General features: G+C 36.5%; 4 protein-coding genes and 1 non-coding gene across 6 annotated transcripts; 2 read left to right on the top strand and 3 right to left on the bottom strand.

Moving 5' to 3' along the window:
• Window positions 1-29,396: 29,396 nt before the first annotated feature.
• On the bottom strand, window positions 29,397-29,468 carry TRNAN-GUU (transfer RNA asparagine (anticodon GUU)). The gene has a single exon. It is a non-coding gene; the product is annotated as a tRNA-Asn (tRNA).
• A 1,599-nt stretch (window positions 29,469-31,067) lies between these two features.
• Window positions 31,068-36,906, top strand: LOC107779626 (non-structural maintenance of chromosomes element 4 homolog A-like). Its single transcript, XM_016600081.2, has 7 exons — window positions 31,068-31,305; window positions 31,398-31,478; window positions 34,870-35,110; window positions 35,209-35,296; window positions 35,861-36,071; window positions 36,187-36,278; window positions 36,442-36,906. Exons 1-7 carry the CDS (start codon window positions 31,158-31,160, stop codon window positions 36,688-36,690), a joined length of 1,110 nt encoding a protein of 369 aa, XP_016455567.1. The 5' UTR covers window positions 31,068-31,157; the 3' UTR covers window positions 36,691-36,906.
• Window positions 36,907-38,979: 2,073 nt separating this feature from the next.
• On the bottom strand, window positions 38,980-43,730 carry LOC107779625 (enoyl-[acyl-carrier-protein] reductase [NADH], chloroplastic). Its single transcript, XM_016600080.2, has 13 exons — window positions 43,600-43,730; window positions 41,619-41,897; window positions 41,296-41,405; window positions 41,146-41,201; window positions 40,976-41,060; window positions 40,842-40,889; window positions 40,453-40,527; window positions 40,268-40,379; window positions 40,091-40,142; window positions 39,933-39,984; window positions 39,766-39,823; window positions 39,470-39,568; window positions 38,980-39,364 (listed from the first exon to the last, which is right to left on the bottom strand). Exons 2-13 carry the CDS (start codon window positions 41,893-41,895, stop codon window positions 39,210-39,212), a joined length of 1,179 nt encoding a protein of 392 aa, XP_016455566.1. The 5' UTR covers window positions 41,896-41,897; window positions 43,600-43,730; the 3' UTR covers window positions 38,980-39,209.
• Window positions 43,731-47,748: 4,018 nt separating this feature from the next.
• On the bottom strand, window positions 47,749-54,179 carry LOC107779623 (protein NRT1/ PTR FAMILY 7.1-like). Of its 2 annotated transcripts, none has more exons than XM_016600078.2 (6): window positions 53,927-54,179; window positions 52,371-52,421; window positions 51,709-51,826; window positions 50,909-51,126; window positions 49,377-49,936; window positions 47,749-48,879 (listed from the first exon to the last, which is right to left on the bottom strand). In XM_016600078.2, the coding sequence occupies exons 2-6, from the start codon at window positions 52,407-52,409 to the stop codon at window positions 48,015-48,017; spliced, it is 1,800 nt and encodes a 599-aa protein (XP_016455564.1). In that variant the 5' UTR covers window positions 52,410-52,421; window positions 53,927-54,179; the 3' UTR covers window positions 47,749-48,014. The 2 variants fall into 2 exon arrangements, with proteins under 2 accessions (XP_016455564.1, XP_016455565.1); XM_016600079.2 differs by lacking the exon at window positions 53,927-54,179 and adding an exon at window positions 52,854-52,982.
• Window positions 54,180-62,685: 8,506 nt separating this feature from the next.
• LOC142172775 (uncharacterized) lies at window positions 62,686-63,471 on the top strand. Its single transcript, XM_075236457.1, has 2 exons — window positions 62,686-62,803; window positions 62,951-63,471. Exons 1-2 carry the CDS (start codon window positions 62,686-62,688, stop codon window positions 63,469-63,471), a joined length of 639 nt encoding a protein of 212 aa, XP_075092558.1.
• The last annotated feature ends 8,618 nt before the right edge of the window (window positions 63,472-72,089 follow it).

Genomic DNA, 72,089 nt, shown 5'->3' with positions numbered 1-72,089 from the left:
GCCTGACTTCTTTTAATTCTCATCCTCATTCTCCAGGTAGACGCCTGACTTCTTTAATTCTTTCATCCTCATTCTCCAGGTGGACGCCTGACTTCTTCAATTCTCATACTCATTCTCCAGGTGGACGCCTGACTTCTTCAATTCTTGTCCTCATTCTCCAGGTGGACGCCTGACTTCTTTTAATTCTCATCCTTATTCTCTAGGTGGACGCCTGACTTCTTCTTTTTCTCATCCTCATTCTCCAGGTGGACGCCTGACTTCTTCTTCTCTTTACTAGGTATTTCCTGACACAAATATTGTTTTTGCCCCTGTTTTAAATCAAAGAAAACTTCGTTAGTTTAAAGCAGGGTGGTTGGCTGTGGTATTCTTGCAGATGGTGATGTTTCTCTTCGTCTCTCTTTATTGCCTTGGAATGATTGAAAAGACTGTTTTGTCTTTGTAATTGAGCCTTGACTATAGGATTCCCCTCTGTGTGTTTTCCTTCAAAACCTTTCAACTGTAATCATGTGCCTCTTCTGACTTTGCTGATCCACTTTTGATTTCATCTTTCTTACACCCGTATTTTATCTCCCACCTTTCGTGGCTGTATTTTGTAACCTTGAATCTTGGTAGTATACCTTGACATTCCTTCTTATTTGTTTGGAATAAAACTTATCTCAAATCTTGGAGAAAGTAAGATTATTAGTAACGAAATACGCTGATTTCGACAATTATAGAATGAAAAGAAAAATCTAATTTTTTGGATGACTATTGGAAAAGGAATAAAGGACTTATCTGATTGGAATTACTGGCACCAATGATCAGGGTGTGCATTTCGGATTAATCAACCCAGTCTTTTAATCAATCTCCTCTCAATTGTCTCAAGGAGTTTTCACCGATAAATTTTCCTCGTTTTTTCACTTCTTCACTTCCTTTTCGCCTTATGGTGCCTGTGTGGGTTTTCACCTATAAGACTCTCTCATTTTACTTTTCTCTCAACTTCCGTCGCCTTATGGTGCCCGTGTGGGTTTTCACCTATAAGACTCTCTCATTTTACTTTTCTCTCAACTTCCGTCGCCTTATGGTGCCCGTGTGGGTTTTCACCTATAAGACTCTCTCATTTTACTTTCTTTCCTTGTTTGTACCAGAGTGTTATGAACCACTTCATTTGCTTGCCTCAGCATTTTTCTAAGATTGATCGAAAGGTCTTTTTGGTATTAAGGTTAGGAATGGAAAAGGTATTAAAAGCTAAATAGCTTTGGTATGGGTTTAAAATTACAACTCTTGGAATCTTTTCTTATTTCCAATACAATTCCTGCCCCAGTTTCTTGATTGGGGTCTCTTAATATTTCTTTTCCGTGCAGATTGTACATGTTGTGCACCCTATGACCGAGCCGTGAGGCGCCTACGTATCCTTCTTTGAGGAATCAGGTCAAACGTAGTTCACTACATAATAGTGAAGATTTTGATCTTTTTATTTTATTTTATTTTATTTACTCCAAGAGAGGGTAGGAAAGAAACAAGTATGGCACAAAGGGGAAGCAAATGGTATAGTGTTTGGATAGCAGAATAAATTGCCTTTGTCATTTCAATCTTCGAAATAGTGCTAAATACAAACATTCAAAAAGTTATGCATAATATCTCTTTACCGCGTCAGAATTGATCGCCATATCTATGCATTTGCCTTCAATATCTGTTAAACATAGTGCACCATTCGATAATACTCTGGTCACAATGAATGGTCCTTGCCAATTCGGAGCAAATTTGCCTCTTGCTTCAACCTGATGTGGAAGAATACGCTTCAGCACATGCTGACCTACTTCAAACTTCCGGGGACGCACCTTTTTGTTGTATGCTCTTTCTATTCTTCTTTGATATAATTGACCATGGCATACTGCGGTCAATCGTTTTTCGTCAATCAAGTTTAACTGTTCTAGACGGGTTTTGACCCATTCATCATCATCAATCTTTGCTTCGGCGATGATCCGAAGGGAAGGAATCTCAATTTCTGCAGGAATTACTGCTTCAGTGCCGTATACCAACAAATAAGGAGTTGCTCCTACTGAAGTGCGAACAGTAGTGCGGTATCCCAATAATGCAAATGGTAATTTTTCATGCCATTGTTTTGAACCTTCTACCATTTTCCGAAGTATCTTCTTTATGTTTTTGTTGGCTGCTTCTACTGCTCCATTCGCCTTGGGCCGATATGGGGTAGAGTTACGATGTGTAATCTTAAACTGTTGACATACTTCTTTCATTAAGTTGCTGTTGAGATTAGCACCGTTATCTGTGATGATCACCTTCGGGATTCCGAATCGACATATGATATTTGAGTGGACAAAATCGACCACAGCTTTCTTGGTTACTGATTTGAATGTCTTGGCCTCAACCCATTTGGTAAAATAATCAATAGCTACCAGAATGAATCTGTGTCCATTGGATGCTGCCGGCTCAATTGGGCCAATCACATCCATGCCCCAAGCAACGAAAGGCCATGGTGCCGACATTGTGTGCAACTCGGATGGTGGAGAATGAATCAAATCTCCGTGTATTTGGCATTGATGACACTTGCGTACAAAACTGATACAATCTCTCTCCATGGTAAGCCAATAGTAACCAGCTCGGAGGATTTTCTTTGCCAACACATATCCACTCATGTGGGGTCCGCAAACTCCTGAATGTACTTCAGACATGACAGCTGTAGCTTGTCTAGCATCTATGCATCTTAATAATCCAAGATCTGGTGTTCTTTTATACAAAACTCCTCCGCTCAAGAAGAATCCATTTGCTAATCGCCTAATGGTCCTCTTTTGATCTCCTGTGGCTTGTGCGGGATATATTCCCATTCTGATATACTCCTTGATGTCGTGGAACCATGGTTCACCATCAAATTCTTCTTCAACCATATTGCAATAAGCGTGTTGATCGTGGACTTGAATATGTATCGGATCTACATAAGCTTTGTCCGGATGGTGCAACATTGATGCCAGGGTAGCCAATGCATCGGCCACCTCATTATGGATTCTTGGAATATGTCGGAATTCCACTGATTGAAACCGCTGACAAAGATCATGTAGACATTGTCGGTATGGTATGAGCTTCAAGTCTCGGGTTTCCCATTCTCCTTGAATTTGATGTACCAAAAGATCTGAATCTCCCATGACTAAGATTTCTCGGATACCCATGTCTGCAGCTAGCCTTAACCCCAAAATGCAAGCTTCATATTCAGCCATATTATTGGTGCAATAAAATCGCAATTGAGCCGTAACAGGATAGTGATGCCCTGTTTCAGAAATGATTACAGCTCCTATTCCGACTCCTTTCATGTTGGCGGCTCCATCAAAGAAAAGTTTCCAGCCAGGTTTTTCAATTTGTTCCACCTCGTCGATATGCATTGTTTCTTCATCAGGAAAATAAGTCTTCAACGGCTCATATTCCTCATCGACCGGGTTTTCGGCTAAATGATCGGCCAGTGCTTGAGCCTTCATTGCAGTTCTAGTCACATAGATGATGTCGAATTCCGTGAGCAATATCTGCCACTTTGCAAGTCTTCCCGTTGGCATAGGCTTTTGAAAAATGTATTTCAAGGGATCCAAATGAGAAATGAGGTAAGTAGTGTAGGATGACAAATAGTGTTTCAATTTTTGAGCTACCCATGTTAGGGCGCAACATGTCTTTTCCAGATGAGTATACTTAACCTCATAAGCTGTGAACTTCTTGCTAAGGTAGTAGATGGCCTGTTCTTTTCTGCCAGTGAGGTCATGCTGCCCCAATACACAACCAAATGAATTTTCCAAAACTGTCAAGTAAAGAATCAAAGGTCTTCCTGGCTCTGGCGGGACCAACACAGGTGGGTTTGATAAGTACCCTTTTATTTTATTGAACGCTTCCTGACACTCATCGGTCCATTTGACTGCAGCATCCTTTTTTAACAATTTGAAAATTGGCTCACAGGTTGTTGTGAGCTGAGCAATAAACCTGCTGATATAATTTAACCTTCCCAACAAACTCATTACTTCAGTTTTGTTTCTTGGGGGTGGCAGTTCTTGGATGGCTTTGATCTTTGACGGATCTAGCTCAATGCCTCGTCGACTGACTATGAATCCCAGCAACTTTCCGGATGGAACTCCAAATACGCACTTGGCAGGGTTAAGCTTGAGGTTGTACCTGCGAAGTCTTAAGAAGAACTTCCTCAAATCCCCAACGTGGTCGGCCTGATGCTTTGATTTTATGATCACATCGTCCACGTATACCTCAATCTCCTTGTGTATCATATCATGAAACACTGTGGTCATTGCTCTCATATAGGTTGCTCCGGCGTTCTTTAAACCGAATGGCATTACCCGGTAGCAATAAGTTCCCAATGGTGTGATGAATGCCGTCTTTTCTGCATCTTCTTCATCCATTAGAATTTGATGATATCCGGCATAACAATCCACGAAGGACCCTATATCATGCTTGGCACAATTGTCGATCAAAATATGGATATTGGGTAATGGGAAATTATCCTTTGGACTTGCTTTGTTGAGATTGCGATAGTCGACGCATACTCTAATTTTGCCGTCTTTCTTTGGTACAGGAACGATATTAGCCAACCAAACAGGATATCGAGTGACTCGAATGACCTTTGCTTCCAATTGTTTGGTGATTTCTTCCTTAATTCTCATACTCATCTCAGGCTTGAATTTTCTCAGCCTCTGCTTGACAGGAGGCACCGTTGGATCGGTGGGTAATTTGTGGACCACTAAATCAGTGCTCAAGCCCGGCATGTCGTCATACGACCATGCAAAAACATCTTTGAATTCTATGAGTGCTTTAATTAAATCCTCTCGGATTTTTGGCTCGAGATGGACACTTATTTTAGTTTCCCGGACATTACTCGTGTCCCCTATATTGACGTCCTCGGTATCATTCAAGTTAGGTTTGATTTTTTCCTCAAAGTGAATTAACTCTTTACTAATCTCTTCAAAAACCTCATCTTCATCATATTCTGATTCATAATCACAATATATTTCTTGAATTATTACTTCGGAACCAAATTGATTTTTAAGACTGGGCTGAGGATTCCTCATGCATGCCATATCACTAGAGCCAGCGTAAAAGGAACTGTATAGAAAAAGAAAAGAAAACTATCAGGAATGATAATAAAAGGGGAACTGCTTTTTATTGGATGATGAAAGATAACAAGGTTTTGCACACTTCAAACCAACCGTAAGATAAACTTTGGGATTACAACCTTGAAATAACCCAAACAAACTGAAAGAAAAATCAAAATAAACTACCAAGACTCCTTTCGAATTGGGAGAGGAGTGGCTTTCCAATTTTTTAGCTTTGTTTCTGGTCCAACGAATTGAACTTCTGCGTTGCTACACCCTTCTCCGCCTTCCAGCATATTCACATCACTAAACAATTTCTCGAACCTTTCAATTAATTCCTCCTCAGGATTGACCTGGGATTTAGGAATTGTTGTTATCGGGCGATTTTTAGCACCGGTCTTGACAAAAGACTTCGACAGCTGTGGTACTGGTTTTGGAAGAACCCATGCTTGGTGTTTCAACTTCCTGGCCCTTATCACGTCATTGGCGGTAGGTGTGAACCCTAAACCGAATGTTCCCCAGTTCTCGGGGAGAGATACTGGTTGTACAATTCCTTGCAGATATAAGCCCAGACCTTTGCCGGGTATAAAGCCATTCTTCAGCATTTCATAAGCTATCATGACTGATGCAGAGGATATCTTTGGATTCGAAAGGTATTTTCCTTCTGGAATTTTCTCTACCGACACCGTGTCGGACACTTGGTATACCCATGGTCCTTGGTCAATTTCTGTTCCCTCGACCGGTACAATGGTGCTGTTGTGAGCATTCAAACTTTCTTCTCCATGCACGACTATTTCTTGGTGATCCCATTCAAACTTGACAGCCTGATGTAGTGTTGACGGGACTGCTTTAGCAGCATGGATCCATGGTCGACCCAATAATAAGTTGTAAGAAACAGAAATGTCCAACACTTGGAATTCCATTGTGAATTCAACTGGCCCTATAGCTAGTTCCAACACTATGTCGCCAAATGAATCTCTGCTTCCACCGTCAAATCCTCGTACGCAGATACTATTCTTCTGGATCCTCTCCTCTTTAATTTTTAATTTGTTTAAAGTGGAGAGAGGGCATATGTTTGCACTGGACCCATTGTCAACCAATACCCGGGTTACTACGGAGTTTTCACATTTCACGGTGAGGTAAAGAGCTCTGTTGTGCTTGGTACCTTCCACAGGTAATTCATCATCAGTAAACGTAATTCTGTTTGTCTCAAAGATTCTGTTGGCTATTTTGCCCAAATGATTTACAGAGATCTTTTCAGGAACATGAGCTTCATTCAGGATTTTCATCAACGCCAGACGGTGTTCCTCTGAATGGATCAGTAATGACAACAATGAAATTTGAGCGGGGGTCTTCTTTAATTGATCCACAACAGAGTAATCATGTAGTTTCATTTTTCTTAAAAACTCCTCTACCTCTTCTTCCGTCACGGCTCTCTTTGTTGGCATTGGATTGTTTTTAGTTTTTCTCAGCTCTTCGGGAGTAAAACATCTTCCCGAACGAGTCAAGCCTTGCACCTCGCACACTTCTTCCTTGATTTCTTTTCCCTTGTACATTACAGTCACTCGTTCGTAGTTCCATGGGATGGCTTTGTTGTTGATGACTGGCAGCTGGATTACAGGTGCAATAATAACCCGATCTGTACGTGCTCCTTCCACGAATACAATGGGTTTGTTAGCAACCCCTGGTACTATCACTTTCGGCCTTTCTTGTCTTGCGGCAACTTTGCTTGATGATACCTCATCGACTATCATAGATGGTTCGTCACCATTCTTGTTCTGCTTAGACACCGGCTTCTCCCCCATTAACTGCTTATCTGGCTTGGTTTCATGAGACTTGATCATCAGGACAGTTTGTGATGGCTTCTTTGTCTCTCCATCAGCTTGTATGATTTCTATCATGTTAGCCTCTTGATGGGCTGGCATTGGATTTCTATTGATATTTGGAGCTTCGGGGGTTTGAACCTCGATTTTATTAGTATCAATCAGCTCTTGTATTGCATTTTTCAAATGCCAACATTTCTCCGTATCATGGCCTGGTGTACCGGAGCAATATTCACAGCTAATGGTGTAATCCAGATTCTTTGGTGGAGGATTGGGTAGTTTGGATTGTATTGGTCTCAGCATGTCTAGCTGTCTCAACCTGTGGAACAGACTAGTGTAAGATTCTCCCAATGGAGTGTAAGTTTTCTTTTTCTGTTCCCTTTCTCCCCTGAATGCTGGCCTAGGCTTGAAACCTGGTCCGGGATAAGCTCGGGGGTAAGTATTTGGTGTGACAGGAGCACGCCAATTGGTGTGAACAGGTGGCTGATTGTATGCTTGAGCATGGTTAATGGCAAAATGAGGCTCTGAAGGGTGATAGTAGTGTTGGGATGAATCATGGTGGTAAGCTGATTGGCGAGGTCGTTGCTGATTATAGTAAAGCGGTGAACCCCTGGGTCCCGGCCAAATTCCTGAATCAACTACGGTTGCTTCCTCCCTCTTCTTTCTTCTGATTCCTCCTACCCCGCCTTGAATAGCTTGAGTAGTTGCCTTAATTGCTGAATAGCTCATGATTTTATTTGTCTTGAGGCCTTCTTCCACCATACCTCCCATCTTCACTACCTCGTTGAATGATTTTCCAACCGTTGAAACCAAGTGGGCATAGTAAGTTGGTTCCAAGGCTTGGAGGAAGTAGTCTACCATTTCGCTCTCCTTCATAGGAGGATCCACTCTTGCTGCCTGTTCTCTCCACCGAAAACCATACTCTCTGAAACTTTCATTGTGTTTCTTCTCAAATTTGGTCAAAGATAATCGATCTGGGATGATTTCCAGATTGTATTGGAAATGGTATGCGAATGCCTGTGCCAGGTCATCCCAGGTGTACCATCTTCCATGGTCCTGGCGTGTATACCACTCCAAAGCTGATCCGCTTAGACTTTGACTGAAGTAAGCCATCAATAATTCATCCTTTCCCCCAGCTCCTCGCATCTTGCTACAGAAACCCCTTAAGTGGGCTACTGGGTCGCCGTGCCCGCTGTATAGGTCAAATTTGGGCATCTTGAAGCCAACTGGCAATTGTACATTAGCGAATAAGCATAAATCTTTGTATGCTACACTGACTTGCCCACCTAATCCCCGCATGTCTCGGAACGATTGTTCTAGACTTTTGACCTTCCTGAACATCTCTTTTTGTTCAGCATTTTTGGCTGGCTTGTCAATTTCGGTTGGGAGATCAAACCGAGGAGCAGGTGAATTGATTTTGGAGGCTTTGAAGGTGGGCTCCGGGGGTAATATTGGTTGTCTTGGGCCTGAAATGTAGGCTCACTAGGAGATTTGTGAAATGTAGCAGGGGGAGGTGCTACGAAAACAGGAGTCATAGGTGGAGGAAGGTACGGAACTAGTTTTGGAGGTGGAGACTGTGGTGTCTGAGAGGTGGTGCCTCGGTAGTGCTGATAAATGGGGAAACTTGGGGATAATTCAGTGGTGATATTATCCTGAGTTTGGATCATTGATGGAGCAGGGTTATTTGGGTAAGATGGGGGTAACTGTCCTGTAGACCAAGCTTGGTACATTTCAGCCATTTGCTGCTTGAGCTTAAGCATCTCTTCTTTCATTTTCCCGACATCCATCTCTTCTATCTCCATACCTGTGTCAACATCTGGGATAGACATACTTTCGGGTATTGGTCCTTTTGATCTTGTGTGATAGTGATAATATGCCAGTATACTCTTTAGAAAAACTAACTGGTTGAATTCTGAAAATGAACAAACTTGTTAGTTTTGAGAGTTTAACACATATATAATCACACGTTGAGATGCAATGCTCCTAGACAAATAATCCCTTTCTATTATGCATTCGCTCGGTTGCTTGTGTCGTCCCAGCTTTCTTGAAATTGAAAAATTGTCATTCTCTTTTATTTACTACATATATCTTTATCGTGGTGGTCGAATCTTAGAGATTGCCTACGTATCATGCCGAACATGAATCAGACCTTGCGTAGTTCAGACCACAGTCAATCACATTTATTCATTACACAAAGATGGAATTACATTTGAAAACTTTAAGAAAATAGCTTAAAACACACACACTTAAATCAAAATAAAAGATACAATTCATAACATCTCACAACATGCCCCACTTTCCACTTTTGTTCTCTAATATTGGATTATCTGCTCAATGTGGGGCTTGACCTGGATGGCCTCCCAGCGTACGATACATCCTTTCCAACTCCATTGCTAGATGACGAGCAAAAGTGGGTGCATGCTCTGTAAACCTTTCATAATCCATTCCTTGGCAGTTTACATAACTTTGAGATGTGAAGACTGCCAGGTCGTGGATTTGTGCCCTGAAACCTTGGAGACGTTGGTCTTGGTCTTGCAATTGCTGCTGACGAGTGGTGGCTATATCTCTGACACGGTTTTCATGATCTAAAGCTGATTCTAATAGAGCTCGAAGTCTGGCCTGCTCTAATCTTGCTTGCGATCTTTCCCTGTCGAGGTCTGTTTGTTGATATTCTCTGTTGCATCTTCTAGCCTCTTCTAGTTGTGCACGAAGCTGGTCTTCTGATCGCATCCAATAGTCTTTTCCTTCTTGAATTGAGCCTTGTCTTTTTCGGTTGCCTATCTTGGCGTTCCTTATTAGATCTGGCTTCTTCGTTTAATTGTTGGATCCTTTCTTTTGCTTTGCTCAATGCCTTTTCGATTTCCGCAAGAATGGAATCATAATCTTGCATTTTTTTGAAGAGATTGGCGATGGTTTTTTGATCCTTCTAGCTCCTCTTTGGCGTTTCAGAGATTCTTTTCATTTTTTGGAATCGAGCATGAAGATTTTCATTCTCCCAAGCTAAACTCTTTTTCTCGCCTTCGGCTTCTTGTTCTTGCAAATCTTTCTCTAAACTGAGGCTTCTTAGATTTTCTTTTAGGGCATGAATAGTTGTTTTGTACTCTTTTTCTTTTTCTCCCCAGATCAACCGCTCTTGGATTTTATCATTGAAGTTTTGAACATGGGGTCTTTTTGTTGGCCTTTTTAGCTCTGGTTCTGGTGCATCATCCATGCGAGACCGTTTTTCGAACCACCTCGCATACCCAGGATTTATCTCACCTTTGGTAGTGTCTAGGACTTGAGTATCACTTTTCAAGTATCGGCACCCATTCCACATTTGCTGAAGTAAAGCTTCGGGAATAGTGGCTTCTGGGTGTAATTCGATTACTTGCATACTCAAATCTTCCTCATCAGGAACTATTTGATATCTCCCTAGTTGCCTTAGGACTCTTAGTGGTGCATACGACTGAATGCTTCTCAATCCCAATAGTAGTAGATAACTATTTGAGGTTGACATATGTATTACTTCTCTCATCGGGAGCCATCCCAGAGTCCATTCAATTTGATTTGCCGTTAAAGCCTTTAGACGAGATACCCATGCTTCTATCCCTTCTGGAGCCTGATAATTTTTTGTTCTTTCCTCATAGCTCTCGATGCAATTAGCTTTGTTTGACCCATACTGTATGATCTTGGGCTGTTGTTGGAGATGTTCAATCACCCACATTTGCAACAAAATTTTGCATCCTTCGAAGACTTTCGCTCCTGATTTGCATAAAGTCAAAGCTCGATAAATATCTGATAGAATGATGGGGACAAGGGTGTGATTTTCTTTAGTGGTGAGGATTTGTACAACTTTTGCGGTGCGAATATCAATTGTTCGCTCTTTATTTGGGAAGACCATGACTCCTAGAAAAGCCACCATGAAAGCAAATCGACGGTGCATCTGCCAAGTGTCTTTGTTTTGCTTATTAGTAAGGCCTTTCTCATGAATTTCGAACCCATCTGACTTTCCAAACCTGGAATACAAAAAGTTGAAGGAACAACATCCATTGATGACATTGCTTTTCCTGATTTGACTGCTGATGTTCAGAAGACCGAAGAATCGATGTATTGAAGGAGCCTTTGTGAATATCAAGCTTTGATTTCTTAAACTTCCGTCAAAACCAACATAGCCAGCTATCTCCTCTAATGTAGGAGTAAGCTCGAAGTCAGAGAAACGAAAAACATTGTGAACAGGATCCCAGAAAGTTACTAATGCCGTAATCAGATCATCCCGAGGCTCAACTTTCATAATGTCCGTGAGATTTCCCAAATGCTTGACGACCCATTTTTGACCGTCTTCGCCTAAATCATACCACCACATTTGAAGCTGACATAGAAATTCCTCCGTACTTGTGGATGAGGGGCTTTGTGTAGTGCTCATTTTGTATCTGAAATTTAATTTTAATAAAGTCAAAATTTATTTTTGAAAAATTTATACTAAAAATCATTTTCGAAATTTTTCTTTTATTTATTAAATATCTTTATTTCAAAATTTAAAACTATATTTTTTCGAAATTTTTAAAGCAACCCATTTTATTCCTTGCTTCTTACCATGATTTTATTTAAGCTGGTCAACAAGCATGTTCGAGGCAAATGAATGCACAAGTAATAAGTAGGATGCATCATGATGGTCTTTTAATTTTTTGGTTCACTTGTCCTAGACAGACCCAACCCCTGTGTTGAGTCTCCAAGGCCAAATGCATATGATGCAAATATTCGTTCCTACTAGGGATCCGGTACATGGCTGAGTTATTCTAAGTGTAAAACCTTAGGTTGATTGTTCTAAACCTGGCTTACCCAAACGGACAGTTTGAGCCGAAGCGGGGGCAACGTACCGGGAGCACGAAAGTCTGCCCGGCCTAGTTACTTGTCCCAACTCCGTCTTATTTGGTATGACTTTAACAGAAAGGTGGGTCACGCGCACGTGTACACCATAAATTCAGAAGACTCAGAAAGAAGGGGGTTTCGCAGCAATTGTATATATTCACAATTCAAATAATATTAAAGCGGTAAAATTTTTTTTTAGCATATTAGCATATAAACAGTTGAAAATCATATAGTAAATAAAGCCAATTAACACAGATATTTAAGCTCGAATTCTTTAAACCCTGAACCAATGGTTTTGGGTTACAATAACACTTTTGTTCGGTCCCCAGCAGAGTCGCCAGAGCTGTCACACCTCCTTTTCACCGCGCCCGCGGGGCGCGTGGGGAGTTTTCTCCAATTAAAGGACATCGAAACGGGATTTATTTAATTATTTTCAGAGTCGCCACCTGGGAATTTTAAGGCGTCCCAAGTCACCAATTTCAATCCCTGAATCGAGGAGAATATGACTCTGTTTATTATTCTGCGAACCAGAAATCCTGAGTAAGGAACTCTGTTAATCCGGAAGAAGGTGTTAGGCATTTCCGAATTTCGTGGTTCTAGCACGGTCGCTTAACTGTTTTTATTATTGGCTTAATTATCTTGATTTTATTAAATATATTGATGTTACATGATTTTTTGCTACCGCTTATACTTACTGTGTTTGAGGACCCTTCTTTGAATCGAATTACGCGTACGTATATTCGTGTTTTAAAAAAAATTGCGGACTTGTGTCACGCGTACGTGTACACAATAACTTTTGAACAATAGTTTTTCGAAATTGTGTCGAATCAAGAATATTTGTTTTTCTTGAATAGTGAACCGTACATCTCGGGTTTTTATGAAATTGATTTAACGCCTTTGGAAAAATCCTTTTTATTAAATATTCGTTCGATATTGCGCGTACGCATAATCCGAATTTTTACTTTTAAAAATATAATCAGGGTACGCGAACGTATCCCTAATCGCACAAAGTATTCGTAATAGTTTAGGGATTTTCCACAATTTGTTTATTATATTCATGTATTTCTTTTATGTGAAAATCATGAGAAACTCCTATTTAGAGGCTTATAAATTCTTTGAAAAGAATTCGCAATCTATTAAAGGTTGTTTGTCGATTATGATTTCCGAATATAAGTTATATTCATTCCAACTATTCAAATTCAAAGAACAGAATAAAAATATGATTAATACTATTTTTAAACAAATATGACATATGTATATATGCCATATATATATATATATATATATGCCAAAGAATAAATTGCATATGAAACTGAAAATAAATGATTCATAAAGGAAGGAAATATTTTCCGAGAATTTTCATTATTTACTTAATGCAAATTCTACTTCTAATTATCATTGATATGAAGTGTGGCAATTTATGCTTGTACACCTCTTTTCATTCTTATATGCTTGCTTTTAATTTAATAGTCCTAATTACTTGGTTAATTTATTTTATGAAGGTAGATAGACATCGAGCTTATAGGAAAAGAGTTACAAGTTACTTCAATAAAAATACATTGCATGAAACTTAACTGTATTTCGTAATCATTCATAACGTTATAACATTGTAACAAGCTATATCATATTGCCTTTCGCCAACGTTTATACCCACATCTATTATATTATAAAATATACCATCAACACCATCTTAACCTTATTTAACAATAAATATCATTATTGTAGTTTTCTTGGTACTTCTACATCACTTCTTACTTAGCTAACAACAAAATTAAATAATGACCAATATTCATGCCATATTCCCTACTTGGACAATTTATTAAACTAATGAGATAATGAACTAATATTATTACAAACCTTTATACGAACTTTCAAAGTAAGACAATTAGCTCATAGCTATCAAATTGAATTCACTACTAATTAACTAACATGAAACAAAAAATGAAATTTAAATTGATGAACTTGGACAAATAGAAAATAGACTTTCAATTCAAGCTTCATTGATGAGTCATGTTGAATCTCTTTCCAACTTAAAATTTAAAAGACATGTACCTGAAAATGAAGGTGGAAGGAGTAAATTTCAGCAGTAGCAGCAATAACAAAATCAGTAGAATATACCAATAACACAACAAGTCTGAACAAGACCCGTTGACCCAGATGAACAGTGACAGAGACTTAGGAAAAATTTCATATTTGGACTGAACAACATTCACAGGCAAACAACAGATTCCAGAAAGAATGCATTTCAGATTTCATTTTTCTTTCTGTTTCGGATTCCTTATTTCTGATTTTCTGTTTCTGCTTTTATATCTGTTTCAGATTGTGTGTGTGTGTGTGTGTGTGAATGTTCTCTTTTCTATTTCTCTTTTTGTTTTCTTCCTCTCTTTCCTTTTAAACAAAATCTGAGTTCTTTTCTTTTCTTCAAAATCTCAATCCTAAAAATCTCTCTTTCTAAAATCTGTCCAGCTTCCTGTATTTATACAGGTCTGTCCCTTTCTTTTTAAGTGCTGCCTGGACCCCCTTTATCTTTTAAAAACAGAAAATTTCCATTAAAAATCTGTTTTTCCACTTTAAATCCCATTAGGCTAACTTTTCCCTGATTTTCAGCAGCCCATTATCCCTTGTTCCCCATTAGTATCATTAACTAATAGCCATTAACACTCCATTATCAGCCCACTATTATATCATATTACCCTTACTGTTTTATCTGTTTCATACCCAGAAATGTCCCTGAAATCCTACTGTAATTACTGTTATTACTGCCTTAAATGCAAAAATCATAACAGAATTTACAAAACAGATTTAAAAAATCTGTTCAAACTTAATTATCAAACTGATTTAACACAGCTATAACCAATTCTCTTAGGTTCTGGACTGAATCCTAAGAATGTAAACATTCTATCACAATTACATCTAATCATCATTTGTAAACTTGAACTCAAACTTGACAATATTACACTGGGTTCAGCATAATAATGCAAACTGAACTTATAATTGAACTAAGATCAAACATACACAGGAGCATTGTCAATATACTGACAATGCCCTGTTCAGAAAACAACATATACAGCATACATTTGAATTTACTGATTCACAAACAAACATGATTTAATTGACGAGTATTAATCAGTTGACTATTTACAACATTTGTCAATAATTAGTCTAAAACAATAGAAGCAGACTGTTTTAGTTAACATTTTCAGAAATGAAAATTCGTAATATAACTAATCGACGAACTTAATCGAGTCGATTACACACATTGTAAACAATCACAACCAACAAAAACAATTCACATTCGGATTAAGTAGATAGGTAGGAGACAGAAATGACAGAATTGATCAAAACAAATATGAAAAATTAAAAAGCTATTAAAACAGACAACAATACACGTAGAATACACAAAGAAATAGAAAATACCTCTGAATCTTCAATCAGACTCGAACTTAACTCGGCTTTCGGATTTTTTGTTTGAAATCAAACAGACCTTACTCGAAGTATTTTCCACTGAAAATACTTCGACTAAGGTCGATTAAACCTCAATCCTTTAATCAATTTGGACAAAAATCCAGAAGTTTGGGTATTTCTAGGTTTCCTGAAGGTTCGATTTGGGACCTAATCATTTCTGGTTAGATTCGAAAGGAACCAAACATGATATAAGGGTGAGGGTAGCCTAGGGGTCATTTGGTGTTAGTTTGAAACGGATCTGAGTTCATCCTTGTTTGGTCCGAATCTTCAAAAGAAGATTCGAGAAGTTCCGAACTGATTCGAGCCAAACAACCAACAGATCCATACTCAGGATGACTAGGGGAAGCTATGGTGTTAACTAGGTGTTGTTTGGTTTAAATCTGAACTTGGCTCGAATCTTCAAATGAAGATTCGAGAACCTTCAGGGAGATTCGAACCAAGCAGATAACATATTTGGATAGAGGAGGCTCAGGGGGTTCTGGGGTGTTACTTTGGTGACCGGCGGCGTTGATGCCGCCGGGTTTCAGGCGAAGGGGAATAGGGGCGGCTAGGGTTAGGGGTCTGTTTGAGAAGACGATGAACATGAGAGGATGGGGGGTGTTTAGTTAGGGGCCGGGGTAAGGGTTTGGGATTTATATAGGGGTGGGGTGGATTGGTATCGTCCGTCCGATCAAGTAAGATGGAGGGCCAGGATCAATCCACTAATCCAAACGACGTCGTTTGGTTTAACGTTGGGGTCGGACTGAGTCGGGTCAATGGGTCGGGTTATGGGTTGCGGGTAAGGGCAGGGGATCTTGACCGTTGGTTGAATTTAATCCAACGGCCCTTGATGAGAGGTGACCAAACGACGTCGTTTGGTCTTAGCTTGGGACTGGGTCAGACTTGGGCTGTTCGGATTGGGCTGTGGGGGGAATTAATGTTTTGGGCCTGGATTTTAATCCAGGTCCAATTTTGTACAACTTGTATTATTTTTTTTATTTTTTTTATTTTCTAATTTCATTATCAAATAACAAAATCTTAATTAAAATTATAAAAACAAAATTACCCTTACAAAGATATTAATTACCTTTTTAACAACTATTAACACATAGACAACATTAATCACACAGTGGAAAAAATAGAACAAAATGCATATTTTTATGATTTTATTTAAATTAACTTAATTAAATGCATACTTAAATCCTAGATATACATGAAACATGTATTTTTATTTTAACTTTGTTTAATTATAACAAAGCAAACATTTTACGGACATAAACAAATATTTAACACCACGCAAATTCAGAAATTACACAGTAAAAGAAATTTATTTTGATTTATTTTGGAGTAGTTTTTCGTAAGGCAAAAATCACGTGCTCACACCCTCTCCTTTAAATTCACCACGTCAATCTCGTGAAGGCACTCCTGTTACTGAATCTCGTGCTGATCAACAAGAGCAATCTGAACATTTTGAAGGAGTTACAACTGAAGGTTTGCAAAAGCTAATCGATGCACAAGTCGGCAAAGCTCTTCAGGCACTTGTTAGTCGATTGCCTGTTGCGCCACCTACGCCGACTCCTAATAATAATACATTGGAGAACCCCCGTTCTGGTCTTGATAATTCTGGAAACGGATCAACCCCCAGTGAACCACAAGAAGGGGACCATGTAATTTAAATAATTCATATTTGCAAAATTTAGTACTAACCTTGCAGAAACAGCTGAAGGAACAAAATGAGCGAATAGAGCAAATCCCTGGAGTTCCACCAATAATAAAAGGAGTAGACATGGACAAATACTCACAACAACCATGGAAGCCTAGTGCTGCTCCCCTTCCAATTCCGAAAAAATTCAAAATGCCTGACATCCCGAAATATGATGGTACTACAGACCCACGTGACCATGTGACTGCATTTACAACTGGCGTGAAAGGCAACGACTTGACTAAACAAGAAATTGAATCAGTATTGGTCAAGAAATTTGGAGAAACACTCACCAAGGGTGCATTAACCTGGTATTCTCTTTTATCTGAAAATTCTATTAATTCTTTTGCTGAGCTTGCAGATTCTTTTATTAAAGCACATTCGGGAGCACAAAAAGTTGAGAAAAGGATGGAAGATATCTTCAAAATCAAACAAGGGGATTCGGAGTTGCTTAGAAACTTCGTTGATAGGTTCCAACGTGAAAGAATGACTCTACCTCGTGTGCCTGACAATTGGGCTGCTATAGCTTTTGCAAGTAATTTAAATGATAAAAGTTCTGAAGCCACGAGATGACTCAAAGAAAGTCTTCGAGAATTTCCTGCAACCACATGGAATGATGTTTACAATAGGTATAGCACGAAGCTGCGAATCGAAGAAGATACCGTACCTAAGCTCCATCATGAAGAAATGGGCGGTACCCGAAGGTCAGATTCTGAAAAAAGATCAGGTAAAAACAGGTACGATCCATATATGGGACCCGCAGGAAAGGACCCACGGTCGAAGCAAGATAACCAACAATACGATCAAAAGTCAAGGAACCGGGATTCTAGCTCTTCTTCAAAGTTCAGGAATGATAGGAATAGACAAGAATCACGTGATGATGACAGGAGTTTAAAGGCACGATTCGGTGGATATAATTTCAACGTCTCTACCTCCGAGCTCGTAGCTGTTTTAAGAAGCATGGGAGATAAGGTACGGTGGCCGAAAGAAATGCGGTCAAACCCAAGTAGACGCAATCCGGACCATTGGTGCGAATTTCACAACGATCACGGGCACAAAACTTCAGAATGCAGATTCCTGCAAAGTGAAGTAGATCATCTATTAAAGCAAGGATATCTCACTGAGTTATTTAGTGAGAAAGGAAAACAAGCTTATATGAAGAACAGACAAGAACCACCACAACCTCCTTCACCCAAAAGGACAGTGAATGTCATAAGCGGGGGAGAAGATATTCATGGCATAACTTACACAGCTTCAAACAAGGTTTCTAAGGTAACAATTACACACGGGAAACGGGTGCGGCAGGTCCTTGACAATGAAAGCATTTCGTTCGATGACGCAGATAACGAAGGAGTAACAACTCCACATAATGATGCACTGGTAATATCTTTACTTGTATATGATACTAATGTAAAGCGAGTTTTGATTGATCCAGGAAGTTCTGTAAATATTATATTACTAAGGGTACTGCGGGAAATGCAAGCTGAAGACAAAATGTTACCCAAGGCACACACCTTGTCAGGTTTCGACAACTCAAGTGTAGTAACAAAAGGTGAGGTAATACTAACAACTTTTGCTATGGGTGTTGTGAAGGAAACTAAATTTCAGGTAGTTGATATGAAAATGGCCTACAATATGATCATGGGAAGGCCATGGATACACGATATGGATGTTGTCCCATCAACCCTGCATCAAGTTATCAAATTCCCATCACCATGGGGAATTTGTCAAATTCGTGGGGATCAGCAGATGGCCAGAAATGTCAACGCTGTAACAAGTACGAATGCCGAAAATAAAGCAAAATAGCAATTACAGGAAACAGTTGAAAGTAAAAAAGATCAAACTTCAACTGAACAAGAGAAAACAGATTTGGACTCAAGGCCTGACACAGTTCAAGAACCTGAAGAGAATGAAAGTATCAAAACGACGATTGAAGAGCTTGATGCAGTGACGTTATTTGATAAACAGCCTAAACGGAAGGTTTATATCGGGGCTAATTTAGACACGAACATGCGAGGTATGATAATCGAATTTTTAAAAGCTAACTTAGATTGCTTTGCTTGGTCCCACGCTGATATGACAGGGATACCTCCGAATGTGATGACTCACAAACTCAACGAGGACCCTTCTTTCACACCAGTAAAGCAAAAGAAACGGAAACAAGGTGCTTTCAAAAACCAGGTGATTCAGGATGAAGTCCAAAAATTATTAAAAATCGGATCAATCCGTGAGGTAAAATATCCAACTTGGTTAGCTAATACTGTGGTTGTACCCAAGAAAAATGGTAAGTGGCGTGTTTGTGTAGATTATACTGATTTAAATAAAGCATGTCCAAAAGATTCCTTTCCCTTACCATATATAGATCAACTAATTGATGCGACCGCATGTCATGAACTTTTAAGTTTTTTAGATGCATACTCAGGATATAATCAAATCAAAATGGATCCTGGTGATGAAGAAAAAACTTCTTTCATCACAGACAGGGGGACTTATTGTTATAAAGTAATGCCCTTTGGTCTCAAAAATGCTGGGGCAACCTATCAAAGGTTGGTCACCAAAATGTTCCAAGAACATTTAGGGAAAACAATGGAGGTATATATAGACGATATGCTCGTCAAAACCCAGCAATCTCATGATCATATTTCTCATCTATCTATTACTTTTGAAATTTTGCGAAAATTTAACATGAAACTCAACCCAGAAAAATGTGCATTTGGAGTTGCATCAGGTAAGTTTTTGGGTTTTCTTGTTTCTAACCGTGGTGCTGAGGTGAATCCTTCTCAGATCAAAGCAATAGAAGAAATCTCGGATATCCTTACTAATAAAAAGGAAGTACAACGATTAACGGGAAGAATTGCAGCTTTGGGGAGATTTATTTCCAAATCCTCAGAAAGGTGTTTTAAGTTTTTCTCTGCACTTAAAAAGCAAGATCATTTTGAATGGAATGAAGATTGTCAGCAAGCCCTTAGAAATTTGAAAACTTATTTGTCAAAACCACCGTTGTTGGCAAAACCGAAGGTAGGGGAAAAACTTCTCATTTATCTGGCCGTATCTGAAGTCGCGGTAAGTGTTGTTTTAGTCCGCGAGGACCAAGGTAAACAATCTCCTATTTATTACGTAAGTAAGTCTTTATTGGAAGCTGAGACACGATACCCACAGTTAGAAAAATTAGCATTAGCTTTGGTCATGGCATCTAGAAAGTTAAGACCTTATTTTCAATGTCATCCCATTGTTGTAGTTACTGCTTTTCCGCTTCGAAATATTTTGCATAAACATGAGCTTTCAGGAAGATTAGCGAAATGGGCTATAGAACTAAGTGAATATGAAGTTATTTATCAACCCAGGACCGCTATAAAGTCTCAAGTACTAGCTGATTTCGTGGCTGATTTTAGCCAGGGGATGCATTTGGAAGCAGAGAAAGAATTATTAGTTTTTAATGGTGCGAACCCGGGGACTTGGGTTTTATACACTGACGGTTCATCTAATGTAAAAGGGGCAGGCTTAGGAATAGTCCTCGTACCACCTGCGGGGGAGACCATTAGACAGGCTATAAAATGTCATTCTATAACTAACAATGAAGCATAATATGAAGCTGTAATTACAGGTTTAGAATTGGCACGAGAACTCGGCATAACACAGATTATAATCAAGAGTGATTCTCAACTCGTGGTTAATCAGATGCTGGGGACTTACATAGCCAGAGAGTCACGAATGCAAGAATACCTCGCAAAGGTACGAGATTTAGTAAAGCAATTCCAAACTTGGAAAGTAGTGCAAGTCCCAAGAGAGGAGAATGCAGAGGCAGATGCTTTAGCAAACCTTGCATCCGCAGCAGACGTGGCAAACAATACAGATGCTTCAGTCATACATCTATTTCATTCTATTCTCGAACCTGACAAAAACGAGGTAAATTTTAATCATCTAACATGGGATTGGAGAAATGAAATTGTTGCCTTTTTACAGCACGGAACCGTGCCTAATGACAAAGGAAAGGCTTTCGCGCTTCGCAAAAGAGCTGCATGATATTGTTTATATCAAGGTAATCTTTATCGAAAGATGTTCGGCGGACCACTAGCAAGGTGTCTCGGCCCTTCTCAAACCGAATATGTCATGAGAGAAGTACATGAAGGACATTGTGGGAATCACACAGGAGGACGGTCACTGGTAAGAACGTTAATTCACACAGGATATTATTGGCCTAAGATGGAAGAAGAGGCAACCATTTTCGTGTCCAAATGTGATAAATGTCAAAGGTACGACAATAATATGCATAGACCAGCTGAGTTACTACATACTGTTTTAACCCCTTGGCCCTTTATGAAATGGGGAATGGATATCGTAGGTCCACTTCCACAAGCGAAAGGTCAGGTAAAATTTCTACTCGTACTTACAGATTATTTCACTAAATGGGTAGAAGCAGGGGCATTTAAACAGGTACGAGAAAAAGAAGTTAAAGACTTCATATGGCGCAATATAATATGCCGCTTTGGAGTACCAAAGGAGATCGTATGTGACAATGGACCACAATTCATTGGAGCACAAGTTACAGAATTTTTTCAAAGTTGGCAGATCAAAAGAATAACATCTACGCCATACCATCCAGTGGGGAATGGACAAGCGGAATCAACTAACAAAGTTATTATCAATAACTTGAAAAAGAGGTTACAAGATTCAAAAGGTAATTGGCCTGAGGTGTTACCCGGAGTACTATAGGCTTATCGTACAACGACCAAAACAGGCACTGGAGAAACACCATTTTCGATGGTTTATGGTACAAAATCCTTAATACCAGTTGAAATAGGTGAGCCAAGCACACGGTACGATCGGGCAACAGAGGAATCTAATAATGAGGAGATGCGGGTTAGCCTAGATTTACTTGAAGGAAGAAGAGAGGCTGCTTTGATAAGGATGGCAGCACAAAAGCAAGTAATAGAACGATATTACAACAGGAAAGCACGCCTCAGATTTTTCAAAATTGGGGACTTCGTGCTTAAAAAGGTTTTCCAATCTACAAAAGCTGTTAACTCAGGAAAGCTAAGTCCAACATGGGAAGGACCATACAAAGTTCGTGGCATTGCGGGAAAAGGAGCATACCAGTTGGAAACAATGGATGGTAAAGTTTTACCCTCACATTGGAATGCTGTCCACTTAAAAAGATATTACTTTTAAGAAAGTACCTACTGTCAGGTATCATCATGTAAAAATTCTTCTCTTGATTTTTTAATATTTTACTAACGATTTTAGATGCTAGGCTAAATATCCTAACTCGTGCCAAATGATGAGTCACAACCTACAAGGCAAAATGGAGTATGCATAAATTCCTAGCCCAGGGTTACAATTAATCTGATGGAAATACACACGAGTTAGGCAGTCTTCATCTATAATCACATAGTCGAGTCCCGTATATCTTTCTGTTTCAGGAAAAAGGCCAAAGTAAAAAGAAATAAACAAGTGTTCGAGGCTTCATACTTCACCGCTCAAACACTTGGGGGACTACATATTATACACAAATAGGTGCAAAGAAACAGATACGAGTATCGAATAAAAGTCGGCCAAACTGAAGCAAGTGTTGAGAAGAAGTTACGAAGTCTTCAACATTCATGAGAACAACAGAGTCATCTTTCAAACTCATAAACAAAGTCACCTCTCAAACCCTTCTTAACATGTAAAGATAGGGTCATGATTATGTACTGAAACAGGTTATAAAAAAAACCTTGTTTAGTTTATGTTATTTACAAATCTGTTACAAGAAAAACAGTTACGAGAAAAGTGGTAGATGTATTGTAATACATGTAACAGTCAAACACTTGTTAAAAGCTGTTTCATAGAAAACGTGTGTTTTCCTATTACTTTCATCGTATTTTAACACCATTATGAAGTTGAGACGTCTTCTTCATTAAGTGTCGATAAAATAAAAGGGCCCTCTTTTATAAGCCTCATGTCAATAAGTCATGGGAGAATCATAAAGCATTTTCAAAGGATAAAAATGCTAAACTATTCTATAAGTCCTAATAAGTAAAGAAAAGGCAAGAGTAGAACACATTGAAGTATTAACAAATTTCTTGATCTAATTAAAAAAAACTAAGTAGAAACTTAGTCAATAAAAATTTATACAATTGCCCCATTATGATAACTGGGGACTTTCACCAAAAAATCCCTTAAAAACTAAGGGATAAAACCATCATCCAGTTGAAGGGGTTAGTACATCAGAAGTTGCAATATGAATTTCACTTTTAACCACAGGCACGGTGGCAACTTCTGAAGAAGCAGCAACAGGAACGGTTTCAGCTGAGCTTGAGGGGATTATCACGGAAGTTTCAACTTCCATAGATTGGGTTGTAGAAGTTTCACCCTCTGAAGCTGGAATAGCAACATTTTCAGGAACTTCAAGGGCAGGAGAAGGAGTATCAGTAGACTGTTGGCTTTTCTCGATGGTATCTATGACTTTAGCCAGTTCAGACTGCAAGTCAAAACCCTCTTGAGCAGCTTCCGTCAAAGTATCACGACGAGAATTCAGAAAAGCCCAACTCACTTCTATGTTAAAATTTTCCTCTAGAAGTCCATATTCCTTTTCCCACATAGCAAGATCGTTTTTTAAAATTTGATTTTCAGCTAAATGGGAGTCAAGGGAAGCTTCAAGAGAAGCATGAGAACTCTTCAAGGCTTGAATCTTGACAGAAGAAGTCTGTAAGTCAGCCTGAGCTTGAGTTAAGTTTTGTACTAACTCTCCTGCATATTCTTCCTTTTTAGCCAAAAGTGCCTTCAGCTCTCTAACTTCTTCACTAGCTCTGGATAATTGTTCTGATAAAGAGCATTCCAAAAGCTCTTTATCTCTTTTCAATTGGCTTGAAGAAGCTTTGACTGTTGCCAGCTCAGAAGTTAAACCACGGTTTTGCTGCTCTAGGAGGTTTTTATTTTCTTGCAACTCTTCTATAGTCCCTTGAGCATTTTCGAACTGCTCCTTCCAGTTGGTTGCTTCAAGTTGGGCTCCCCTAGCAATTTCCTCAGCCTCGTGGACAGACTTCTCAGACTCACGAGCTTTTCTTTCCAGTAAGGAAATTCTTCTCATTAGTTCCGTGCTAATAAGATTAGCCTACAGAGGTAAGTCATGGAAATGAGAAATTGAAGATAATTTAAAAAAAAAACTTGTTGGTAGAAATACCTTCAAAGTAGAATGAACTACGTCGTTCATCAAAGTTAAGCAGCTATGGCTCTCCATCTTCTTCTTCTCGATATCTCCAATGAGAGGTTCGAGCCAAACATCAGCTCTGCCAGTCTTCCTCAGGAGGCTATGATTGGCAGGAACTTCCAAAGTAACACTTCTCATTAACATATTTCCGCTGCTAGAACCTGTCTCTGTATGATGAACAAAGGGAAGAGGAGCAGCGGAGGGAATAGAAGGAATGGAGGGAAAAGATGTCGAAACCAACACCGGAGCAAAAGCAGGTGCGGTTGAAGTAGCCAAGGGAACAGATATAGGAGCAGTAGAAATTGGCAAACAAACGGAAGGTGTTAAAGCTGATAAAGAAACACTTACGGTAGGCAAAGGAATGGATGAAATAGGAACAAGTGAGGAAAGAAGAGCTTCGTCAAAAACAGGTCCGAGATCGCCACTCTCGAAACCACTGTCAAAAAGGTGCTGAATTGATTCATTATTATCTCTTGGTTCGGCATCCTCATCAGATTGAATCAAAACAGGCTCGGTGGCGGAGGTACGAGCAGGAGTGTTTTCAATTTCATCATCAATGACTATTCGTCTCCTGGCCCTTGGCCTGGTAATTAGGGAGGTACCCTCCTCTTCTTCTTCAGAACTTTCCTTTGTAGCTTTTCTTTTAGGCAACAAGGCTCGAGCCTTATCTAAATCCAGAGCAGCATTCGCAGACATGCGAATGGCCATAGCTACTTCAGCTGTCATTCCTCTCATGCCAAATCATGATTAAAGAATGGATATACATGATTAAAGTTGAGGAAAAAGTGCTTAACATGTAAAACAAAATTTTGTAAAAGAGGGGATACCGTGTGTTTTGACTTTCCAGCCATGTAAGGAAGCAATTGATTTCCAAGTTCTTTGCTCCCTAGTAGCAATTTTCAAAAGTGAGTCTACCCAACCACGAAAGTTGGGAATAGATTCCACATCTCCCATGGTTGCTACAAAAAACCAAGAAGGGACGAGGTTAAAAAACAACATTTTTTTGAAATTCTCAAAAGTAGGTACGGTAAATAAGAGAAAACTTACGTTCAAAATTCCACTTCTCAGGAAAGGGAATATTTGTTTCACCAATCAAATCCACTGTACGAACAGCAACGTAACGGATATACCATCCACGATCTCTGTCATCCTCAGGGTTTACCAAAACTTTTTTGCTCCTTGCAGTTAAGGTGAAAACCCCATGGCGTATTAAGTTGGGATGGTATAGATGAATGAGATGAGAAAAAGTGAAATTGACATTGGCCTTGGATGATAAATATCTCAAACAAGCCACTGTTCTCCACACCAATGGACCAATTTGGGCCAAACAAATGGTAAAGAAACGACAAAAATCGAGAATAACTGGGTCAATCGGAGGATTAAAACCCAAAGTGAAGGGGTAAGTGTAAACAGAAGAATACCCATTTCTAAAAGAAGAAATTCTTTGATTTGGGGAAGGAATTGACATTCGAAGACTATCCTTCCAATTACAATCTCTTCTTATAGTGGGGATTGTAAGCTCGGTTACTAATGTTGGGTAAGTATCGACTCTTTCTAAATTTTTAATTTGTTTTTGAAGAGACATTTTGTCACTTTCAAAAGACAAATCACTGGGAACTATATCATCAACTGAGGGTTCTTGAGAAGTATCAAGAATTTCCCTACTCTTAGAAGAAGGGGCTTTTGGAACAAAACTCCTTGAAGAAGAACCAGAGGAACTGCCTCGCGTAGATTCTAACCCTGTTCGAGGCCTACTTCCTCCGCCTCTTCTGTGTCTAATAGGGGCGTTGGGGAACTGATCTAGAATTGGAACTTTTTTACGGTTAGGGTTTGGAGAAGACATTGTCAAGAAGAAGGTATGTGTCGAAGATTAGTGAAGAAGACAAAAGAAGACAAAGTTATGTGTAAAATGGGAACCGTCAACTTTTTAAGTATAATGATGAAAAGCCTATAATAAAGGCAGCTATCACTTCGTAAATAGTGAGAATAAAGAAGTCTCGAGGAAAGGAATGAATAGCGGAATCAATTATAAAATGACACATGGACAGAGCATTAAATGGAAAAGACTGCTGAGACGTTAGTACTGTCATGAGCATTAATTGTGGCAAAAGTTCTTTTTACATGAAGATCCACTTCCCAATTATTTAATTGATAAAAAAAATGGAAAGTGGGGGGACTATCTGTATTGGGAAAAAACTGAATTTATATTAAAAATGCTGTGGCATGACACGTGGATTAGTTGAATGGTCAAAGAAACAACAATTGACTAAGAGGCACGGTGAAAACAGCCACGGGAAGAAGAATTTAAATAAGCACGGGACGACGTATAGATACGAGTCTCGTACCAATTTAAATTATTTGCAGCCAACGGATTAGAAGGCATTGAAAGCAAGGATCAGATGACAGAAAGAAGCCCAAATTCATTATTAAATGGCTGATACGTTATAAAGTTGGTATTTAATAGGAATGATTGTGTAACGGCCTATTTAATGTCATTTATTGCTCATGATTATATCATTAAAGCTGAGGCTTTATTCCTTTACCTAGAATGATCTATAAAAGGAAGAAGGATCATCATTTGTAAGGACACAGAATACTATTGAGAATACACTAAAATACTTATCTATTTACCCTCTACCATTGTTCTCAAAAGTATTTTATTTTTTGTCTCCTGATTATCAGTAACCCGATTTTTTCTTTTAGCTTTGACCAAAGACTCAAATTTTTGGTTAAACAAGTCTCTCAAAGCAGGTATGCTCAGTCAACTGTCAATTTATTTATGCAGATGAATTTTTGTTTGATTGCTAATTACTTTATTTTTCTATAAATATATTAATTTATTTTGCAAGGTACATACTTAATGCAATAATACTTTTGACAAATTATCTAGATTAGTATGATGGTTTATATGCAGTCTTATTAGTAAGTCTGACAGTATTCTCCATCCACGAGAGCAAAATATTATTTTCAATCACATTATTAGATGATAACTAATTATGTATTATGTAAAAAAAAACTTTTATTATGTCTTTGCACTTTGCAGCTGCTACTAGGGATAAATTTTTAGATTTATTATTTTTTGTTATTATACATGTGATGTTCCTCGGGTGATGCTTGTCGTATTTGTAGTGTGCTCTATCACCCTAAATCTAGACTAGATAGAACTTAGAAGCCTCACTATCTTTGTATGCCTTCGTCCCCAATACCATTAAAATTGTGGCTACGATTTTTAGATTTACCATCTTCTTAATTATAAGTTAGCTAAATATGATTAACATTCATTAATTTTAGCATCTTACAATTTTTATATATTTATTTTCTATATTATATCTCAAACATATTTTTAATATATTTATGTAATTTGTTTAAACTTTTATGTACTAATACATGATACACGCGTAACGAAAAACTAGTATTAAGAAAAATGACTAAATGGCTATAAATTTGAGCAAAATGAAAAAGAAGAACAAATTTAATAAGATAACAGAAAAGAACAATAAAGATATACTCCTATATAGATCATGATATATTTATGAGAAGAGAACAAAAACACATAAAGCACTTATCTCTTTTCACATTTGTATTAGCTGGCCTTGATTCATTCATATATGAGTAAAATCAGATTCACAAAATCTAACTATTACTCATTAATACAAGAGATCATACCTTTTTAAGTAGAAAATTAATCATGAAATTTAACCAATAAGTACTTCTCTAAAACACAATCAAAAAACATTTTTTTTTCTTTAAAAAATGGAGAAACTTCAAGATGATTTATGGCTAGCATGTTCAGTGCAACGCCATGGATTAAACAATTGGGAAATGGTGGCTGTTGAGTTTTCTGACGCTGTTTTTCATCGTCGTCGTTGTATTCTTGACTTGTCACCTATAGAATGTCAGGTTATGTATCAAGATTTACGTGACCGTTTTATGAATGTTCATCAAATGGATTATAAAGAAGATGATGAGAGTGTGCTGGTGAAGTTTATGGTGGATATACTTACAAAGGCTTATATAGTTGCTTTGAGAGAGGACGTGAAACTCAGAACTGCTTCAATTCAGTATGATTAATCTTTTTATTTTTATTATTTGAAATAGTTGCCTTTTAGTTTCAAGTTTCAACCCCCCTCATCCCCCCAAAAAAATTTTGTGTGTGTGAAGCTTGAAGAATTGTTATCTTCATGTTCTTGTTAATTAGTTTAGTATTTCTTTAGAGGTGTTTATCTCATTAAGATTTGTAAGGTAAGGCTTCGCCTCCCATATTTGTACTCTTTTTATCTTGAGGTTTTATTATTAATAAAAATAGCTACTAGATACACATATTGTTTACTGAAAAATAAGTTAAAAAAATTTAAATAAAGTTTTCATTTCAATATTTTTATTTATTGTTTATGAAACTTTCTTATAAAAATGATATAATATGTTAATGATGACAAGTTTCAAAAATATTTTGGGCTATGTTACGCGGACTATAAAAAAATATTGTTGCAACTATGTCAGCTCCTCTAAATTAAAAATATAGTACTACTTTTAAAAAATCCGATATGTAACAATATTTTTGAGAGTCCGAACACCATAGATTCTAGGCTCCAATTTTATAAAATCATAGTGGCGGTTAGCTTTTATCATCTCTACAACCTTAATTTGTCACCAATTAATAGTCTCATAAAATGAAGCACTTGCACTCTTTTTTTCTTCAAATTTCTTTGTTTTATCCACGTTTACACGGTGAAAACTAATATTTCTCTACTTATGCATGTTTATATAGAAAAAATTACCTCCTTTTGTTCCAATTGGAAGCAGAAGAAAGAATAGAGTTAAAGGAGGAAGAAGATGGTGATAAATCTAACAAAATGGAGGAAATTCAAAGAAAATCCAATATTGATGAAGGCTTAAGAAAAATCCTCGATTTGCTTAGGTCTCACAAGCATTGTTGTCTTTTCGAATCCCGGCTTCGCAGTCAGGTAACTCTTTTTTTATTTACTGTAAAACATCTTGTGCAGAGCGCTAGGAAATAAGTGTCGTTACATTTATAACTATAAGTATATATATATATATATATATATATATATATATATATATATATATATATATATATATATATATATATACACACACAGCCCCAGGGCTATGGAACAAAGGATTATCTCGGACCTAGACCGAGGTATTGATGGTGGTTTTCTAATCTCGCAGAACAGAATGTGATACGATGAGATAGAATGCAATAGAAATAAAGACAGGGAACAAGTTACCTAGTCTTAACGGGCAAAGCGGGCCCCTTTATTATGAATTCTTTAATTCATCATCAATCAAATATCCCCAAGTAGGATTCGAACCTACGACCAATCCGTTAACAGCCGATTGCTCTACCACTGAGCTACTGGGGAACAACAGGAGATTCGATCTCATAGAGTTCAATTCCCGTTCCCATCCCTTGACCAATATGAGCTCGAAGCTTCTTTATCTTTTTTGCATTTTTGATATTATAAACTTAGGTTATTCCTTATTAGTGCTTATTTATTTTTCAGGGAAATCAAGACTATACTGAACAAATTAGACAACATATGGATTTACAGATCATTCAAAGCAAATTAGAACAAGATGTTTATTCGAACTTTGAAATTGCCTTCTTTAGAGATCTTCTCTTGATGTTCAACAACGCCATAGTTTACTATCCAAAAGAAACTATTCAACATGTAGCTGCACTCGAACTTAGAGACATTGTCCGCAGAGAAATGAATGCCAAACCCTTATTTCGTCGTGACATTGTGTGTGGATTACCTGCAGAAGGTAACACAATGTTGGTCAAAGAAATGGCAGAGAAAAGGATGCGCAAAAGGTACAAGCTGAGAGCTCGAGAAACTGATGAGTCAGTCATCAGGAGAAGCGCGAGAGTGAGAAGTAGGGGTTGGGAAATTAAGAATGATCCTGATTATGATTATTATGATTGTAGAGGGCCAAGGAGATCAAGGAGGATAAGAGGCAATATCAACAAAAAGGATTAGGGAACAAAAAGGATTTGGGACCATATAACATTAGTTTGTCGTTAATTTTGTTGGAGCAACGGTAAATATGTCTTCATGTGACCTATATGTCGCGGATTCGAGTTGCGGAAGTAGTCACTAATGCTTGCATTTCGATAGACTGCCTACATCACACCTCTTGGGATACGGCTCTTCCCCGAATTCTGCGTGAACGCAAAATACTTTGTGCATCGGGTTGCCCTTTACTTTTTTTTTTTTTTTCAATTTAAGTCATAGCCATGGAGAATTTTGATATAGCTGCCTAAACTTTTGCATCAATGTAACCTCTCTTTGGTTATGACCAAGAGAGTTAATATTAGTATTATGATCAAACATTTGATAATCCATTACTTAATTTATATCTGCTCCTAAACGTAGTCTCTTCTTCACATTGAGTAGAAACTTACTCTGTGTCAAGTGTCACTTTTTATTGTTCCAGAGTCAATTTAACTAATATTTTAAGTTAAATTGAATTAAATAAATTCAATAGTTTAAAATTTAGATATTCAAAAAAATATATAAATATATTGAAGCTTTGATCGACAACAATATATCCCATATTCAAATATATATATATATGATGGTAGAATTTAATAGATATTTGATTCATTAGTCGAGATGCATCACACAATGAAAAAACTAAACTACATTAAAATGAATAGTAAATTTTCACGAATTTTCTATGGTGAAAGTGGCGGGATGTGAAAAAATCTCTAAAAAATTATTTCATATATTTAAGTTTTAATGGAAAAATTATTGCTTATATGTGCAAGTAAAAAGGTTACAAATACTTGAAGAAACGAAGAAAAGGAAAAAGAAAAACCTAAAATAAGACGAGGCAGTAAATTTTTACAAAATTTACCTTGGCGTGGTAAATTTTCAGACAAGCGGGAAATTCTCCCCCCAATTTTTTTTTTACTATTCCCAAAACTTGCTTAAGAAGTTGGAGGGTGAAAAAAAACTTCCTTGAGAAGGTAAACCAAACGACTCAAGTTTTTTCCCTTTAAAAAGACATAGTAAAAATTTGTTGATCAAATTCACTCAGCGAAAACAATGGCGAAAGAAATAGAGAGAAATCAAGAAGTACATAAAGCAAAAACTGTTGTACATGATGATGAGTTGAACGAGCTGACTCAGCAACCAACTTCAGAAGCAAGAGGAGTTCGCTCCAAATACTCTGATATTCAAAACCGTATTTGTGGTAATTTTTCTGATTTTTTTTTGTTTTTGTTTTTTTTTTGTTTTGCTCTGTTTTTTTATATAAAAAAAATATTGTTTTTGTTTTTTATGCAGAGGGAAAAGATGAAATAGCGAATGTTGATTCTGAGAAGTTTAAGGAAATTATGAAAGATATTGAAAACTCTCATTATGAAGGTATTTTTGTTTTTCCCTTTTTCTCTATATTTTTTAAAACTATTATTATGGATAGTTTTATTTTCCCTTTTGTATTATGATTATGTATTGAGAGTGATATTTAGATGTTAAAGGTTTTATTTTTACGTTGAATATTTACAAAATTTTGCATATATATGCTTGAAAGCTTTTATTTTTAAGACAAATAGTAACTAGTAAGTTTAAGTAAGCTACATTTGTTGCAGTTATGGCAGCACTGCTAAAATATTTAGAATTTTGTCTGTTAACTTTGTGTTCTGAATTCTAGTAAATATGAACTGTGATTGACCCTAATAAGCGTGTGGTGCGACTCAAAATCCGAATCTTGTTTTGTTTTTTTCTATTTGTTTCGTGTGTGATTGTATGGTAGTTAACCACCATTGTAACATTGTCCATAGAGATTACCCCCTCAATGCAAAAAGAAAAGAGAAAAAGAATGTCAATATTACAATCTTGAGAGTAGAACAGTTTTTTCTTCTGTTATGAGTTTCACAAACATGTTAAATATTTCAACAAGAATTCTTTTTGTGATTTATAGTAGTGATTTTTTTGGGGGTCAATTTCAGTAGTGATTTTACTGTAGCTTAATTATGCAAACTTTACTTTTAGGAAAGAGAAAAATTGATGTTTAGTGTTCATACTGAATATAGATGCGATGGTTCTCATATGTAGAGGCTGACCATGTTTCGAACATTAAGAGTTTGAGTTCGGGATTCTACTATACTAGTGAATTTGTTCGCCAATAAAGAATTTAGAATTATCTTCTTATGAATCAAGTCGAGATAGAGAGACAAATTTTTTTTGCTTAGAGTTGAGACTTCTTTTCCCTACTAATTAACAAAATAATTAAGAAGATCAATTTGTTAACATCAATTCATATATGTCATTCATTTATAAAAAGAAACTCAATTTTATTAAATATACATTAGATAGACAGTATAAAAGTATTCATAGATTTTATTTATCCATTTATTTTTCACTTTTATCTTCTTTTAATACGGTGACATTGCCTCTTCTGTTTCCTACTTTTATTTGTTTTCTTCACCAAATGCATCTACATTGATTAAAGTCATCAGACAACACATAGCCAGTGCTTCTCATTGCAAAAATAATAATAATAAGAATAATGGTAGAGACTTTTATTCTAACCATAGGATAAATAGGAAAGTATAAGATAAAGGCAAGTAAATGGAAAAAAAAAAGACAATATAATATATCATGTTGAGTAATAGTATCCTCTCGAGCTGTTTTGGTTTGAAATAAGAGTAGAAAAGCTAATTCAAGAAATAGTGAAAGAACCAGAGTGAAAATTACATCAAAATCAAAATCCAATAATTCATGGATAATGTCTATGTACTACACTTTAGGAGTTTTGCGGAGAATCATATGCAAGAGCGAAATTGTCGCTGCACAACTGTAACCAAGTCAAGCACCTGAATAGTGAATACAAAGAAAAGTAGCAGGTACCGTCACCACTCGTGCACACACCATGATGTGATTCATCTAGTAATCGTTATAGGAGAAAAGAAAATAGTGGCATATAAATTTATATAGAAGTAATAACGAAAGAATTAACAATACCTGTAGAGATCCCTCATAAGTGAACCGGCACAAACAACAATACTCTTTTGCAGCTTTGGATAACATAGCATGGTTTGAAGAGTAGATAAAATGTGCTCTTCACCATAGTGAAAATGTTGAGAATGAAAATTATAACGAAATAGTTTTTTGAATAGCCAAACTCATGTGCTATAATAAAATTGCATTCTAGATCTTTTCCTTAGGCCATATATGCCTTGAGAACTCTTGTGATTCTTGAAATTCTCTTTTACTTTTTTTTATATGACTGCAATATTACTCGGATAAACCTTTAAATCAGAGAAAGGATATGAAAAAGATGCAATTCCATGAGATATAAAAAGCTTGTTGATGGCTAACCTGTTTGCGAGTATCACTTGGAGCACTTTTAATATTATCAAAAAGAGGCTTAGATTACAAAAAGACATGATGCAAAATAATTACGAAGAGAGTTTGCAACGTACTTGTCAGATCAGGTGCTTGGCTTTGAAATTTAATTCCCTTTGCGATATAACAGATACGTTGAATCTTGCAGGCCTCTGCAATACACCCAAGGGAACACAAATAACAATTGCATAAGAGTATGAATAAGAAACTAAAGAAAAAAAATAGTACTTAACTGAGTGCAAAGACATAAACCCGGTCTTCAAATATAAGAACAAATTCATCAAGCTTTTGCCTCTTCGGCTGTGCTATATTGTAACGTCCATACATATAGGTAAATTCTAATAATAAAGAAGCTAACGGTAGAAACTTATGGAAGAAATTAATAGAGGGTCTTTATATAATTTTAAGCAATATCTTAAGGTGAAAATAAGAGAAAAATGCCAAAAATTTGACAAAAAAGATAAATACCAATGCTAGCTTAAGAGATATGTCATGTCAACATTTATTTTCCCTCTTTTATATATATATAGAGAGATTCCTTTCGATTTATTGGGTTCAAAATATATTTTTTCTACTTATTTAGCGAACTTTTTAATACACATACATGATCTGAGCCAAAGTTTCTAGGTTTGGATGAATCCGTAACTTATGCACTACATCTGCCTTTGTTCATACTTAAGATATTGTCCTTTAGGATGAGGGATTGGATTTTTTGTTTCTTGGAGGGGGGATGATGGCATGGTGGATGGTGAGCTACTAGTTGAAACCATTGGAAGAATCTTAAAGTGTCTCCTAAGTTATATCATCAAATTATTTACTTTAAAAGGTTAAACAATGACATGTCGTGTTAGGTTATGAATCAAGATATTTGCAAGTATTTGCTTCAGTATTACAACATTTCGTTTTCCTTCTTATAAGGAGGTGATGGGGTTAGTAGTAGTTGTACTAATCACAAGAATATTGAAAGTGAAATTCTAAGGTATCAGGGCTACTTGTTTTTTGCCTTGTCACGGTTTTTTTCCTGGTGGTATGAGGTACCGTTCAATAACATTGCGAAGATTTGAAAGTGTGTCCTTAACATTTATTCATGTTTCTTTTTCCCCTTTTGCAGTCTGGAGATAAAGCTAAATTTTGGTAAATATGATCAGTTATAGTATTTTAGTGCGATGTTGGGTGCTTTACTTAAATATGATCGAGCATGAAAACTCAAGTTCAAGTTTTTTAAATGAAGTAGTGATTGGTGCTACTATCTTGTTTAATATTGTATCCTTGAGAGGCCTTAAACTTATAAGCTAGAGTTTGTATAGTTTACAACATTAGAAGGCTGAATTGAACAGTTCTTGTTGAATGTTGGGTTGCAAACTTATTTTTGAGATGGATTATTAACCTTATCTGCTGTGTTGATTAGTGAAAAAGCCAAGAGAGCAAGTTGCAGATGCAGAGGCATTGTTTGATCTCACCAAAACTTTGGCGGCTTCTGTTAGATCACATTCCACTGGTGTTACACCTTATATATTCATTTCCTCTTTGCTTGATGTTTTTGGGACACAACGTCCAAAAGGTCATTCTGTGAATGCAAATGCACTTTGGAAAGATATTGGGCTGGCTGTTTCACCAATTTTTACGAATGCTGGAGGTTGCCTCACTATGTAAGATTTGTTTTGCAACTTTTAATTCTTACAATGTGCTCACAGCTCTGTTTCATGAGACACTTGGGTTCTCATTCTTGTTTATACTTTTTCTGAAGGCTTGGACCCATGAACTGTGAATTTAAGTGTCGGAAGGTTACACGTAGACCACGGACAAAGGTGCACTCACGTGCTCGTCCAAAGGAGGTACGTGTAACTCTCTCATGACTTGTGTTAAATGCAATTAACATTGTAGACATGTGCAGGCAAGAGTTAAGTAGGTTTTAAGATATTGACACTAGAGTGCATTTAGAAAATTTCTTTACTTGATATGTTCCATTTTGGTTCTAAAAACTATTGTTCTGATGTTGCTCTGAAATTTGTTTCTCATGTTCCTTTGGACGCCTGTGACCTGTAATGCACATCTTAAGTCCATGCAAGGAAAATGTGAACTTAGTAGAAATTTTCTAGTCCATTTAATATATAGTGGAAGCAACCATCGTCTCTTTTTTACAGTGAAAACTGAAATTGATAAATCTTCTTGCTGGACTAAACTGTCTGCCAAGAAAAAAGGAAAAGCATCACGTATTCATAGCTCGACCCCATGATATGTGTATCTTGTAAAGCTCTCCTGTATTAAGTTTGTCATTATTTCTGGTAATGACATAAAATGGGGTTGAAATAAGGCCAATATGTCTTGATTTTGCATTTCATTTAGCTTATTGCTACTGTGACATTCCAGTGTGATGCAATAATCTGCTTTTGTCACAGCTTGAAGTTAATGCTGAGGAGAAAACAGATACAGACAAGAACATATCAACCATGTTTCAGATCCTAAGGAAGAAGCGAGTTAAGCTTGAGAGTCTCATAATGAACAGAAAATCCTTTGCGCAAAGCATTGAGAATTTATTTACACTATCTTTTCTAGTGAAAGATGGACGGGTTTTCGTAGATTTGGATGAAAGTGGATCTCATTTTGTCTGTAAGATACCTTTCTGAACCTTTTTTTGAGAGTTCCTTTTATATTTGTCCTTCTCTTTCTTGATTCCTCTAGGTCTATAGTGTTTTTCTCCTTTCTAATGTTCTTCCCATCTCAGCTCCTAGGAATGGTCCTGCTGCCGCTGCAGTTAAGTCTGGTGAAGTTAAATACAGCCACTTTGTCTTCAGATTGGATTTTGCTGATTGGGAGGTAGGGAATTATATCTAAATCATAATTCTGTGTCCATATTAGGTACTTAGTGAGTAGGATCCTAGCATTTTCTATGATATGCATTTGAAAGCTTCCAGATTGATTTCTTTGTTACTCAGCAACTCTCGGTTTGACATTATGGCCAAATTGCATGTGCATGCAGCTGATGAAGAATGTGGTACCAGAAGGAGAAGAGCTGATGCCAAACAGGGACATATCGATGAATCCAGGCATTACTGAAGCTAAACCTGTTCTAATCAATGATTCTCGACCAATATTAAATGTCACTTGGGTCAAGAAATTTTCAAGGAACCGTGGCAAGGTTTTACGCGAAGCGTCAGAAGTTGACGATTCATATGAAATTGGTGATGCAAACATTTGCAATGGTAGCCTGAAGAGGAAGTTACTATAAGGTTGGAGATATCTGTATATTCCAAATAGGCTATTTTGGTGTAAATAAGAAATGCAGACCTCATTAATTTGCTAAGGATCAATTTTAGCTGCCTTGTTCTCTGGTAAGGTAGAGTTAGTTAATGAGTAGTTCTTTTGGATGTAAAGCTGCTGGATCTGAGGCTTTCATATCATAGGGACTGATCAATATTTCCCTGTTAAAAGTTCTTAAATCATTACCCCTTTCTAATCACATTAGTATTTCTTTTACTCCATTTGTCTCATATTGTGTTGTGTTTTTCTTTTACACGCCCTTTGAGAAAAATTAATTAGGAAAGGGATTAGAACTATTCTACCCTTATTTATGTCTTAAGATATAATCTCTTTTCATTGACTATTTATTCTATTTATGTGTTATTTTCATCTTCAAGAACAATTATTACTAAGGGTAAAAAATAATTAATCTTGTGTTGAAATTTTAAAATGTTAAATAATTTGAGACAACTATTTTTAGTAATTATGGGGGCATTTGCATCTATATTCGCTTTTTGGGTCACATTTTAACTTGCACTTGTTTTGCAAAAAAAATTGCAAGTGTACCTACTTTTTCGCGTAACTTGAGCATACGGGGCTGAAGTAACAAAGACAATCATGCAAAATTTCAGCATTCTAGTAGATGAGACTGAAGTAGTAAGTATGCTAAACCAAATATGCTGAAATTTTTGTTTATAATTGTTGAACTTAAGCATAGTAGCTGAAGTTTTTGTTCGTAATTGCTGAAGTTTTTATTTTTGTAATTGGCGAATTTCAGCTTTAGAGCTGAAGTTTTTGTTTTTGTAACTGACGAACTTTAGCTCTAGAGCTGAAGTATTTGTTTGTAACTGACGAACTTCTAATATGATTCTTTTTATCTAACTTGGTTTTGGTTTTTCTTGTTTCCTCAAGATTTTAATGATTCTTTTTTTCTTTCAAAACACCATACCAAAACAAAATCTAAAAAGTCATCTACTATTTCAAGGATCTCACTCGTTATAAATTTTCAATTCCTTGTAGAAAAGGAAAATTTCACTCCCTTGGGTAGTAAGAGCCGGAGTATAAAAATTAGTACTAGTATTAATAGTTCATGCAAGTATTACGAAGTTGTCTGCTTTTGCCAAGTGGTGAAAAGGTTTGCGGAAATTAAGATGGCGAGTTTGTCAAGCATCCCTTCAGCCTTGTCAATGTTCCAGGCCTAGTGATTGAGGGCGGATATAACTTTGAGGAGGAGAAGGAGGAGGAGAAAGGGGGCTAAAGTTGTTTAAAAAGTGGGTACAAATTAAAACTTTAAAAAAATGGGTATAAGTTAAATAGGACGACCAAATAGGGCGCCTCGTGCAATTTTTACGTAATTATGACTGTTAATATGAGACAGAGGGAGTATTGTTTTATTTTGAACTTTCTGCCATCTCTTGTTACTTTCTTTCCATTTTGTATGATATAATTAATATTTGAAAATAATTGCACTTTTCATATGAAATTTTAGTTCATATGGTTCTTATTTCTTTGACAAGCATTTGAAAGTAGATGCAAATAAAGGCCACTAAAAAGCTGAAAGCTAATTAGCTATAAAGTAATGAGAGGACCCAATAGCTTTGAGCTCATCAGAACAATATAGTTAAATTTAGCCCAAAATATGAAGTTACAATGGCAAAAAAGTATGCACGTGTTTTTTTCTTTTCTTTTTGATAACCGAGAAGGAGAGCATTGACGTAACTTGTAAAGTTGTTGTCATATGACCAGGAGGTCACGGGTTCGAGCCGCGGAAACAGCCTCTTGTAGAAATGCAGGGTAAGACTGCGTACGATAGACCCTTGTGGTCCGACCTTTTTCCGGACCCCGCACATAAAGGGAAGCTTAGTGCACCAAGCTATCCTTTTTTTGATAACCGACAAATTACCATCGAAAAATCCCAAGGAACGACTGGTGCACGATTTGAAACTAAGAGGATAATAGACTAATTCATAACCCCTTCTCCACTTAAATATTAGGCTTGTCCAGAGGTAGAGTTCAAACTCGTGACGGGCGCTAAATCCACATATCACAATGTACTACCACTGAACCAAAGCCTTGGCGCAAACGTAAACACATATTCTCTGCTTCAAATTGTTACTACTATTTTTGGCTGAATCATCCTAGACAAAATATATTACTTTTTCAAGCCTCAATGTGGATTAGAATGTGCCTACACAAAATATTTTATTTTTTTCAAGCCTCAATGTGTATTAAAATGTGCCTACACAAGTAGCAACTAGGACATAATGGCAAGTTATCAACAAAAGAAAAAGAGAATAAAGTTTTATTTCAGCAAATATGGTTAGGGACCTAGTGAAAGATAATTACTGGAAACTCATTACTTCTATTTACTCTATAAAATATCAATCACACAACAGTTGATTTCGTGAAGGCCGCTGGCCAAGCCATTCTTGGCTCTGACCATAACAAGTTCAAAAAATACACAATGACTAGTACACAAATACAAATTCAAGTAGAACATAATATCTTCTATTCCTCGCTCTTGGGAATGTTGAGCTCTTTAAATAAAGGACTGTCGATTCCCACACCCATTGCGTTCAAACCGTTGTCAACGTATATAACAGCACCCGTAATCGCTGAAGCCAGAGGCGATGCTAGGAATGCAGCTGTATTTCCTACTTCATCTATGGCAAGTTTTTCCAAAAGGTATATTAAGAGCAAAGTAAGACAAGGGAGAGAGTGTAAAGTAAACACTTTTAGTGAGAAAATAACTTGTGTGGATGATTTACCTGCTGATAATTCTTTCTGTAGAGGTGCATTGGCTATGGAGTAGTCTATCATCATATCTATGAAACCAATTGCTTTTGCAGCTCGACTTCTTAACGGGCCTGGATAGAGATATGTTTCTCTTGTCAATAAAAGAATTTACATGAAAGGAACATTATATAAAGAAGTGAGTTGGAACAAAAGGCTGAGTAGTGGTTGCTTCGCTTCCTAGTAGACTTCCGAGGTTATTCTATAACTTGGTTGAGGTGTTATCATATAGAGGAAATCATAACCCAAACGACAATAAATGGTCACATACCGGCAGATATTGTGTTCACCCTAACTTTCTTTTTTCTTCCGGCCTCGAAAGCAAGCACCTACATCATTAGAATGACTCCTTTCAATGATAAGAAGCAATCAAATAGGGTGGATATTAGATATTCAAGGGGAGAAAACCATATAGTTTCTCCTCTTGTCACAACTCACTCTGGTGTCACTCTCGAGTGCTGCTTTGGCAGAACTCATACCTCCTCCATATCTGCGCATGATATATTTCACTGGGTGACTCCTCTAGCGACAAATTTAAAATTTAAGAGTATATCATCTAAAGAATAAAGCAAGACGAGAGAAAGACTAATGTGTACCCTGGAATTATCCTCTCAGACGCAATATAGGTCAGAGAAATTGAAGAACCACCTGTTATAAAATCATCATTCATTTCAAAGGAACATTTTGGGGAAGTACATAAATGTATAGATGGACAAACAAGGAACAAGAAACGAAAGGAAATACATAAAATAAATGCCAAACTAAATACATGCCTGGGTTCATAATTGGAAGGAAATGCTTTAGTAAAGATACATAGGAATAACTTGATGCTGATATTGCCGCAAGGTATCCTTTCCTCGTTGTCTCCAAAAGAGGTTTAGTCACCTAAAGGTTGAATGATTTAATAAGAAAGATCACAAATGAAGAAGCACTGATTTATAATCTCAAAAGGTGATACCTCTGGCCCATTAGCAAGTGAATGTACAAGAATGTCGATGCTGCCAAAATCCTCCTTAACAGATTCTGCAGCTTCCTATAAACAAGAGAAATATGAAACTGAGATACACCAACTTTAGAGGACATAACAATTAATATCAGGAAGATGAAGATGTCTTGATAGTTGATACTGGCCTAAAATGATTACCAACACAAACATGAAACTACCAGGTCCAGAGATAAGAAAAACGGATATTTTTAATTTGTTTAGGGCAAGTATTAATAATAACCATGGTAGTTACGCTAATTGAATGTCCAAATCTAGTTCTTAAGAATAGCGAGCCACACCAACAAGAGTCACTCATTTTGTTCAGCATGCACAAGCAAGTGCGAATAGGAAGGACTTCATACCGAAACTGTCCACTTGGAAGAACCAGCATAACGCTTATTTGATTTTATCTGCATGGTTAGAATATATACAGTTTAGGAAGATTCCAATGAAACACTACAAAAAAATTTCACACAACTATATGTTTTAACATTACATCTTCGGGTACATCCTCAAGACTGTCAAAAACAGCATCCAAGGGGTATACTTTTGTAATCTCCATCAAAGAACCATCTGGCAAACTGACAAAGATGCATTTAATGGGAGGTTAGTTATAAAGCCTATTTTCTGCAGTGGTACAAAGTAATCACAAGTTTAGACTCTAACACGCGTGATTCATCAAACTTCCCACGTCGCAGACTTGTTTCGAAAATGTTTAAGGCCTGTTTAAAGAAATGTAAAACATCAAAATGATTGAATATATATATACAGAGATTTCAAGCTAAAATCCAACAAGAAATTGTAAATTTCACTTACCGGAACCCAGGTTCCAACTAGAATTTCAGCTCCTGCAGCAGCCAGGGACTTAGCAATAGCCCACCCGTATCCATTATCATCAGCTATACCAGCTATAAATGCCCTTTTACCTGCAAACAGCATTTAAAATGGAGATCTCAAGTTTCTTTTTTTACCAATAAAATGGAGATCCCAAGTTTTTTTTTTTTTGGTGGGGGGAGTAGGAGAAAAAAAAAAGTTGATCGGCAGAGAACATCCACCATCTCTTCCATGCACTGCTAAGATCTAAAACCACACAAAATCTAGAAAAGCTTTTGAAAATTAAAAATTCAAAACAACCTGACCTTTCAAATCAATCGGCAGCCCAGAGGCAGCCTTGCTTCCATCAGCTTCCGATTTTGCCTTGGTGACAACTTTCTCTAACTTTTGAGACGTAGATGTGAAATTGCGCCAAAAATTCTGAGTGGATGAAACTTGACAGCTACTAGCAAGTCTATTCCATGACTGTTTTCTAGTGTCAGCACAAAACTTTGTTGAGCAGACACTGGAAATTCTTTTAGTAGAGAATATGGATGGCCTAGCTATCGTTATTTGGAAGCTTGAAGCTGCACTTGCTGCCATTTCTAGCAGACAAAAGCATAACGGTATCACTCAGAAAGCTACAACCTTACATTTTCACAAGTAAATTCAGAAATGTACAAGTTGTATGTAGGTTTATAAAGAAACGTAATGTAAAGCGAGCTGCAGTTTTCATCTCGGACAATTCTGATCTTAATTCTCTTACATCAATAGCACATTAAACCTTCAAATCTTTTATTAAAAGCAGCCAGTTCATTTGATGATAGAAATACAAAAAAACATAGCAGTTAGCTAAATCACTAGCCTTATTTCTTCAAATTCCAGAAATATGAAAAAGTAAAAATCCTGGAACTCCCACAGCTAAGCTCCTTTTCTCAAAACCAAAGTAAAATCAGCTCATTTGAACCCATGTTCTGTTTTTAGCGCTTCGTGCAAATACTACCTCTTTCTTGCCTTAAATAAAACAAAAATAATAATGAAACAGGATACATACACCTAAATATATATCATCTGCCATCATATGTTACATATCCTAGTCATTTTTCTGTTTTTTTAGTTAAAGAAAAGAAGATGAAATTGGATACGTAAACCTAAATAGATTGCAGCTAACACCAACAGCACATTAACATTTCAAAATTCTTTATTTCTTTCCATTGTAGGAAACCGAAGTAATAGTTCTCTTAATTACGTCAAGAGCAACAACTGCAATAATGAAAGACTTTAGATCTCAATATCTCATTCATACAAATCAGAAACCAAGCACTACATCTCGTGCATGTAGTAGTTCTTCTCTCTTTTTGTTTGTATTTTTCAATCTTCTAGCTACCAATAAACACTATATATTGTACACAAATCTCTACACCAGTGACCAAATCATCTCCCTACACTCCACCCTCCATCACCAGAGGCGGATTCAGCATATTGTTCTCAGATTCATCTGAACCCAATATTTTCGGCACGGACATAAATTTATGTGTAAAGATTCACTAAACGTGTAACAATTAGCTGATATGGACCCATAACTTTAAAAATACGAGGGGTTCAATGCTAATAACCTTAAAGGTTGAACTTATAGAGTCTAAATCCTGGATCCGCCTATTTCCATCACCCGTCAAAACATACAACCAAGACCATAACTAGAAAAAAAAATATTTAAGCATACTAATAACGGTAAAGTTCTTGACAAGCATCTCATCCAAACAGACCCATGGCATGGACTTACATTCCCCAGAAACTACATAATTAAACACTTAAAAATGAAAATTTTAGAACACACCACACATTCTTAAGCTCAGTTTTGTTCCAAATGCAGCCAAAATTAAGTATAATTTCAAGCAGCAAATACCGAAAAAAAGATAAGCAGTAAAAACTGAGACTTGTACACATTTAAATTACTACATAATTAAACCCAGTAAAGATGAAATATTTAAACATAAAACAAACTTTAGGCTAATGATTATACCAAATGCAGCCAAAATTAAGTATAATTTCAATTACCCAGAAAAAGATAGGCAGTAAAAACTGAAACTTGTACACATTTGAATTACTACATAATTAAACCCTCAAAGATGAAAACTTTAAAACATAACACAAAGTTCAGACTGATGTTTATACCAAATGCAGCCAAAATTAAGCATATTTCAAGAAACCAATACCCAGAAAAAAAGATAAGCAGTAAAAACTGAAACTTTAATCATTTGAAGTAATTATGAAGAAGAAGAAGAGCGTAATAAGAAAGATATGAACCTTGAATAAAGAATGCGAAAATAGTTGACAGAATTGTGGGTATAAGGGGTTTTTGGTTTTTGTTGCTATCCTTTGGAGAGGAATTGAGTCAGCATTAACAGTAGTAGTTGTTGTCTGTTGGAGTCTTTAAAGACGGAAATGGAGTCGGGGAAATAACTGGGCCTAGTATTTATGGGCCTATAATGTTACTGGGCTTAGATCGTTGTTGGGTTTTAATATCTGAAAGCAGTAAACTAGTGAAAATAGCACGGGCTAGTCAGTTTGCAGACTTGTAACTGAAAAATAGCCAGCGTTTACAAAGTTATTGAAAAATAGCCACTATTTTACTGTAACATGGAGAGTTCCAGCATAATATACTGGAGATTGGTGAACCTATATATGAACTTCCAGCATGTTATGCTGGAACTCCAACACATGGAAAGTTCCGGCATAATATACTGGAGATTGGAACACCTGTTTATGAACTTCCAACATATTATGCTGGACCAGTATATTATACTGAAACTCCACTATATTATGTTGGAAGTCCAGTATATTATACTGTAATTCCAGTATATTATGTTGGAAGTCCACTATATTATGCTAGAACTCTAGTATATTATGTTGTACTGGAAGTCCGATATATTATATTGGAACTCTAGTATATTATGCCGGAACTCCAGTATATTATGCTGGAATATTTTTTGGATTTTGAAGAGTATTTTCGTTCAGATTTATCTTTATATGAAAAGTGGATAAATTTTGATTACTTTTGAAACTATGCCTATTTTTCAATTACCACTTGTAAATCTGACTATTTTTGAATTTCACCCAAGAAATTATGGTAGAAATGACACCAGGTAGCCCGTCTAAAGGGCTGCTATTTAAGAATTAGTCGTGTGTCCTGAATTTCAATTTTTCAGTTCAAATTTTCGGGATAAAAATATTTTGACTTGTCCTAAAATTAATATTTTTAGTTTAAAATTTCAGGACAAAATAAGTACTGGTTAATCTCTAAATAGCATCACTCATAATGACTATATGTGCACTTGTCCCGAAATTATGGTAGAAATTATACCAAGTAGCCTGTCTAAAGGGATGCTATTTAAGAATTAACCAATGAGTCTTGATTCAACTTTTCAAGATACAAATATCCTACAACAACAACAATAACAACAACCCAGTGTAATCCCACAAGTGGGGTCTGGGGAGGGTAATATGTACGCAGACCTTACCTCTACCCCGAGGGGCAGAGAGGCTGTTTCCAGGAGACCCTCCGCTCAAAGAGGCAACAAGAGATACTATATTAGTACTATCAATAGACTCATAATAAAACAACATAAAATACCGTAAAATTCATAACATAACACAAAATTCCATAAAAAACAAAGTAACAACAATATAAGAGATATATGAAATACGAGAAAGATGTAAGGTATTAATACACAGAAGATAAAGCCCATCATCAATAGTTGATCAATAGCATTCTAAGACTAATTCCTAACTGGCTAGTCTCACTCTAGTGCGCTGTAAAAAAGACATCACAATTTCCCCTAACCTACAACCTTAATGCTCGATCTCCACAATTCCCTGTTTAGGGCCATGTCCTCAGTAACCCTAAGTCGCGCCATATCCTGCCTGATCACCTCTCCCCAATACTTCTTAGGTCTCCCTCTACCTCTCCTCGTACCCACCACCGCCAGTCGTTCACACCTTCTCACCGGTGCATCAGTGTTCCTCCTCTGAATGTGCCCGAACCATCTGAGTCTTGCTTCCCGCATCTTGTCCTCCATGGGGGCCACACCCACCTTATCTCGAATATCTTCATTTCTAATCTTATCCCTACTTTTCAATTTTATAGCCCATATTTTAATTTACAATCAACTAACCCAAAAATAATAGGCTAAGATCAACATCCAACTCCTATAAGTTCTCAAAATTACTATTTAATTTTTAAAAAAGATTGCTCAAGCTTTTAAGTTAATTTTTGAATCAGTAACTGTAACCCAAATATTAGTTCAAGAAACCAAATCCATTTGGGTGGTGAAAATTAGATTTTTAACAAGCTTAAATATGTGGGTTTAGATTTCGAATTTGATTTTGTGAGAAATTTGGAGTGTGTATGATCTAGAATTGTTAGAAATAGTATAAAGAGGTTGCATATAAAATTTGAAGTCATTTAATGGAGATTTGGACTGATTTTGAACAAGAATTGCAACTGAAAATCGTGGAAGAAGTTCGTCTACAGACGCTTGTATAAAGGTATATAAAAATGTATAATTGTGTATAAGATGTGTTTATACACTCATATCCACTATTATACAAGATTATACATAATTATACAAAAAACTAACTTCGTCTTCTTCCTTGCGTTTTTTTCTGAAATTTAACTCAAATCTTGCTCAAATCTACACCAAATCACTTCAAATTTAAATTTTGAACTCCTTTTGATATTTTCAATCAATTGGAACAACATCCAATCCAAACAACTAACAAACTTAAAAAATCTTATTTTTGAAAGCAAAGATTTGAATGGCGTTCAATGGTGGAATGTTGAATCTTCAATTTTCTTACATTGCAACCACATGATACAGGGAAGAAGCAGTAATGGTGGACGACCCCTTGAAGCATATGTAGAAGATGTGAGAAGTAAAGAGAGTGAAAGCAATGATTGTGAGAACATAGATTTAACTCCATAGCTTTTAGAAGCAATGGTTGTAAGAAAACAGATTTTGAAATTGCTAGTGCTTTCAAAATATATACAATATGGGCTAGGTCGGGTAAAATTTAAAAATATGAGCCATTTTTTGTTATGGTGTGAAGTCAAGTGTATTTTCCTGTAATTCTTTCATCCCTAAATAACATCCATAAGAATGGCCGTTTGTGTAATGAGAAAAAATTTAATGAGAAATTAAAAAATAGCCGGATTTACGACTGGTCGTTCAAAAATAGCCCGGTTTCAAACGTAATCGACATTTAGACACTTTTCATGTAAAGATAAATCTGAGCGAAAACATTGTTCAAAACCCGGAAAATACGCCAATATATTATACTGGAGTTCCAGCATAAGTATGCTTGAACTCCAACATATTATACTGGAATTTTAGGATAAGTATGCTGGAACTTCAGCATAATATGATGGAGTTCCAACATAAGTACACTAGAACTCTAGCATAATATACTGGAGTTCCAGCAAGTATAATTGTCCAGTATAATATACTGGAGTTTGGAGCACCGGTGCTCCAATCTCCAGTATATTATACTAGAGTCAACAAAGTATACCGGTCCAGCATAATATTCTGGAGTTCATACACAGGTACACCGAACTCCAGTATATTATGTTGGATCGGTCTCTGTTGCAGCAAAATAGTGGCTATTTTTCATTGACTTCGTAAACGCTAGCTATTTTTGAATGACCAGTCCGAAAACTGGCTATACCGTGCTATTTGTACAAAATAACCCCGCGCTAGAATTTTAAAGTTTTATGTCAGAATTTGAAGCCGCTGCTAAACTTTCAAATAATATATACAAATTAATAATTTAGTGAAATCTAAAAGGTTTAGAAAGAATTCATAAATTTCAAATTCCGGCTCCATCTACACGGAGAACCGAAGACATATTAAAATTGCCCTTTAGTCTGTGCTTAATAATCTTATGCTAAGCAATTTCTGATTTGTCATCAATCATCATATACGAGGTTTATAATATGTTTTGGGGAAGTATCATCCTACTATTTGCAAATCAGAGCAACATCTCCATCTATTAGAAATGAAAAAATAGAGAGAGAGAAATGAGAAGGATATCCACTCCAAGATTATATAGGTCAACTTAAAACTTCGTTTTTGTATACAACTTTATATAATGATTTCGACAAAGACATGTAATTTGAAAAAATAAATATGCAGCTTTATAAAAGACCACAAAAATAAATTTTCTGTCGCATGTTAATTGGATTTTCCTAAGAATCTTCACTGGTTATATTACTTAGCTTTTTATTTTCCAATTTATAATTTAACGAGAATTTATCATACATAAAAAATTATTAAAGCATAGAAATGTGTAATTGCAAGTATAGCACCAGTGAACACTTTCTGAATTGAACTTTAATGGAAAATCCAAACACATAAATGGAAATTCAAGCAATAATATAGAAAATTAGAAGCAGTCATGTCCTTAAAATAATCACATAAAAGGATTATGCTTCAGTTTATTTCACTAACAAAACTACATTATTCTAAAATTATAAAAAAAAACCATAGAAATGAGAGCACTTAAATTTCTTTATCACTTTCCTCCAATAACCGTGGAATCAACCATAGATGTTTGTATTAGGGTAGGCTACCTATATCACACCCCTTGAGGTGCGGTTTTTCCCCGGACCTTGCGAAAACGCAAAATATTTTGTGCAGCGAGCTGTCCTGTCCTTGTTCTGATAATCAAACTTTATCAAGCACTTGACTCTCTTTTACCCCCTCCTTTGTGCAAGATTCATCACTTCCTTCATGTTGAATACCTTTATACCATTTTGCAAACACCACAAATGCAAACAAATCAACCAAAGCCAAACCAAATAGCAAGAAATAAAACCTATCAATATGTCCATTATTCAAATTCTCAGGTATCCAACCATGTCTTTCTCCTCTTGCTGTTATTGTCATAACCATATTCACAAGCATACTACTAACATAATTCCCAAGTGACATTGATGCCATACAAAGTGAACTCCCTAAACTTTTAATTCCATCTGGTGCTTGTCCATTGAAAAATTCAAGTTGTCCAACATACATAAAAACTTCTGAGGCACCAACAAGAATATATTGTGGAATTTGCCAAAAAATACTTAGTGAACTTGCTTCTTTTCCAGGGATTACGTGTTTAAGTCTGTAAATTTCTGTTACGCCAGCTGCAACCATAGATAACATACCGATAACTAATCCAACTCCCATTCTTTGAAGTTCGGTTAATCCTTTTGGATTTCCACTTATTTTCCCAGCCAATGGTACGACCATAAACCTATACAGAAATGTACAGGCTAACACACTACATATATCAAATGCTGACATACTCGCGGCTGGGAGGCGAAAATGGCCAATTGTTGCATCCATAACCTCACCTTGTTCGACAAATAAAGAGGCCATTTGTGTAAATATAACAGAATACATTATTGTGCATAGCCAAATTGGACACATTCTTATGATGCATTTTGCTTCTTCAACTTGTGTGATTGTGCATAATCTCCAAGGGTTAAATGCTGGTCTTTGTCTATCTTCTTCTGTCACTATTGCTGCCTTGTCTAGTTTTCTGGACAAATTTTCAAGGCAAAATAAGAAGTTATTAAACACTAAAATTACCTAAGAATGTAATCGAACGGTCAATAAAGTGGATGAAAACCATGTGACCGAAGTTCAAATTCTAGCAAAGATAGAAAAGGTGAATTTGGTGATTATAGTTACTTAGAAATACTAGTGGGATATAATATATATCTAATGGAATAGTCGATACGCACACAAGCTCTAGCCTGGACACTGAAGATATTATATAAAGTCAAATTCTCGATAACAGTCTTATTTGTTTCAAGGCTGGATATAGTGAAGTGTTGTTATAGAGGACATATATTATAACATAACACATATATTGGTTCCGAGAAAAACTTGATTTCTATAGTGAATGACTATTTTATAGGGATACTGTTATAGAGATGTCTGACTATATACTAAAAGTTTTTAAATGTCTTTTGTACGAGTAATAAAAAATCTTAAAAAACAGATAATATGGATCGAAGGATCAGAACAACTCACTTGAAATCATTACTATGAAGGATCTTCCGAGTTCCTTTAATGCTTGATTCTGATCCATCAACTTCATATAGTTCTTCCCCTTCAACATTAGCCACACGCCATTTACGAACCGCGGCGACGAATACTTGAGCGACACGTGGCAAAGGATTACCAAAGGATTTAACATACTTATAACCAGGAGTACCCAACAAGAAAATGAACAAGCCCAAAAGTGCAGCAGCAGTAGAAGCCCAAAAACCAAGAGTCCATTTACCACCATCTTCATAATATACCAAAATAGTATTGGAAATCAAAGATCCAGCATTAAGTGCAAAGTAAAAGTATCCAAAATAAGCTGCTCTTGAGATTTTTTCTTTAGGATTTGCCTCATCAAATTGATCAGATCCAAATGTTGCAATTGTAGGTTGATGACCACCATAGCCAAGAGCCACTAAATAAATGGCTAAGTAAAATAATGCAGTGCCAAGAGGAGATGGGGGTACACAATTCAGTATTCCATCTCCACATCCATTAGGTTTGATCAAGAAAATCCAAGAAGTAATTGACATGATCACCAATCCCTGATTTAATCACATATCAAGTTAGTTAGTAACAATGCATGGGATTTAATTTATATACACAGACGATGTAAAAGAGTTCTGCACGATATATGTGATCAGTCATGTTATAGTAGGTTAAAAGGGGCAGCCCGGTGCACGAGGCATCCCGCGTTTACGCGAGGTCCGAGGAAGAGTCGCACCCCAAAGGTTGTGGTGTAGGCAGCCTATCCTGATACAAGCATGAGTGGCTGATTCCATGGCTCGATCCCGTGACCTATAGGTCACACGGAGATAACTTTACTGTTGCTCCAAGGCCCCTCTTCTCATATTATAGCTAGTTATCTACCTTATTTTCTAAGTAAGTAATTCTACTTAGTATACACGACGTAGTTATGTTTTAAACGATCTGGTAGCGTAAATTTCTCTTTACATTATCAGTAGTCTATATAAGTTAAATTCATAACGATGATAATAACTATTGTATATATAGATATCCTCTGTTTAGAAAAGAAACTTTGCCCTAACTAGTTTTAGATCTAGTATTATCCCATTCCATTTTATATGGCACTATTGAGTGCGACCATAATTTATGAAAGAAAAAAAAGACTTTTGACACATCAAAAATATCCTTATAACCTATGTTGCACGGACTCTTCAACAACAATGTCGCATTTATGTCGAATGAGGATCCGACACGCACCGGACGATATTTTTGAAGAATCCGAACAACATAGCTTAATAAATTTGTGATCCTTAAACAAGTGTCAGGATATTCAAAAATACACTTATAACCTATGTTGCACGCACTTTCCAATAGTGATGCCGCACCCATGTCGGATGAGGATCGGACATGTACTGGACGATACTTTTGAAAAGTCCGAACAACATAGCTTATAACTTGTGATCTTAAACATGTGAGATGATATTCCTATAACTACAACAACTTATCGTTATGGATAAAATAAAAAGTTTACTCATAATATATTTAATTACCAGGAGGAGAATAAGCTGAAAGATGGCACAAGTGAGAAAACGACCCCAGTAAGAGTCACTGATGAAAGCTCCCAAAAGGGAACACAAATAAACAGTTCCAGTCCATTTGCTGACATTGTTAGCTGCAGTTGCATTATCTTGTCCCAACACTCTGACTAAGAACAGTACTAAGTTCACCCCAACACCAAAGAATGCTAGTGTTGCTAATCCTTGGTTTACTGCAACCACCAAAATATAAAAATAGATCATTAGCCAATAGTTCCACTTTTATGTTGCTCAGACTATTCAAAAATGCAGAAAAATGAAGTATTATCAAAGGCGAAAAGCGCAAAAAAAAACTAGAAGGTTTGTTAGGGCTTTAAGCGCAAAGCGCAAACAAAGCGTAGGCTTTGATGAAGAAAAGCGCAATTTGAAAAAAAAACTACAAATGCGTATGTGTAGTCCGAGACTAATACCTATAAGCATGAACACCAAATATATGAACAAAAAAATTGAATATTTTTTACGATTCATTGTTTAGTGTCGACTCTTTAGGATTACACTCATTGACAAGGAAAAGTATGTCTTAGAGCCTTGATGATAACACTAAAACTCCCGCTAAGCGAGGCGAAACGCCCAACCTGTTTTGAGCTTCGATTTAGGGCTTAAGCATGCCTTTGATAACATCGAATAGATGCGTGTCAAATCCCACATAAATCCAATATGGATGCGACAACATATTTGGGAAGTCCGCGCAACATTTACTTTAATAGGAAATTATACCATTAGATTTAATTTAATTTAATTTAATGTAAATATACCTAAACAAAGAAATGCTGAATACCATCCTCCAGTTTTTTTGCTTCTAAGGACTTTAAGCTTGATGATAACTTTCTGCTTGAAGCCATTTTTCACTCCAGCTGAATTCTTTTCATTTGTCTGTGCCAAAAAAGGAAAGAAAATATTAATAATTAGGTTAACAGTGTCCATTTTTTCCATCCTTTTAATAATTGTTCTTATTTCCATTTTTTCCATCCTTTTAATAATTGTTCTTATTTTATTTTATTTTGTGAATAGTCATATATATGAACGTGTGCAATGAAAAGCACGTGTTAAATTAAAAAATCCCTTAAAAGTATAATAATAATGAAAAAAGGAAAATCCCACCAATATTTAAAAGGAGAAATTGGGCCCTGCCATTTACTAAGAGAAAAGTAAGATAGAGCTATTTAAAAGTGATAATTTGTACCTTCCAATTAAGTCCAATAATTCCACTAATAATATTTGCTCTAATCTATGTTGCTCGGACTATATATTTAATATTGCTACTGTACTCGTGTTCGATCCTTAAAAAATATACCATTTTTAAAGATTCTAACACGATATAATGATATTTTTAAAGAATACGAGCAACGTAAGTTTAACAATATGAAAGCTTTCACTAATGCAAAGAGAAAATAATATGAATAAAAGCAGTCCTAACCTGTACTTGCATGGCGTTAGTTGACACAATTGTTGCCATTTGGGATAATCTCTGTAAAATTCAGATGCAAAACAAATTATATACTATACTATAAATTACAGAATAACGAAAAGGGAGTAAAAAGCCACAACAAGAAATATCTTAATAATTAGGTTTAGTTTCTTCACTTTCATTACACTATCAATGTGTGTGCGTATATATATATATATACACATACATACTTATATTTAGACAAGTATATTTTTTCGTTATTTAGCTGAAGATATATAAGAAACAACATAGTCTATATTTAATACATTGTGTAACATCGTGAATATTTTTGGCATTGAAATCGCTATTATGTCCATAATGTCAATATAAACAAGGCGGATGCTATCATAAGTCATTAGTTTTTCCATGTAAATGAAAAATAATCAGAATATGGTACTGAGTATAAATTGTAAAAAAAAGAACTCAATTCATTTTGGGGAGAAGAAAACTTACTAGAAGTGCTTGACTGCAGAGAAATATTATGAATATTTGCCTTAGCAATTATATGCATGCAAGTGAAAGAATGATGAAAATTGATAGAGAAAATAGCTCAATATATAGAAAGTATAACCAAACTGTCGTTTTCAAAATGATCTAAAAATATATTTAGGACAAGTTTTCAGATTCATTGAAAGCCTTTAAAAGTGGATTTCATGACCTATGTGAAAATCATTCTTTTTCCTAATTTTTTTCCTCACTTTAAATCAATTGGTTTTGTCTTTTCAACAACACCAATAATAAATCCACTGAAATTTCAAAAATGGAGTCCAGGAAGGGTCAGTGTGTACCAAACTTTAGCCTAATTTATGAAGATAGATAGGTTGTTTCCGATAGACCCTCGGCCCAAGTAAAGAAAAAAAAGCAGCAACAACAAGCAGTGACAACATCAAGATAAGATGATAAGGAAATCGAAGTGAATCTATACTACGAGAAAGGAGAAGGGATACACTCGACTATCTACTAATATTGTACCCTAATTTTCGACCTCCACACTCTCCTATATCAAGGTTCATTAGTTATGTCTTTTCGTGGTCCTTTAATTTTTTAAATTCATGCATCACTGACTACATAGAAACAGTATCTCATAGTATTCAACATTAATCAAAATAGCATATGAAACTTTTTCACCAACTCTCAAATCTAAGCAAGAATAAGATTTATTAGATAAATGTCATATTCAATTTCAGTGATAAAAAATAGGACAAACAATTTGACATCTTTGTTTATATTTTTCTACTTTAGGTGTTGTTGTCAATCAAGAAAAAGCAAGAAACTATCTATGGATGTAAATATTCAGGCAATTTTTACTTGTAGGTGAAGTATTATATATATGTGTTTACACTATCAAACATTGAGAAATTTCCATTAAGTAATAATAATAACATCATACTAATATTCATAAGATTTGACAAAGATAAGAGAAAGAATCTTATTTTAAAATATATTGTTAAAGGATTTAAGTTGTATACACAAAGCGGAAAGAATTTTTACACTATAAATGCGACACAATGTATTAAGATTCAAACCTTTTACGGAACTTGGTTGCTGAGAAATTCGTGATAGTACTGGGTTCTGGTGAAGGAGAAGAACGTGTATCGATAAGCTCAATCGTCAGAACCGACTGATAAATCACTTGACTCTCAGGAATATCAATAATACTAATAAAATTGTTAGTAAAACCTTTTGTCATTTATGGTGAGAATGAAAAAAAGAAGGATGTTAAAACTCTTAATCTTGCAAAGGGAAGACAAATCAAGAAATTTTCACACTTGAAAGTTCTTCAAACCTCTCATTATTTCACTAATCAAAGAAATTAATATAAAGACACGAACAAGAAATCCTAATTCTTGAAGATTATGGATGAAGAGAATTAAAAAAATGGAGAGATTGATAATTAAGTGATAAGAAGTGACGTCTATCTTTTTATAAAGTTTTAAGAGGTAAATTCTGGAATTCTGTTGAGCAACAAACTCCTAATAAAACTCTTTTTACTCTACTACTTCGGAAATACTTGGTTGACTACTAAAATTTGAATTTTTCTACCTCCAACGGTGAAAACAAATCAAACAAATTCAAAATATATATTTGACTAACTTGGTAATATTCAATAGAGAAAACATTATTATAAATCCAAAGTCTCTAGTAGATACCTAAATTATTTAGGATTTGATATTTATAAATTTATTTAATTCATGTTTAATTAACATTTGTAGTTTGAATTATATAAAAATAAAATTTTCAGTTTCTAGTTGAGATAGGTTTCTCAATTACTATTATAAATATAGATCTGGAGAATTGTGAGAAAAATTATAAAGAGCATTCAAGAGTTTCAAATAAAATATTTTCTTTAATGTTACATAATTTAATAGTATAATGGGTTTGGTCGAACCTATAACTTATATGCTACCCCGTCTCTAGTATAATTTATGTTAGAATTTAACCTATTATCTTAAAATTTTCACACTACTAATGTATTTTTATTACTGTAACATATTATTTACCATCTTTCGCAGATCGCCAATCTATATTTGTTATAGAAAGTTAATGTAAAAATTTGTTACGTTTTCATAGTATGGTTGTTAAATTTTCTCAAGATATGATAGCATTACTCCCTTTTTTTTTTGAATTCTGAATATCAAAAGATTAATTTTTTCTAAAAGAAAGAAAAAAAGAAACTGCCTAATTTAGAGGATAATTTTACTAGGCAGTCCTAGATAAATTAATCTACTTATATTTAGTCAACTATTCTTTTACATGCACGTGTCAAAAGATTATGTATCGAATCTTATATGTTTGACAAATATATAAGTGGAACACGATTTCAGCTAATTATACTATAATAATGTAATTAAGGTCGTTTGAAATTTAAAATGTGATAAGGACACCATATTAACTGTGGAAATTCGATGACTTATCAAATCACTCTTGAAGAGTCCCTTTCAAAATAGAGTCATCTTACGATAAGGCTGCTATTAATTAAGTTGTTCCCCACTCATACCAAGCTCAATTCCTATGCACTATTTATGGGGAAAACTGTCTTCCACTTTTTTTTCATCCTATCTTTTTTTATTTTCTACCCGGTACTCACTACTCGTAATAGGATTTCCGGCCAATTCGAATTCATACCGTATAATTAAGACCAATTAAAAAACAAACGCTTTTTACCTGCAGAATTCTTTTCATTTTTACGACTTGAACCAGTGATTTCTAATTGAGAATGGACAAATTATCTCCATTCCATCGTAGACTTTGGCGGCAAAGACGAGACCTATGTTTGGAGAAGAGGGGGTCACCAAATACTGTTAACTTCTGCATAAAATTAATATATATATATATATATATTGGTGAAAGAAATTTTTATTGATCCCGACCAGACAAAGTTATTTACAAATGGTATATCCCTACCATCATCTATAAGTTATTCTATCTAGCTTAATGCCAAAACGGTATCATCCTTGCGCATCCCTACTAGGTAGGTCTGCCCTGTTAGAATCTATTTCTACACTCTTGCATAGTCATTTCCTATCTGTACAAATGATTGATCCACTCTATTTCTTTCCTATTCTTTCTGTTAGCTACTATAAGTTGCAGCCTGTATTTGCTATCTCTTTTATGCTCTTCCACATCCTTGTTGGCATTGGCACTTTCTGATTCCATAGAGCTTCATTCCTTGCTCGCCATATTCCATACATTATTGTTGTGATGATTGAGGTCACAAAACCTCGACATATTCTCCCTTTTATACATCTTCCTATTTTCCTCCAAATGCTCTGTATATCTAGTTGATTTAGCTTTATTCCCAACCAGCTGCATAGTTCATCAATGTATCTTCTAGAAAACTAGCACTCGAAGTACAAATGATGTACTGTTCCATCCTACAATCCACAAAGTAGATTTGTTGTCTCCTGGCTCACTCCCATCATATGCAATCTGTCCCTTGTAAGTAGTCTCTGCCTCATAATCAACCAACCTATAAAGCAGTGTTTTGGAACATTCAATCTACTCCAAATCCATTGTGCATATGGCCATTTATGTGTTGCTTCTCTTCTCCATTGGTATCCTTCATTTACTGTGTATCTATTCATTTGCCCCTTCCACCCTTTTTGTTCAAAGCCTGAAGCAAAAACTATTTTGATATCACATATCTTCTTCCAATACCATGCACAATCTTGTGGTGGATTGTATTGCCACCAATCCTTGCCCTTTATGTATATGTGATTTACCCATTTGACCCATAATGCATCACTTTTTGCTCTATATTCCGTATATATTTTGCCAATGCTGCTTCATTCCATGGCACACATTCTTGTATTCATAATCCTCTCTCTTTTTTGGGTCGGCAGACTAGGTCACATGCTACCAGTGGTGATTTATTCATGACACTTTTCCCATCCTATAAGTAATTTCTACATATAGCTTCAATGTCTTTCATGACCCTTTTTTGGAAGAAGGAATATGTGCCCAATATGAGTGTAGGTGCAGCAACACAATGTTTACCAATTGAGTTCTCCCTGCATATAATAAGTTCTTGGATCCCCATCCTTTTATCCTTACCAGAATCTTGTCTATCAGCATTTCACAATCTACAACACTTAGTTTCTTTGGGGATATAGGCACTCCAAGGTACTTAAATGGTAGTTTACATTTCTTATATCCTGTCAGCTCACATATGTCTTTTATCTCTCTTCCATTCATATTTGCACAGAACATATTCGATTTATTTGCATTAATTGTCATACCAGATGCATTTGAGAATGACTTGAGACCCCTTAGCATGAGCATTACTGATGCATAATCTCATGTGCTGAATAATATCATATCATCCGCAAAATAAAGGTGTGTCAACTTCAATCATTTGCATTTTGTACGATAAGTAAACTCTTTCTGCTTAGCCACATGCCCCATGATTCGTGTAAAATATTCCATACAAATCACAAACAACAAGGGGGAGATTGGATCCCCCTGTCTTAGTCATTGTTTCTCCTTTATTTTGCCATAACATCCTCCATTTAAGTTTATACTGTAGCTGGTTGTTGTGATACATGCCATAATCCACCTTATGAATAGTCCAGAGAAGTTTAGTGCATGCATCATTTCCTCCACAAACTTCCATTCAATAGAATTATATGCTTTTTTCAAATCCACCTTGATCAAGCAGCTTTTAGTAGTTTGTTTCCTATTATATAATCTGACCAAATCTTGACAGATCAGTATGTTCTACACTATTGTTCTCCCTGCCACAAAGGCACTTTGATTTTGTGAGATGATATCTGGCAGTACCCCCTTTCAATATGTTATACATCATCTTTGAGATTATCTTGTACACCACATTACAACATGATATGGGTATATAATTTTTAACTGTTGTAGCATGAGAAGTTTTTGGTATAAGAGTGATCACTGTGCTATTAAAAGCTTTGACCATTTTCCCAGATTGAAAAAATTCCAGCACAGCTGCAGTGATGTCCTCCCCTGCAATGTTCCAGCTATCCTTGAAAAATTGACTTCCATACCCATCTAGCACTGGTGCCTTTGTCCCTTCTATATCCCATAATGTCTCTTTAACTTTCTTTTGTGAAAACTCTCTTATCAGTTGGTTCCTTTGTTCTTCTAAGACAATCTGTCCTTCTTTGACTATGTGGCTTGCCACATGATCTTTGTTTTGCTTATCATTGCCTAGTAAACTTGTATAGAATTCCTTGAAAGCATCAACTACTGCATCTGTTAATTAGATTGTTTCTCCTTGCATGTTCTGGATTGTGAATATTCTGCTTGCTGCTCTCTTTGCCTTGATCACTGAGTGGAAGTAGCTTGTGTTCATATCTCCATATTTAAGCCATTGCAGTTTACTCTTTTGCTACAAGTAGTTTAACTTTTCTTCCTTCCAGTATATGTATTGCTTTGTCAATTCCTTCTCCTCTTTGCCTAATGTTTCATTCCTGGGATCTTTTTGTATTTTCTCTTGGAATTCTATAAGCTTCTTTATGCTTTCATCTTCCTGTTTCTCTACTTCTGCAAACTTGTGTTTATTTAACTTTAACAATACTTTTTAAAATCTGTTTAATTTTCCTACCACTTTAAACATGTTTGTCCCCTATATTGATTATCTCCAGCTCCCCTCCACTCTTGTCATGAAGGAATTATTCATGCTTCACATGTTGTAATATCTGAATATCCTCATCTTAGGTTCACCTGTTCCTCCCCCCCCCCATTTGATCATTGCAGTATTGTGATCATATACTCATGATGGCATATAATGAACCTCAGATGCTGGCAATTTATTCACCCAGTTATTATTGGTAATTACCCTGTCAATTCTACTTAGCACTCTATCATGTCCTTCTTGTTTATTACTCCATGTATAAAAACTCCCCGATAATTTCAGCTCTTGAAGTCCATAATTTTCCACACATTCCTTAAACTCCTTTATTTTTGCATATGTCACCTTACTCCCCACTCTATCCTCTTGACCGAGTATAGAGTTAAAATCTCCCATAATTGCCCATGCCCCTACCATTTGATTAGCTATCATTCTTATGTCTCTCTACAAGTCAGAACTTAGTGTTGGATCATTGAATCCATACACAATTGTCACATTGATCCTCTTCCTTGTGCTACTGTGAGTTATGATACTATGAATGAGTTGTTCTGTCACAATTTTCACTTTTATAGTGAAGATATGAGGCCTCCACAATATCCATATCCTTCCTGCATTATGTTTAGAGTGATTTGTAGTATAAGACCACCCTGTGCAAAGATTAAAAACAACGTCATTTGCCTTATCTCTCTTAATCTTTGTTTCCAAGAGCCCAAACAGTCCAACCTGCTATTTTTGAAGGAATAGATTCACTTCCTTATGTTTGATTGTCTTGTTTAGGCCATTGGTGTTCCAGAACCCAATACTATCCATTAGGGAGGTGGGGGTCCCCCAACCTTCCCTGATTTATTACCATTTCCTTGTGGCTCCATCTCCTTTCCTTTGACTGTTCCTAACCTTCCTTCATTCCATTGTTCATGTTGTTCAATTGTGTAACTGTAGCATAGGTGTTTTGATTGCTTCCTCGACTTCTCCTTGCTTTCTTCCCTTGTATCACTTGCCATGCTTCTTGTTCTTTTTTGTTATTTCTGTAATACCCCATAAATTTCAAACAAAGACATATTGGTCATTTAACAAACAAAAAAAACAAAAAAAAATTAGAATAACTAAAACGAGAGGGCCGAATCAACCCATGAGAATTAACCTAGCAGAGATGAGAGTTCTGCAAACATAAGGAGTCAAAAAAAAGAAATTTCGGAGAGGAGTGCTTCGCACTAAGCAGTAGAACGTGAAAGAGAAAAAAAATTGTTAACTAAGAGAAGAGATGGACGCATAGGATCAGATAGTATTTTTTATTGTTTGAGGCCAACTTTGGGAATTTCTTGGTTCAAGTAATTCGCCGTCAACCATTGATTTTCCTTCCTTGAAGAAGAACAAGGTAATTTGATAATCTACTTACCTTAGATAATTTGTTTCAGATTTTCTTCCTTATTACTCATAATCTATCCTTTATTGGTTGGTTAGTTAATTATAGGTAGACATAAGAAAATGGAATAGAATGGCTTATGGAATTTATATCGACAAGGTATTTGTAGTAGAGTTCTTATATTCATGAATTCCAGAGAAGAAATTATCAAATTTTGCACCAATGGATATTCTTTTTTCAAATAAGAAAGTCAAACCTTCTGCCTTAGAGGTGGTAGTATCATCAATATAAGGACAAAAAAATAGAAATAGGTTATCTCCTTTTTAATTATAGATTGATTGGAAGAATTTGTACGAATTGCTCGAGGTGAAGCATTTGGTATTTCAGCACGAGTACTGTGAGTAGTAATCTTACCGCAATTTGTATTTTTATAACTTGCATGATTTTTAATATGAATATGTTATTGATTATTTTGAGTTGCATATGGGACAAGCCTTTTACTAGATATGATACCAAAATAGTTATTTGTGAAGATTACCGTTGTTTTAAATATTTCCATTGTCACTAGATCTATTTTACCATTACTTGAATTTACTGTTATCGAAATGAAATTATATGATTTGATAAGAACCGAAATGCCCTATATTGATTTAAAATATTTTCTACGAGTATATACGTATTACAGAGACAAGTATAAATGGGAGTAGACATTGAAGGATCCCGTAGCTAACAACGGGTTCGTTAGACCTGGTGCACCTTATAATTATAGATTACCGTTATAGCCCTCACTAGTGGGAAGGTAGAACTAGCATACCGTTATCGATTTTCCTCGAGTAGGGACTACCGTTATATTTGACTTCTTGCAAAAAAGTCCACAGTTATATCGATTACATGATCCGTTCATTGAAACCTCCCGAATGTGAATATTGATATTATACAGTGGTTACCGAGCTTATTACTAAACTGTTAATTGTATTATACTACAAGAAAAACATGATGAGAATGAAAATTATTTATTGTTTCTAAAATGGCATTTTTATGTTATTTTCTATTTGATATACTAGCATGTTTTCTGACGTGTCCCCAGTAAAAACAATTATGGTTAAGTGTTATTACTCACTGAGATAGCGACTCATTCCCCGCTAATTTTTTACAGAGACAGCAGTTGACACAGGCGAGGATTTCGTCAATTAGAGTGCACAAGTTGATAGTTCTTGGTGAGCCTCGCACTTGTTCGCGTGGGCAGAGATTTTATCAATAGTTATGGGTCTTTTCTTTGAACTCTTAGAGTTGCTCCATGGTCATTCTTTTAGTGTCTTAAGTATTTCTTCGTTATTATAGACTTATGTTGAGTATCACTCATTCTTATCAAATTTTGAGATAACGTAGTATTTCTAGTTGCTAGTGAGTGGACTATTAAAGGTATATATTTATTTTTGTTAATTGATAAAGTCGTTGTCAATTGAATTACTATTAGGATGTTTGGTTGCTAATTTGAGACAGGAATATTTTTTGGGATAGTCCAAAAATAGGGGAAACACTGTCCGATTTTCTATAAAATACCGATGAGGCTTACTTAGGGGCACTTGCTCCTAAGTGCCGGTCATGATCCTAAATTGTGTCGTGACAAAGATGGTATCAGAGCTTAGGCTTTAAATCCTGAGTCATAGAGCAATTTTTAGTAGAGTCATGTTCATGGGTATGTAGTCGCCTATACTTATAATCTTGAGGCTACTGAATATTTTGGAATGTTTTCCCTTCTTTTATTCTTTGATCGTGCATTGAGATAACTTGAGATTGACTTTGGAATATTTCTTTCGCAGATGGCTAGGACACACACACCCTCATCTGCTGGATGTGGTACTACCTGGGGTGGAGGTCAAGTTGGGGTTCATCAAACTAGAAGACAGACTGCTTTTCAACCTGAAGTTAGGAACATGGATCAACCCCAAGCTGTTATGCCAGATCAAGTGCAATGGCAGGGAGTTCAGGATGCTCCACCACCAGTGCCAACTGTTGCACCCACTGTTGTCTTACCTGTAGATGTAGTGGCAAGGTTATTGAATGTATTAGAGGCATTGGTGCCTACTCATGGAGGAAGTTTAGCTCCTTAGGCTACTTTACAGATACAAGCACCTGCACAGACTCAGACTTTCGGAAATAAGGAAGTATCACTACAAGAGTTCCTGAAATTTAAATCACCAAAATTCACTAGTTCCGATAATTTAGCAGATCTTCAAAGTTTCTTGGATAGGAAACTCAAGGCATTACGTGCTCTTGGATGTTCTAGTGAGAGAGCCGTGGAGATCGCATCATACACACTAGAGGATATGACCAACATATGGTATGAAACCGTATTGCTAGGAAGGCCAGTAGGAGCAGCACCACTGACATGGGACGAGTTCACTAAGTTGTTCAAGAATCATTTTCTTCCAAGGTGATGCAAAAATATTCTAGAGACTTTGAGAGATTGGTTCAGACTCCAGATATGGATGTGTCAACATATAATACTAGGTTTTGTAAGCTGGCTATATATGCTCCTTACTTAGTGCCTACTGAAGAAGCTCGAGTTTAGAGGTTTGTTGATGGATTGGTTGGACGTCTATACACTGCAATAGCCCCACATATAAAGACTTTATCCTACTCTGATATAGTCGACCTTTCTAGAAAGATTGAAAATAAAGGGACGTGATGAGCATGCAACTAGTGATTTATGTAAGAAGGCCAAGACAGGAGGGGCTTTCAGTGGCGGTTTTAGTGAAAATAGAAGAGCAGGAAATCATGGACAACAACAATAATAGAGTTTTCAGACATGGACACACATGTCTTCACAGTCCACATACAGACCACATTATATACAGGGTACTAGGGGACTGTCAGCATCTGGACATCGTAATTCTAGGCAGATATATGCCACTACTCCAGTCTGCCACACCTGTGGTAGATCACATTTGGGCCAATGTCGTGTTCTAACTGGAGAGTGCTTTTAGTGTGGCCAGTTGGGACATCACTTGAGGTATTGCCCTCAGCCTCCGAGAAATTTCAACCAGGATTTTATTTAGTCACAAACTACTCGTAATACTTCAGGTGCTACAGGTATAGGAAATAGAGCTCGAGGTGCTGGAGACCGTGCTACCGTGAATCAAGGACAAGGGAATGCTGGTAGAGGTCAGGCGAGAGTTTTTGCATTTACTAGACAGAATGCTCAGGCCTTGAATGCTGTGGTTACATGTATTCTTTCTGTCTGTTCATTTGATGCATTTGCGTTGATTGATCCGAGATCTACTCACTCCTATGTGTCCTCGTACTTTGCCTTGAGGTTTAGTAGACAGCCTGAGCTATTAAATGATCCTTTTCTAGTTGCTACTCCTGTTGGAGAGTCTCTATTAGTTGAATACGTGTATCGTGCTTGTCAGATTCGGGTTGAGGGTAAAGATACTCTAGCTGACCTTATTGTACTTGATATGATTGACTTTGACATGCTGATGGCAATAGATTGGTTATCTTCTTGCTACGCTATAGTCGATTGTCATGCAAAGATAATTAAGTTTGAGATACCAAATGAACCCAGTTTTATTCTAAGAGGGAGTCAGGTTTCAGAAAATTGAAAGTTGTATATTTTATGAAAGCTCAACGATTTCTGAAGAAAGGTTGCTTGGGTCTCTTAGCTATTGTAAATGACACAATAAAGGAAACAGTTAGTATAGAAAATGTACTAGTAGTGAGAGAATTTTCTGATGTATTTCTTGAGGATTTAGTAGGATTGCCTCCAGTACGAGAAATAAACTTTGGTATTCATTTGCTACCTGACACACAACCCAAATTGATGCCCCCATATCGAATGGTACCAGCTGAGTTGAGGGAGCTAAAGCAACAGTTACAGGATTTGTTAGATAAGGGTTTTATTAGACCTAGTGTATCACCATGGTGTGCACCAGTAATGTTCGTAAAGAAGAAAGACGGATCCCTGAGAATGTGCATTGACTACAGGCAGTTCAACAAGATAACAATATGCAATAAATATCCTTTGCCTCTTATAGACGACATGTTTGATCAGTTACAAGGAGGTGCCGACTTTTCAAAGATTGACCCCATTCTGGTTATCATCAACTTAGAATCAAAGATGAAGATATTTCTAAAACTACTTTCAGAACTTGACACGGGCATTATGAGTTTCTTGTGATGCCTTTCGGACTGACTAATGCTCCAGCGACATTCATGGATTTAATGAATAGGGTGTTCAAGCCGTTTCTGGATAGATTTGTAATAGTATTTATTGATGATATCCTGATATATTCTCGTAGCCAAGGGGAACACGAGGATCATCTCAGGACTGTGTTACAGACATTCCGAGAACATCGGTTTTATGCTAAGTTCTCGAAGTGCAAATTTTGGCTAGACTCGATATCATTTCTGGGCATGTTGTACCCAAAGATGGAATTATGGTAGATCCTAAGAAGACAGAAGCTGTGCAGAAATGGCCCAGACCTACTTCTCCTACAGAGATTCACAGCCTTTTGGGCTTAGCAGGCTATTACAGGCATTTTGTGCAGGATTCTCCAGAATAGTAGCGCCACTAACTAAGCTAACACAAAAAATGCGGAGTTTTAGTGGACGGAGGAATGTGAGCAGAGCTTTCAGAAACTCAAAATGTGTCTGAAAACTGCACCAATATTAGCCTTACCATAAAGTTCCAGAGGATTTACGGTATTTTGTGACGCATCGAGGGTGGGATTAGGATGTGTTCTCATGAAAAATGGTCGTGTTATAGCTTATGCTTTGAGACAATTGAAAAAGCATAAGCAAAACTATCCTACACATGATTTGGAGATGGCTGTAGTGGTATTTGCTCTAAAACTTTGGAGGCATTACCTATATGGAGAAACTTGTGAGATTTATACTGACCATAAAAGTCTGAAGTATATCTTTCAGTAAAGAGGTCTGAATCTTCGGCAGCGTCGGTGGATGGAACTACTCAAAGACTATGATTGTTCTATTTTATATCATCCTGGAAAAGCCAATGTGGTGGCTGATGCATTGAGTAGAAAATCTATGGGGAGTTTGGCACATATAGCTCCTGCAAAGAGACTTTGGCCAAAGATATTCAGACTAGAAGATACAGGTATCAGATTTAGTGTCGGAAAGTCAGAGGCATTGTTGGCTTGTGTTCAGGGTAAGTCTTCATTAGTTGAGCGCATTAAGGCCACCCAATATGAGGATGAGCGATTTTGCAAATATAGAGATGAGGCCTTAGCTGGTAAAAGCAAGGATATGATTGTTGGAAGTGATGGTGTGCTTCGAATGGGTGACAGGCCATGTGTAGCAGACGTAGATGGGTTAAGACATGCTATTCTTGCAGAAGCCCACAACTCTAAATACACTATACATCCTGGATCCACAAAAATGTACCATGACCTGAAGCAATTTTATTAGTGGAAAGGTATGAAGAAAGATGTTGCTAACTTTGTTTCTAGTTATTTAACCTGCCAGTAGGTCAAGGCTGAGCATCAGCGACCCGCATGACTACTACAACAAATTGAGATTCTAGAGTAGAAATGGGAAAGAATTACTGTAGATTTTGTAACCGGTCTACCACGAACCCTTAGAGGTTATGATTCTGTGTGGGTAATTGTAGATCGACTGACAAAATCAACACACTTTTTGCCAATGAATACTACATATGGTGGAGTGAGGTATGCACAGATATTTATGAATGAAATTGTCCGACTTCACGGAGTTCCAGTATCCATCATCTCTGATAGAGGATCATAGTTCACTTCATGCTCTTAGAAATCTTTTCAAGAAGCATTGCGTACACGAGTATATCTTAGTACTGCATTTCATCCACAGACAGACGGGCAGTCTGAACGTACTATTCAGATCTTGGAGGATATGTTGAGAGCTTGCATTCTTGAGTTTGGAGGTAGTTGGAACACTTATCTACCGTTAGCTAAATTTGCTTAAAATAATAGTTTCCATTCCAGTATTCAAATGGCACCATACAAAGCATTGTATGGTAGAAGATATCGTTCTCCTATCGGATGGTTTGAAGCTGGTGAGACTAACTTATTAGGACCCGACCTAGTACAAGAAGCTATGGACAAGGTCCAGTTGATCAGATAGAGATTGCTTACAGCTCAAAGTAGATAAAAGTCTTATATTGATAAGAGAAGAAGGGATTTAGTATTCACAATTGGGGACAAAGTATTCCTACGAGTCTCCCCTATGAAAGGTGTGATGCGGTTTGGGAAAAGAGGCAAGTTGAGCCCCAGGTTTATAGGACCGTATGAGATACTAGGCCGAGTGGGAGCTGTGGCTTATCGTTTGGTACTTCCTCCTGAGTTATCTTTTATTCACCCAGTGTTTCATGTTTCAATGCTAAGAAAATGTATATCAGACTCATCTCAGGTGCTTGAAGCACCAACTATATCGCTCGATGAGAAGTTATCCTATGAGGAGGAACCGATGGCTATTGTTGATAGGCAAGTAAGAAAGCTACAGTCAAAAGAAATATTATTCGTGAAAGTCTTATGGAGAAATCATACAGTTGAAGAAGTTACTTGGGAAACAGAAGATGATATGCGAGTCAAGCACCCCCATTTATTTCAGCTTATAAGTACGTACTTGAGTTAAATTCAGGGACCAAATTTTATAAGGTGAGGAGGATATAATACCCCATAAATTTCAAACAAGGACATATTAGTCATTTAACAAACCAAAAAAAACAAAAACAAAAATTAGAATAACTTAAACGAGAGGGCCGACTCAGCCCATGAGAATTAACCTAGCAGAGGTAAGAGTTCTACAAACATAAGGAGTCAAAAAAAGAAATTTCGGAGAGGAGTGCTTCGCACTAATAAGTAGAACGTGAAAGAAAACAAATGTTAACTAGGAGAAGATATGGACGCATAGGATCTGATAGTATTTTCCGTAGTTTGAGGCCAACGTTGGGAATTTCTTGGTTCAAGTAATTCGCCGTCCACCATTGATTTTCCTTCCGTGAAGAAGAACAAGGTAATTTGATATTCTTCTTACCTTAGATAATTTGTTTCAGATTCTCTTCCTTATTACTCAATATATAATATATCCTTTATTGGTTGGTTAGTTAATTATAGGTAAACATAAGAAAAGGGAATAGAATGGCTTATGGAATTTCTATCGACAAGGTATTTGTAGCAGAGTTGTTGTATTCATGAATTCCAGAGAAGAAATTATCAAATTTTGCACCAACGGATATTCTTTTTCAAATAAGAAAGTCAAACCTTCTGCCTTAGAGGTAGTAGTATCATCAATATAAGGACAAAAAAAATAGAAATAGGTTATCTCCCTTTTAATTCACGTACTCTTACATTAAGTGTCACGATCCAAAATCTAACCATGGTCGTGATGGCGCCTATCGTGTTATAAGGCAAGCTTATTCCCAAAATATTACTACTTATTTGATTAAAAGAATTTAATAAAATATTTTCAATAATTTAATTCCTGATAAACTAAACCAACTCTAAATATAAATAATACAAAAAATACGGAAACGAGCCCCAAACATCGGGGTGTCACTAAGTCATGAGCGTCTAAAATCATAAACTAAGACATATAAACCGTCTAACTGTCCAAAAAAAGAAATGACAAGAGGAGTAAAAAGGTCATGCGGACACTAGCAGCTACCTTGTAATCTCCACAGATAGCCGCCCTGAACTCAACGATCACCGCACTCTAACTCACCTGGATCTGCACATAAAGTGCAGGGTGTAGTATGAGTACAACCACCTCGGTAGTAATAGAAATAACTAAGGAACTGAGTAGTAGTGATGAGATAAGTAAAACAGTCCAATTATTTATTTTCACAATTTAAAAATAACAGGAATAAACAGGTAAATTCCATAACTCAGTAAATGCCACAAAGAAATTTAATAGATAAATGCAGCAACAACACAAATAAATACAACCTCACAACAGTGTCACTCCATCACTCATCACTCGCACTCGTCATTCAAAACTCAATACACTCAATATTCTGCGCTCACTGGGGGTGTATACAGACTCTGGAGGGGCTCTCAGAGCCCAAGCGGTAAGCACGGACAACTCACGTGCCATCATATCAATACCTGGATCCGCACGGTCAACTCACGTGCTACGTGGACAACTCACGCCCTATGGTATCAATACATGGACCCGCACGGTAAACTCACATGCTACGCGGACAACTCATGTGCTATGGTATTACTATCCTCACAACCAGGCCCTCGGCCTCACTCAATCATGTACCTCACTAGCCTCACCATCATCAACAAATAAGGGGACACAACCCACATCAAATATCACAACATATTAGCAAATAATAGAGACTGAGGTAAACATGTAAAATAATTTCTATGACTGAGTACAAATAATATGAGTATGAATAAAGCCTAAGCATGATCTCTAACATGAAGGCAGACAAGTTCAACAACAAGTAACTACAAAAACACAGATGATGTTCATGAGGCCTCACGGGACGGACCAAGTCTCCATACCTCAAGGTATACACCCACACGCCCGTCACCTAGCATGGGTATCATCTCCAAACAGTCACACGATATCAAATTCTCCGGGTTTATACCCTCAAAGCCAGAGTTAAAACTGTTATTTACCTCAATCGTATAAAATCCTACTTCGGAATGTCCTCGTCTCTGGACTCGGTCTCCAAAAACTCCGAATCTAACCATAATCAGATTAATACCATCCCCATGTGCTAAAAAATCGAATTCCACAATAAAAAACTACAAAATATGCCAAAAATTCGAAATCGACAAAAATTTGGCCCCCGGACCCACATCTCGGAATCAATCAAAAATAACAGAATAATAAACCTCGTTCTCTTCCGAGTCTAACCATATAAAATTTATCAAAATCGGACTCTGTTTGGTCCCTCAAATCCTCACTTAAAACTCTCTAAAACTCAAACCCTAACTCCCTCAATTTCACTTTGAAATCATCAATGAAATCCCAAAAACGATGATGGATTCATGAAATATAACCAAAACCGAGTAGATAACATTTACCCCAATCCATATGGTGAAAATCTCCTCCAAAATCGCCCAAATCCGAGCTCCCCAACTCAAAATATGACCGAATGAACAAACCCTAGTTTTATATATTTTTCTGCTAGCTATTCTGCCTCGTTTCTCTTGCCAAACAATTTTAAAACTCGCTTTTTATGCCTTCAATGGATTTCTTGTGAAATTCTAGTCAAGTTAGGCCTTTAAATCACTCATTTTGACCTTATAATGAATGAGATATGTAGGTTTTAATATTTGCAAATAATGCAGATTTTTAAATACGCCGTCAGTGGCAATTTCGTAATTAATCTGGAAAAAAATATGGCAACCTAATTCTTAGTAAAATAACCACAAAATCCTCATACGATATCCAAATTCGATGATTCTTTTTGTTACGGGTCCGTAATTACGATACAGATCTAATGCTTCAATCAAAAAAGAAATCGGAGTTCATTTGTTCAATATGATATCATTTATGCTTGAAGAAACGACATCGAAACATAAGAAAAACGAGCGCAATACAACCCAAACATATTCAAAACTCACCCGAGACCCTCGAGACCTCAACCAATAATTTTAACAAATCATATATTACTATCCAAACTTAGTCGAACCTCCAAAACACCCAAAACAACACCAAAACTGGAATCAACCTCAGATTCAAGTCTAAGAACTTCTAAACTTCCAACTTTCGTCGATTCAAGCGTAATTCTACCACGGACCTCTAAATTACATTCTGGACACATTCCCAAGTCTAAAATTACCCAACTAAGCTAATTGAATCATAAAAATCCAAATTCGTTTACTCATAAGTCAATTTCTGGTTGACTTTTCTAACTTAGCTTTCTAACTAAGAGACTAAGTGTTCATTTCACTCCAAAACTACTCTGAACCCAGACCTACCAACTCGATACAACTCAACACAGTTGAACAACACATAAATATGCATAGATGGGAGAAATGGGGCTATAACTCTCAAAACGAACGACCGGGTCGTTACATCTTCCCCCTCTTAAACAAACGTTCGTCCTCGAACGTGGCAAGAGTTATTCCTAAGCCGTCAAACCACCATGTAACCTTACCATGCACATACCCGGGGATGATCCCGTCACCCTATTCCTTATAGTCCCGACAACATAACATAATTTAAGATCTTACTTCAACCTTAGTCCGTAAACCATAGAATCTAATTTTCAACATCTGAAAATTACTACAAGACCCGAACTTTGCATTTACACACTGTATAAGCCTGAACAAGCTATATCAAGTCAAAACCACAACCCAAGATGTAATCACCCAACATACCACATGACTCGCACCTCATCCAGGGAATCACAAGCCATCGATACACAACTGATACCGAGCGTTCATGTGCGCATGCGAATGCGTGGAAGGAATTCAAAGAGTAACACTTCAAGCTGAATCAATACTGCACGATAAGAATTCAAGAATGTGAAATTTTCCTAAAGGTTCTGCAGCATCTCGAAGATAAGTACAGATGTCTTCGTACCGATCCACAAGACTCTACTAAACCCGCTCATGACTCGTGAGACCTATGTAACCTAGGCTCTGATACCAACTTGTCAAGACCCAAAATCTAACCATGGTCGTGATGGCGCCTATCATGTTACAAGGCAAGCCTATTCCCGAAATACTACTACTAATTTGATTATAAGAATTTAATAAAACATTCCCAATAATTTAATTCCTGATAAACTAAAACAACTTTAAATATAAATAATATAAAATAAGGAAATGATCCCCAAACATCGGGATGTCACTAAGTCATACACGTCTAAAACAAGAAACTAAGACATATAAACCAACTGTCCAAAAGAAGAAATGACAAGAGGAGTAACAAGATCCTGTGGACACTAGCAGTTACTTGCAATCTCCACAGATAGCCGGCTTGAACTCAATGATTGTCGCGCTTTAACTCACCTGGATCTGCACATAAAGTGCAGGGTGTAGTATGAGTACAACCACCTCAGTAGTAACAAAAATAACCATGGAATTGAGCAGCAGTGATGAGCTAAGTAAAACAGTCCAATTATTTATTTTCACAATTTAAAAATAACAGGAATAAACAGGCAAATTCCATAACTCAGTAAATGCCACAAAGAAATTTAACAAATAAATGCAGCAACAACACAAAAAAAAAAAACCTCGCAACAGTCTCACTCTATCACTCATCACTCGCACTCGGCATTCAACACTCAATACACTCAACACTCTGCGCTCACTAGGGGTGTATACAGACTCCAGAGAAGCTCCCAAACCCCAAGCGCTAAGCACAGACAACTCACGTGCCATCATATCAATACCTGGATCCGCACGGTCAACTCACGTGCTACGCGAACAACTCACACGTTATGGTAACAATACCTGGACCCGCACGGTAAACTCATATGCTACACGGACAACTCACGTGCTATGGTATTAATATCCTCACAACTAGGCCCTCAGCTTCACTCAATCATGTACCTCACTAGCCTCACCATCATCAACAAAAAAGGGGACACAACCCACATCAAATATCACAACATATTAGCAAATAATAGAAACTGAGGTAAACATGTACAATAATTTCTATGACTGAGTACAAATAATGTGAGTATGAATAAAGCCTAAGCATGATCTCTAACATGAAGGCAGACAAGTTCAACAACAAGTAACTACGTAAACACAGATAATGGTCATGAGGCCTCACGAGATAGACCAAGTCTCCATCCCTCGAGGTATACATCCACACACCCGTCACCTAGCGTGGGTATCATCTCTAAACAGTCACACGATATCAAATTCTCCGGGTTTATACCCTCAAAGTCAGAGTTAAAACTGTTACTTACTTCAATCGCATAAACTCCTACTCCGGGATGCCCACATCTCTGGACTCGATCTCCAAAAGCTCCGAATCTAACCATAATCAGATTAATACCATCACCATGTGCTAAAGAATCGAATTCCATAATAAAAAACTATAAAATATGCCAAAAATCCGAAATCGGCCAAAAATCTACCCCCGGACCCGCGTCTCGGAATCAGTCAAAAATGGCAGAATAATAAATTCGTTCTCTCTCGAGTCTAACCATATAAAATTTATCAAAATCGGACTCCGCTTGGTCCATTAAATCCTCACTTAAAACTCTCCAAAACTCAAACCCTAACTCCCTCAATTTCACTTTGAA

This window comes from Nicotiana tabacum, chromosome 18 (genome assembly GCF_000715075.1).
Source record: "Nicotiana tabacum cultivar K326 chromosome 18, ASM71507v2, whole genome shotgun sequence".
Taxonomy (NCBI): domain Eukaryota; kingdom Viridiplantae; phylum Streptophyta; class Magnoliopsida; order Solanales; family Solanaceae; genus Nicotiana; species Nicotiana tabacum.
The sequence above is the reverse complement of the archived record's forward strand: the minus strand, read 5'-3'. Positions and strand labels throughout refer to the sequence as shown.

Excerpts from the sequence above, each read along its gene's own strand:
- LOC107779626 (XM_016600081.2), top strand. The coding sequence starts at position 31,158 with ATGGCGAAAGAAATAGAGAGAAATCAAGAAGTACATAAAGCAAAAACT. Across the intron at positions 35,297-35,860 it reads CACGTGCTCGTCCAAAGGAG|CTTGAAGTTAATGCTGAGGA; the intron begins GTACGTGTAACT and ends CTTTTGTCACAG. Across the intron at positions 36,072-36,186 it reads AAGTGGATCTCATTTTGTCT|CTCCTAGGAATGGTCCTGCT; the intron begins GTAAGATACCTT and ends TTCCCATCTCAG.
- LOC107779625 (XM_016600080.2), bottom strand. The coding sequence starts at position 41,895 with ATGGCAGCAAGTGCAGCTTCAAGCTTCCAAATAACGATAGCTAGGCCA. Across the intron at positions 41,202-41,295 it reads TAGTTGGAACCTGGGTTCCG|GCCTTAAACATTTTCGAAAC; the intron begins GTAAGTGAAATT and ends TTCTTTAAACAG. Across the intron at positions 39,365-39,469 it reads ACAGAAAGAATTATCAGCAG|ATGAAGTAGGAAATACAGCT; the intron begins GTAAATCATCCA and ends AACTTGCCATAG.
- LOC107779623 (XM_016600078.2), bottom strand. The coding sequence starts at position 52,409 with ATGGCAACAATTGTGTCAACTAACGCCATGCAAGTACAG. Across the intron at positions 51,827-52,370 it reads CTAACGCCATGCAAGTACAG|ACAAATGAAAAGAATTCAGC; the intron begins GTTAGGACTGCT and ends TTTTTGGCACAG. Across the intron at positions 48,880-49,376 it reads CTTCATAGTAATGATTTCAA|AAAACTAGACAAGGCAGCAA; the intron begins GTGAGTTGTTCT and ends AAATTTGTCCAG.
- LOC142172775 (XM_075236457.1), top strand. The coding sequence starts at position 62,686 with ATGTCTTCACAGTCCACATACAGACCACATTATATACAGGGTACTAGG. Across the intron at positions 62,804-62,950 it reads TCCAGTCTGCCACACCTGTG|GTGCTACAGGTATAGGAAAT; the intron begins GTAGATCACATT and ends GTAATACTTCAG.